We start from the raw sequence: 72,089 nt of genomic DNA, 5'->3' as shown, positions 1-72,089 counted from the left end.
CATAACTATAAATTTATTATTTAAATCTATACCCAATATATTAGAATCTGCACAAGGAGAACTCCATTCTTGTTTCAAAAGAACCTACAATCAACTTGTACCATGCTATTTAATATTTTATGTATCTAGTCGCATCCTTGGTTTGTGACAAAGATGCAACATACTACCTTGAATTTTCTATACTAACACTCCTAAAAAATAATAAAGTGTTCCCAAACCTATCATTTAAAATGATTTATGTAGCTCACCTTTTGGTTTTTCAATTATCGAAGTTGTTACATATATTGATGAGATCTTATAAAACCGATACCAAAGTGACAATATATGTTATAGTTTTATCTGTTTTTCTCTGAAGGTGTTTCTCCTTCAGTACAGCAGCAATACACTACAGTTTCCATTTAGGGGAGAAGTGTACCCAGTAGCAACCTTGGCCTGTGTGCAGATGGGTTGAATGCACATTAGTCTCTATCTATTGTTTTGAAGGTGTTTCTCCTTCAACAATACTTCATCTCAGTAGATCCTTTCGGTCTGCATCTTTAGTATATGCATGCAGCCTTGGGATACATGTTGTAGATTATAGTTTTCCTATGAGGTTATAGCAGCGATGAAAGAAGTGCATCAATTTAGGCATCTTGTGGTTGTTGTATGAAAGAATGTTTGTTTAGTGTTTCCCAAACATAGATACAACCATATTTAGTATGATTTTATTGTTTGACTTAAATGTTCACTTTTCTTAATTTAGTTGTTTTTCTTAGTTCTATTTTATGCACAGATTTATCTTTAAGAAAAGTGCACAATAGAGAAGGGTTCTATATTTTGAGTAGGGGACACACTTCTAGGTAGGAGGTACTCTATTCTAGGAAGATTTTTCCATGCAATTTAGGTGCTTTATCTGAGAATCCCAAGAGGTGCTATTGTATAAATAAGAAATTCATTTATTTTGAGTTATTCATTAGTGCATTGATAGTATATTGTTTATTCCATGAATACCTCAATAGTGTATGATCAAATTAAAATTAAGATTGTCATAATATTTTGACTTGCCCTCTTTTAGAGGGAAGCTAGAGTGTGTGTCAAGCTTGCATGTCACAATTGTATCATGCAAAGGTTACCTGGCACAAGTTTTGTGGATCTAAGTAGCTAGATACCTGTCGGGATTCAAGAGGGAACAATACTACAAAGTGGGAAAGAGGTTTCCCAGTTAACCTGCCTTTCACATTATGAGTGGAGTCGATTTGTTGGAAAGATGTTGGATACCCCAACTTCCTTTTTATGACTGAGTGCAAGATTTAATCCTTCGACATATTCCTCGCTCAATTGTCATTAAGCGATGGGTTTTCGCAAAAGTGATTTACATCTATAAAATTTACCAGATTTGTTATTGAGTCTTTGGATGTGGTTACCTTTTGAAAGCACACACGTATAGGAAGACGAGAAATAATATGCCCAACTAACTTCAAGTTATCTTCCTACGAATAGGGTGTTCCCTTCCATAAGCCTGATGATTCGCTCAGCTTCTTTCTAGTGAACAAATTTGGGAATTTTCATGAATTGTGAGAAAATTTCAACCCCATAATTATCAGTTTCTTATTTAAAGTTATACCCACTATATTAGAACCTGCATAAGGAGAATTCCATTCCCATCTCAAAAGAACCTGCAATTGAATTATACCATGCTATTTAATATTTTATGTATTTCTTCGCATCCTTAGCCTGTGACATAAAGACGCAACAGACTACCTTGCATTTTCTATACTAACACTCCTAAACAATAATAAAGTATGCCCAAATCTATCATTTCAAATGATCTATGCATCTCACCTGGTTTTTCAATTATCGAAGTTGTTACTTATATTGATGATATCATCGACAATTGAGACCATAGGGACAATATCTGTTAGAGTTTTATCCATGTTGCACTAAAGGTTTTTTTCTTTAGCAACACTACAATACATTGCAGTTTCCATTCAACAAAGAAGTGTACCCAGTAGCAGCCTTGGTCTGTGTGCAAATGGTTTGAATTCATAGTATACTTTATCTATTGTTTTGAATGTGTTTCTCCTTCAATAGTACTTTATCTTAGCAGATCCTTTCAATCTACACCTTCAGCAAATGCACACATCCTTGGGGTACATGCTATAGATTCCAGTTTTGTTGTGAGGGTATAGAAACGATGAAATAATTGCATTGATTTTACACATCTTATTGTTGTTGTATGAAATCATGCTTGTCTAGTGTTTCCCAAAATTATATGGAGCCATATTTACTATACTTTTATAGTTTGACATAGATGTTCACTTTTATTAATTTAGGTGTTTTTCTTAGTACTATTTTATTGACAGATTTATCTTTAACAAAAGTGCACAGTAGAGAAGAGTTCTATATTTTGAACAGGGGACACTCTTCTAGGTAGTAGGTACTCTATTCTAGGGAGCTTTTTTCATGCATGTTAGCTGCTTTATCCTAGATAGAGTTCCAAGTCCTTTCCTCCTTGACAAAGTCCCTACCATACAAGACATCGATGGATATAGTTTCAAGTCCCTAAATTTTCCAAAAACCCACCTAGGCCTAGCTATCTAGCCTAAAATCCTTTACATTCCAGTCATCTCTTGGTTGCAGTTTCATAGAGAGAGCTTTCTCTAGTTTGGTAGGGCTAGCTACCAAACTAAAAGCTTGTTCCATGGTTACCTCCGTCAATCTCCTCATTAGCCTTGAAAATTATGGAGGATAACATAGGGCATGACAACTAGGGAGTGCCAAGGTGTTCTAGTGAATGTAAGGTTCCAAATTCATGGAAAAATGCAATGCTAGTTCTGAGGTCATGACTACCAAGGTGTGTTAGGGAATTCTAGGGCATGCTAAGATATGCTAGATAGTACGAAGACATGTAAAACAAGCTAAGGTGTGCCAAGTGCTAAGGCATGCCAAGATGTACAAGGGTTCCAAGTCCCTGCCTCCTCTTCTTCCATATTCTATCCACTTATGACATTTCCTTTGCAATATTTGGTGCATTTGATAGTTATAGGTCATTTATAGGTTATACATGTCTTCAGAGTTTCACTTCTAATTGAGTATTCAATTGAACATATTGATTCTGTTATACATAACTATTTTGCCCTCCACCCAATTTTCATAACTTCAATAACCATTAGGTAGGGACCTACAACTTCGATGTTGCTTTGCTTGTTTAGTAAAATATTGCCTAGACTTTAATTTATTGAAAGTTGTAGAATTTACAATTTATGAAGTTTCAAGGTCTAATTTTTAAAAATATAATTATTTAAAGGGTGCTAGCTCAATGGAAGAGCATCTTCTTTACAGGAAAGGGGTTGGTGGTTCGATTCCATCATGCCCTGACATCCATATGGAATGGCGACGATCAATTTTTGGTGACGGAGGCTCTTTTGACCATCACCAATGAGCTTTGGTGACATTTTTCGACCCTCACCAAAAATATGAAATGGTGACGGTGAATGAATGACACCATATATACACATCAATAATGACGACCCTCAAAAGTTTTTAACCATAAATCGTTTTTGTTGATATGAAATGGTGACGGTCGTTGTCCGTTATTATAGTCATAATTCATGATGGACCTTGAAGGTCACCACAACACCTATACTTCTAGCAATGCAGCTTTTGGTGACGGTCAATGAACGTCACCATATATATGCACCAATAGTGATGGTCATTAAAGATCCATCACAATAAATCATTATTTTTCATATGAAATGGTGACGGTCACTATCCATCATTATAATCAATATTTGTGACGAACCTTGAATGTCACCATAACACCTATACTTTTGGTGATGCTATCTTTGGTGGCGTTCAGCTTTTGGTGATCGAGGCTATCGTCTGTCACATTGCTCATATGCAATAGTAAAAGTCACTATCTATCATTATAAATCATTAGTGGTGACGAACTTTAGATGTCACTATAACACCTATACTTTTCGTGATGCCACCTTTGGTGACGTTCAACTTTTGGTGATGGAGGCTATGGTCCATCACCATTGCTCATATGAAATGGTGACGGTTGCTATCCATCATTATAAATCATTATTGGTAATGAACATTGTATGTCACTACAACACCTATACTTTTTTTGATGCCACCTTTGGTGATGTTCAGTTTTTGGTGACGAATGCTCTTTTGATCACCACCAATGAGCTTCGGGTGACATTTTTCGCCCCTCACCAATGTCCTTTTTTCTTGTAGTTTTGGTTGATGTAGATTCTTTTGATAGATGTATTGGAGTGATGATTTACTTTGAGCTTCAATGTTACTAATGGGTCTAGTGTGAAAATTTGATGAAATGTGGACTACATATAGTGTTGCTGTGTACCAGGAGTATCCATTGTGAAAATTTATGAAACATAGTCCCTGGAGGATACTGAGGGTTGGAGCCATCGGTGAGGAAGTCGAAGCTTCATGCTAGTAGTGGCTAGTGATTTGATCAGGGGGTTGTAACTCCCTTCTAATAGCAACTGGAGAACAAGTGAAGGTTGTAGCCTTCTGTAGGTCAGAGCCTATGTACAAGTAAAAACATATCGGCTAGTACAAGAACTAGGGGGTTGTAGCTCCCTTCCAAAAGAAGCTAGAGAATGAGAGAAGGTTGTATCCTTCTGCAGGTGGGTGCTTGCGTACTAGTATGAGTTTTCACCAATACAAGATTGTAAATAGATTTTCTTATTATTAAAAGAAGACAGAGACGATAGAAGTAGGTGGTTTTCACCCACATTGGGTTTCCACCTTAAATCTTGGTGTTCATGTGTGTTGCTTATGTGTGATGATTTATTATGTTATCACTGCATATGTTTATTTTTTAATGTTTAATAAAGTATTGATGCATTGATTAAAGATAGACATATGATGAATTAATTGAATCATAAAGTTCACTGAATAGATGTTGGTTGCCTTAAGAAGAGTTGCATGCACACGCGAGTTCCCTTCACTGAAGTAGCGTATATAAATCTGATTATGGAGATGAAAAAGTTATTGATTTGTAAATATTGATTCACCCCCCCCCCCCCCTCTCTTAGTATTATTTCCAGCAATTGGTATCAGATGAGGTCCTTTGGAAGAAGCTTAATCGCTTGAAGGAGATCCATAGTAACCATGGGAAAGAAGCTAAAGAAGAAGGCACCTCAAAATAAGAATACATCTCAAAGGAATTGTGACAGTGGGAGGGACAATTGGCCTTTATGTAGAAGCAACTCTTCATATTCAGAATCACCTCAGAATGAAGACGAACAAGCAAAAGAACTATCAGGTCTGAATTTTTTGTCCTCTGGTGATACATTTCTCTGTTCATTTGAAGATAATGAAAGTGACAATGAAACAACTGAATTTTCTTTTATGGGTGAAAGAGAAAGAAATCAAATAGAGGTAGAATTTAAAAATCTCACAAACACAATTAGATATCAAAAATATTTATTGGACAAAAGGGAGTGTACCTACAAAGAAGAGATTACAAGGTTAAAGGCACAATTAGAGGAAGGAAACAAAGTAAGGAAACAATACGAGGAAAAGGAAGATCAAAGTCAAAAGCTACAGGATGAAGTGACATCATTGAGAAATGAAGTGAATGGAAAAGACACAAAAATTAAGGTACTTATAGAAAGAACCAACTACTATGAAGGTCTTGAAGTTGTGGTTGTTTCTCTAAAAGAAGATCTCAAAAATTCAAATAAGAAGAATGAAGAAGTACACCAAGCATTTGAAGAACAAGAAAATGAAGTTGTTGAATTAAGGAAACAAGTCGAAGAAGGAAGAAAATCTGAAGAAATCATGAAGAAGCGGTATCTTGGAAAGGAAGAGAAATATCAGGTTGAGGTAAATATCCTAAAAGATAAATTAGAAGAAAAGGATAAACTTTTACGATTTCAAGATAGTACTAAGATTTTGGATGATATTCTTAGCAGTCAAATGTCTCTTGCCATCAAATTTGGTCTTGGTTTTCATGAAACTCTTAAAGGTGAATCTGGGTCACAAACTGAAGCAAGGAATTCTAGTGCAAAATCTGAAACATTCAACAAGGAGATAAGAGGTCAACCCCATCAACAACCAAGGAAAGAAAGTCTTCAAAGAAAACCATTTACTCCTAACTATGGAAGTGTTAATCGATTCTTTCCTCTGATAAATAATGTTGAATGTTTTATATGTCATAATTTTGGACATGTTGCAGCAAGATGCAGAAGTAGAACGGTTCAAGCTAATAACCGTCACACAAAAATATCATCAACTTCCAGGTACTTCAAGGGATATTGTTTTTCTTGCAATATATTTGGTCACAAAGCCATTGATTTCTATAGAAGGAATATGAAACATATAACATGTTATGCTTGTAACATGTTTGGTCATATAACAAAATAATGAAGGAGAAAATCTCAGCCAACATACCAAAAGGAACAAACATCATCACACTCCAAGGTATGGAAGAGGAAGGAATTACAGTCAGAAAGATGTGGCATAGCTCAGTATACAGATGGAACAAACTCAGAAGGAATTGAAAGTATGAAATTTCAGTGTCCTAATTCTCATATGCAGTTATCATGAAGAAAAGTCCATGGAAAATTTTAGGGGCTAATGTTCGCCCAGTGGGCTAATTTTCCATGATTTTTCCACAAAAAAGATTCGCCAATTTCCAATTTTATAAAAGACGATTCGCCCAAATTTTAGAATATAAAATTATTTTACCTTAAAAATTGCCAACATTATATAGAGAATATATATAAAATAATTATAAATTTGAATAATTTTACAAATATATCAATAAACATTTATAATTTGCATATTAGGAATTAGTGAGATTCGCCAATTTTTTAAACTTCAAGAAAATTTTCCATCCTTAAAATTTTCCTTGGAAAAGTCGCATATATACGCGAGTTAGAAGCTACACAGTCGCGTATATGTTGTTTGAATGAAGCAGCAATGGGACAAACTCAGAAAAATGATATGATATGATTCAGACAATTATCAATTATCTTTTCTGTCTTGATGATAGATGACTACAGTCTGTGGATGTTATTTAGAAGTGATTTTGATCCTCATAAGTTGTTGATAGCTTTATGTATATCGGATTGATGATGATGCCTTGATATTTCTTATTGATATATGCAATGATCAGATCTAACAGTGAACAGGTGGCATAGGTTCAAGGGGAGAAAATGCTATGCTTCTAATAATGCATTGTTGGCATTATGTTTAGAAGTCTTTGGTACCTACTAATTATTGTCAATGGTGATGATTCTTATGTGGCTAAAGTGTTTAAATGATACATCATGCTATGTTGTGGTTATGAGTTACCTATGATGAAGTCTCACATGATGCTTGTATTTCTTGGGGTTACATAGTTGTTATTCAGATCAGATTTATGGAGGATTGTGGATGAATTTTTGATGATGCATGCAGTACATATATGTTGCTTACATGGTGATCTTTATAAGGAAAAGGAGAAGTACAAAGCTTGAGTACACAACTTCATTATCTGATGGTGAGCCACTCATTTCTTTTATGTTTCTATCATCATGCCTTACAAGATGCATAAAGTTCATATAGTGCAGTTATAATGCAGGATTCCTATAGTTCTTGGCTCTCACATGGTTAAGGATTGTTGTTTTTGATGGTATCAAGAAAGTTTGACAAATGACTATGAGCTCATGGTTTTCTAGATACATATTGCTATCTCTTTGATGGATACACATTATGTTAGATACATGGATGATTACTTAAGTTGAATATTGATAAATATTATTGGTTGGCCAAGAGAATGGTGTTATTGTAGGTTTCATGAAGACATAGCTATATGAAGACATAGATATTCAGAGACATGCCTTACTTAGTCACATAATGATGATGCCTTCTCATTTTATGATGATAGGTTGATACTCACATATGTTGATTAGGATATTCGGACACATAGGAAATAGTTAAGTACAACTTGGTCTAGTATAGAGTTAGGTATAGAGTTAGGTAAAGTGTGTTTCTTTACCTTGTACATTTTGTAACTTACAATCTGACGGTCATGATATGTAGTGATCCGACGGTTCATTCTCTCCTCGGTATTACTGACACTTGATCCGTGGCTTAACACCCGTTTGGTCCATGATTTCTACTTAAAGCGCATGGAGGGTCATTTGTAGGGTAATCCGTCTATGAGAGAAGCATATGTAAATTTTCATTCTTTTATTAATAAATTGCCTGAAGTGGCCGCGTTGGCTCAGGCCGTGGACTGTTTCCCTCTTTGAGGGTTTTAACCACGTCAAAATACTGGTGTATTGATCTGTGATCTGTTTGTGAGCGGTGTCCTTTGGTGCTTTGTCTGAGGAACTTACCCTGTAACTTCCTACATGGTATCAGAGCTATTTGAGGGCCGCGTCCGTTGGTGATCCAAATCTGAAGCCGGTAGAACTGCATCCGACTGCCATTTCCTAGATCTACTATTTTTGACTGCTTTCGGGCCAAGAGGACTGCTCTGTTGTGTTGGGAGCATTTGTTCCAGTGAGGAACCCCTTTCGTTTCACACGAAAAGGTTTCCGGTAGCCCTAGCTGCGTCGTTTTTAAGATCTGGAGGTATACAGTGTTTATTTGCAGTTTACAGTTATTTTCTCTCTGTTTATTTCGATTTCGGTTTATTTAGCTTTTTTTTATTACCGGATATATACCTTTCATTTCTGCATATGCTCTTTGCCCTGCGACTCTGTGCGATCTGGGAAAATCAGAAACAGAAAGGAAGGTTTTTTTTCATGCGTATGCTCTTTTCTGCTGCGCCTTAGTGTGATCTCGGAAAATCAGAAACATTGCGGAAAATATTTAGTTTCCGGCTAAAGCTAACATTGAGCCGCAAGGTTCATTTTTAAAAATGTTTAGTTTCCAGCTAAAGCTAACTTCGAGCCGCGAGGTTCATTTTTTTTTTGTATGTCCGTGTTGGGTTTTGTGTTTTTTGTTTTGAAGGGAAAAAGAGCTTTCTCAAAGCATGCACACAACCCAAAGCATCAACCCCCCCCCCCTCTCTCTCTCAAAATTTTTGTATAAATCACTTGGTGCAAAGCTAATTTATGAGAGTAGAGGTCTTGGGTTCAAGTCTCCATTTTGTGGGGGCGGATTTTTTCATTCCCGCACTTCATCGGCGAATTCGTCAATTTTTTTCAAAAAGCCATAACTTCTTCATCCGAAAGCCGTTTTCAGAACCCTTTTTTTTTAAACGGCTGATCTTTCCATTGGTACACTTAGTTTCAGCATCTACAGCTTTAGTTTCTGTTAAAAATGGAAATTTCATGCCAATTCATTCTTGATAGCACTAACTACTTACAATGGTGGTCCTACATTGTGGATTTACTTAGAAGTAAAGGTCTTTACAGAATAGCCACAGGCCAAGAGACCAAACCAAAAGATGAAGATAAGGCAGCTAAATGGGAAAATAGGCAAGACCAAGCACGTGGGTTGATAGGGATGTCTATTTCTCCAGATCTTAGATTCCATATTGCAGAACTTGATACTCCTGATGAAGCACTGCAACAAATTACTAAAGTGTTTGGAATTAAAAATGAACTTAAAGCCCATCAACTTGAAAATGAATTGCTTACATTGGACCCCAATAATTTTTCTTGCATTGAAGATTTTTTCTCCAAGTTCAAGACCCTTAGACTTCTCTTGGAAGGTGTTAAGGTTAAGAAAGAAGATAGTAGCCTTATCTACTCCATTCTTACTAAGTTGGGACCAGCCTATTCTGTGTTTGTTTCCACCTTCCATTCTACAAGAGAAGCCTTCATTTCTCAAGGACAAACCTACAAGTCCCCTTCCTTTGATTCCTTTTGTGATTCTTTAATAATAGAACGAGAAAAACTCTTACACCTTGGTCTCCTTCATCTTGGAAACTCTTCTAAGAAAGCGTTAGCCACCCAGCAACAACCAAATCCAAAGAATCCTAAGAAGTTGTATCCTAAAAAGAATGGTCCTAAAACAAACAAGGGTCCTAAGCAATTTCAGCCTCAAAATGAAAAATCATTTCAACAAAATGATAAGACAAATAAAAACAAAGGGAAGAAGACTGATAGACATTGCAACTTTTGTAATCGAGATGGCCACTTAGAATCCAAATGCTTTAAGAAGATGGAAGCCTTGGAAGCAGCAATGAAGAAACATAACATCCATTTGGAGCAATCTTCAACTTCAACTTCATCTTCAGGAATGGCACTTTCTGCATGTGGTTGTCAAGCATCTCGGTCTGGCTATGCACTAAATGTATCTTCTTCTTCTCATTCTCATGAGTGGCTCATTGATTCTAGAGCTTCTTATCACATGGCCAAAAACAAAGCCATGTTTTCTTCTTTAAATGATTGTAACACCAAAAATATATATGTTGGTGATGATAGATCTCTTAGTGTTGTAGGGACTAGAACTGTTCATCTAGACAATGGTCAGTTTAATGATGTATTATGTGTTCCAACCTTATCTTGCAACCTTCTATCTGTATATCAGATAACCCATTCAAGTGAAGGTAGAATCATTGAATTTTCACCTCACGATGTTGTAATTAAGGACCTAAGAGATCCTAAACAGATTTTAGCTACTGGCATTGCTGATGATTCTACAAGGTTGTATAAGTTTCACAACTTTGGGTCATCAAATCTTCCCTCAGTTTTTGTTGCTCACAATGATGATGTGAGAAAACTTTGGCATGAGTGATTTGGTCACTTAAACTATCGCTCTCTTCAGAATCTATGTAAAGAAAATATGGTGACAGGTCTTCCAATGGTATCATGCAGACATGGTGTTTGTTCTGGATGTGTACTCGGAAAACATCATCGAGACAGTTTTGAAAAACGTGCCTCTTGGCACGCCTCAGCCCCTTTACAGCTCGTGCATAGTGATTTATGTGGTCCACTTCCAATTGCTTCATTCTCTGGCTACAAGTATTTCTTAACTTTCATTGATGATTTCTCCAGACGCACTTGGGTATACTTCTTAAAACTCAAGAGTGAAGTATTTAACGTGTTCTTGGCCTTTAAGGCCTTTGTTGAAAAACAATCTGGACATCAAATTCTTAAGCTAAGATCTGATAATGGCGGAGAATATGTTAAAAACACATTCATCAACTTCTTCACTGAGAATGGAATTCAAATGCAACATATTGTTCCATATACTCCACAACAAAATGGTGTAGCTGAAAGGAAGAATCGCACCTTAAAGGAAATGGCTAATTGTATGCTTCAATCTAAAGGACTTAGTCTTAATTATTGGGCAGAAGCAATTAACTGTGCAAATTACATAATGAATCGCACTCCTACTAAGGTTTTAAAGAATATCACTCCAGAAGAAGCATGGAGCTCAATCAAACCAGATGTAAGTCACTTTCGTGTTTTTGGAAGTGAAGCATGGGCCCATATTCCAGATGAGAAACATAAAGCCTTAGAACCTAAGAGTGAAAAATGTATTTTTGTTGGATATTCTGAAGATGTCAAAGGGTATAGACTTATTCCACTTAAGTCCAAAAATGTTATCATTAGAAGAGATGTAAAGTTTGCTGAAAATATATCGGCCTGCGAGCCTAGTTTGGCAAATGTGCCACCTCTCCCTATCTCTTCTACTTTTGAAAATATTTCTTCTTTATATGATGAAAGTGAGGATGAAAATCCTCCCCCACCTTCTCAGGATCCTCCTTCAGCTCCTCAACTTCCAAAATAGGTCCGTGCTACTCGGGATGCAGCAGGTGATCTTGCCGGTGATCATACAGATCAGTGACGTACACGTTCACAGTTCGAGAGAACCTCTTCTTTACTCGCTCAAGCTTTAGTGAATTATGATCCTGACACCTTTGTATAAGCTTCAGGCCATCCAGATTTGGAAGCAACTATGAATGAAGAATATCATTCATTATTGGCAAATGATACATGGGATCTTGTTCCTCTACCAAAGGGACGAAAACTTGTTAGATGCAAATGGGTTTACAGAACCAAGTATGGACCAGATGGGAAAGTTGATAAACATAAATATCGTCTTGTTGCTAAGGTTTTTTCACAAGTTGAAGGCATTGACTATACTGAAACCTTCTCCCCTATTGCCAAAATGAACTCTATTCGCCTTGATCTTTCCCTTGTTGCCTCTTTCAAATGGGAAGTCCATCAGATGGATGTTAAATCCGCGTTCTTGCATGGGGACTTGCATGAAGAAATCTATATGGAACAACCTATTGGCTTTATACAAACAGACTCCAGCGTTGTATGTCGGCTTAAGAAATCCCTTTATGGTCTCAAGCAAGCTCCTCGAGCTTGGTATGCCAAAATGGATAACTTTCTTTTAGAATCTGGCTTCTCTAGGTGTCATTCTGACAATACTGTCTACACCAAGAAAGTGGGCAAGTCTCTTATCATTCTTGTTCTTTATGTTGATGATCTTATCCTGACTGGTAGTGATCCCAACCTTATAAACCATGTGAAGTCTAGCCTTAAAAGGAAGTTTGAAATGACAGACTTAGGACACTTACATTATTTTCTCGGTCTTCAAGTCTTGCAATCCAAGGAAGGTATTTCCCTTTCTCAGTCCAAGTATGCCTGTGATATTCTACGCCACTTTCACATGGAAGACTATAAGCCAGCCCCTTCTCCCTTTCAGTCTGGAGTCAAAATTTCAATCACTTGTACTTCTCCTGAAGTTGATGCTACCTTATACCGTCAACTTCTAGGAAAACTTTTGTATCTAACCCATACTCGTCCTAACCTTTCCTTTGTTGTTGGCCTTGTTGCTCGATTTATGCAAAACCCACATGAAAGTCATTGGAAAGCAGAAAAAAGAATACTTCGTTATGTTCGAGGTATAGTTCAGTTTGGGATTCATTACAGTGCTAAAGCATCTCCTCTATTGGTTGGTTTCACTGATTCCGATTGGGCTGGTGACCCTGATGATCGGAAGTTTACTGCAAGGTATGTGTTCACTCTTGGTTCAGGACCTATTACATGGGCTTGCAAGAAACAAGGTGCCATTTCTCTTTCTTCAGCAGAAGCAGAATATCGTGGTGCCATAGAAGCTAGTAAGGAAGCCTTGTGGCTTCGTCAAATCCTGTCAGAGTTTGGCTTTCAGCAGCAGCATCCGACTACACTTTGGTGTGATAATCAAAGTGCCATTCAGCTATGCAAAGATCCAGTCCAACATAAGCATAGAAAACACATTGAACTGCACATGCACTTCATCAGAAAGCTCATTCACGACCATGTTCTTGAAGTGCAATATTGTTCAACAGATGATCAAGTTGCAGACATCTTTACAAAGGCTCTCACAGAGGCGAAGTTCACTAAACTTCAATTTATGGTTGGAGTTCAGGAAGTTGTCACTAAGGGGGGATAGGCTATAGTGCCTCCTTCCTTCTCCTATTGTGTCATATTTGTAAATCCTTCAATCCTATCCCAAGTTTTTCTTAAGGGGGGATGTTAGGATATTCCGACACATAGGAAATAGTTAAGTGCAAAATGGTCTAGTATAGAGTTAGGTATAGAGTTAGGTAAAGTGTGTTTCTTTACCTTGTACATTTTTTAACTTACAATTCGACGGTCACAATATGTAGTGATCTGACGGTTCATTCTCTCCTTAGTATTACCGACACTTGATCCGTGGCTTAACACCCGATTGGTCCATGATTTCTATTTAAAGCGCATGGAGGGTCATTTGTAGGGTAATCGTCTATGAGAGAAGCATATGTAAATTTTCATTCTTTTATTAATAAATTTCCCGAAGTGGCCGTGTTCGCTCAGGCTGCGGACTGTTTCCCTCTTTGAGGGTTTTAACCACGTCAAAATTCTGGTGTATTGATCTGTGATCTGTTTGTGAGTGGTGTCCTTTGGTGTTCTGTCTCAGGAACTTACCCTGTAACTTCCTACATTACTTAGTCACATAATGATGATGCCTTCTCATTTTATGATGATAGGTTGATACTCACATATGTTGATTATCATGGTTGATACTTATCAGATGTGGGATGTTTCCTAGTGATGATACATGGTTGATATATTGAGGGTTCTTGTGGAAAGATCAAGTAGTTCTTGTTGATGATGTTATAGATAATGACTATGGTGTTTTCACATACATATGATATGATGTGAATGATTTTGTGTTACTTCAAGATATGACATATGCTTAGTTGATTCATGGAAGGTTATGACAAGGCTCTTTCTACTAAGGAAACAGAGCAAGTTGATCTTGATGAAATCAAGAGGATGAGTTGATATCTATCTGTGGCATACTTTGTCACAGGTTGATGATAGTTACATCTCCATATCTTGGGAACTAATGACGAACACACATAGATTGTTGGTCTGGATATTGTTGACAGATGATTATGGAGCAGATCATACATGGTGTATGATAGTAGCTGATGACCATCATGGTCTTGTTTAGATCTTTGGTCTCTATTATAAACGTCATGTATATCTTTCGATGTAAAGGTCATATAAAGGCTGATGATGTAATAATATGTCTTTGTCTTTCATAATATTTTAATGAGTCCTTTTGGTCATATGATGTAATTTATACCCACAATATGCATGGGAAGGATGACGTAATAATTGTAATATTTCAATCATGTATAAACATTTGGTATATCCCCACTTGGTTGGGAGATTGATGTATGTATGAGTCATTAGTGATAGGAAGGTCATACTGACATAGTTGAGTTATAGAGGCATGTTATTCTTTTAGAAAATATATTTGCAGACTCTGCATGTGCTCGGGGGGAGCATGGATGATATAGTGTATCTCAACATGTACAAAGGGGGAGTTTAATCAGAGAATTCAACATGTGCCTAGGGGTAGCATGGTCAATGTTCATATTCAGCTATTAAGATATGAAAGTATTCATTATGGTCAGCACTTTACCCTTGATATCAAAGGGGGGGAGTATCTTGGTCCACCCTTTGCCCTTGATGTTAAAGGCGGAGAGTATTTTGGTGTTGCATGCAGTTTCTCTAGCTTGTAGTAATCAAAACCTTCATGGTTTCTATCAAGTCCAAAGGGAGAGTTTAATGGAATTATGATACAAGTGTTGTTCTTGATGGAAACTCACTCATAGGTCAATTTAGTTTTGGTAAAAGGAAACTCACAGTACAACATGTATATTCATAGATAACAGGTCAGTGGTATAGAAAAACCGGGAGAAGGAACTAAGGTCTACTGATTAGAATAATTAAGGTAAAGGAAAAGGCTGATGAAAAGAAGTTTAAGAAGTATACGCAATTCCACTTAGTCAAAACAGCGTATACATGGGGGTCCATAGAACAAAAAGACTCTATACATATATGCACACTCCCACAAGAGGAAAAGAGCATACATGTTGGAAAACCAAGGTTTTGGTCTGAGGTTTTTGGTCCAAAGCCCCATGGGTCGCAGTAGGTGGTTTTCACACACACTGGGTTTCCACCTTAAATCTTGGTGTTCATGTGTGTTGCTTATGTGTGATGATTTATTCTGTTATTATTGCACATGGTTACTGTTTAATGTTTAATAAAGTACTGATGCACTGATTAAAAATCAACATATGATGAATTAATTGAATCATAAAGTTCATTGAATATAGGCTAGTTGCGTTAAGAACAGTTGCGTGAACACGTGAGTTCCCTTCACTGAAATAGCATATATAAATCTGATTATGGAAATGGAAAAGTTATTGATTTGTAAACACTGATTCAACCCCCCCTCTCAGTGTTATTTCCAACATATAGAATTGTCACCTCCAAGTTTGTAGGAACCCTGGGTTGATAAGTAAAGTTGGTAGCCCAGGAGTTGCAAAATCCTTGCTACAATACTAGCACTCATCAAATCCCTTTACACCCTGCTGGATGGTGTGATCATAAAAATATGGGCTCAGGAACAACGCGCCTTGAATGTTATCAGCGAGCAGAAGGTGAACAATGCCCAGATGTTCGTAGAAAATATGTCCGCAATTGATCTCCTTGAGAAGATCATAGAGAAGAATGATTGCACAACAGCTGTAGTGGATGAGGCATGCCGGACTGTTCCAGAGCTGAACATCCCAGAAGATACACCAGTTGACGCAAGAATCTGGAAGCTTGTTGTTGGGCATTGGATCCCCCAACAACATGTTTTTAGGGCTCAAAGCCTAAGTTTTGGTCAAATGTATTGTAAGAATCCATGAAGTATGGCCGCAGAGTGCGAAGTATATGATTAAGTCATAGGGTTGTCCTCCCTAACTTATGTAAAGTAGTTTAATGTAATGTCGGCCTACCCATGGTCCACCGACCATGGGAATGTATAAATAAAGCGAGGCTCTAAATTGTAAACGGGTGAAGAGAATAAGAAAAGAAGACATAATGTATGCAATATAGTTCTAGGTTGTAAGTCTAAGTCTTGAGTCGTAATAGTAAGGAGAGGCTTTGTAGCTGAGTGCGTAGAGGCCTAGTAGAGTCCGTAGCTGAGTGCACAGGGTGGAGTTGAGTTTGTAATCAATGAAAGAACTAATAAAGATATGTTTGATTCCAATCTGGTGTATCTGTGTCTTATTTTATTTTTTATGCATTTATATTGTTTGATGATCGCACGCACTTATATGAATGCTAAACATTATTAAGAATACTAGGGCTCGCATAGATAAGTTAAGAAATTGAATAATAAAAAAGTAAGGATAAGGAATTAGTGTAATAACCTCATCGCGCCGTGAATAGGGTTGCACGAAGGCAACATCACAGGCTGCGAGGGATAAATAGTTGTGCAGAGAAACGTGGATGCAGGGTCAAACCGCGAACCTCCTAAAAACCATCAGACATCTCTAGGGTGCAGAAACCTGGCTCCAACACCCTCCCATACTACCTCGGGTGAGACCTCAGTCCGCACACCATGGACTGTTGCCGAAAGGGCTGGTAGTTTTAGGATTTGTTTGGATAATCATCTCTGAACCTAGGTCAGGCCCATATAAGCCAACAAATGGTTCCATTGCCAGGACCAGGATTTGCATAACGGATATCTAATGTCGTGGCACTGGAATCCAAACATGGTAAATTTTAGGGGTGAATTATAGCCCAAAGGTGAAATTTGAGGGTTTTTAGATTTTAAGAGGGTGAATTTTTTACTAAAAACCCTTTTCATATAATTAGCCCCAATTTTATTTAAAAAATAATTAATTTTTTTATTTTAGCCCAAAATTAAAAAAATGGCGGACAAATTGACTGAACCTTCATTTAGCCCAATTCACTGGTTTTGGGAAATCATATTCCCTTAAAATAGCCGAATTTTGATATTTTCCCCTAGTTTGGGAGATTAAAATGATTTAATATCTTACATTGGATGCAATTTTTTTTAATACCGCATGCCCAAAAACCATCTCTCATTTCACAATCAAAATATTGATAAATATTTTATTTGAATTTAATTTTATAACATTTTTTAATTAAATCTAAAAGCAAAAATATTATAATTACTTTTAAGATATATCTAAATCCCTTATCACATTCAAATATATGAGATATAAATAATAGTTATAAATTAAGATCCATTTTACCATATAAGTTAGTCTAATAATTTTGTAACCATATTTAAAAATAAGCACATAAAAATTTAATACTTAGAATATAACAATTTTTTTAACCATGGATATTCACCCCCACTTTACCATGGACACTATTAAGTTGTGAATATGCTTTGTTACAATACCATGGACCAATACCATGACTTATCAATACCACATGCCCAAAAACCATCTCTCATTTTATAATCAAAATATTTTATAGTTTTTTTTTTAATTTAATGTTATTACATTTTTGGTATGGAAAAGATATTGTAATGTCATGTTATGTTATCTAAACATTATGACTCAATCAAATTAAAAAAAAAATTGATTAATTAATTCATTAAAAATTAAAATATTTTGACTCAATGAAATTACATAAAAATAGAAATTACATTAAAAAAATAAAATTAATAATTATAATAATTAATAATTAAACAAACCTAGATCCATTTTAATTTGATCTATCTAGAGATTTGATAATTAATAACCCTATGTTAAAATGAAAAGTCTACGTTATTAGTTTATGCAAAAATTTTAGGTTATTATTTTTTTTAATCAATTTTTGTTGAGTAAAGGTAAATGTGAAATAAAAATAAAAATAACTCTATGTAAAAATGAAAATTCTACATTATTATTTTTTTATTATATCAAGAGATATTGTTTTGTCCATTACTGGTTTTTGAGCTCAAGGTTTATAAGAACCTATGGTATTCATGTGGAATATAGTCTATTTAAAGGGGGGAATTATACCATCCTAAATCCATCTTCTCATTCTCCCTCTTTCTCTCTCTCCCCCTTAGCCTTAACTTTTTATCTCTCAAGATTCGTCGATCTCTCAAGCTTAGAGAGGGATGGATCTTGGCTCGTGTATATCTAAAGAGAGGTATGCTATGAATTCTTAAAGTAGTATACTTGGGTTTGCAAAATGTAAGATTTTTACATAGGGATATTGTTTACTTTTGATTATGGTCTTGCCTATTAAGTGCCCATATTCTGTTTTTGATGAGTTTTGATTATGGTTTTGATCAGGTGCAACATCTATGACCCTTTCCTATTAAATGTCTATATTCTAGTTTTGATCAGGTGAAGCATCTATAACCCTTGTTTATTAAGTGCCCATATTCTAGCTATCATTTGGGAGGTTTTTTTTTTATTACATCCAAGGATGTTGTCTTGTTATGTGAAGTTACCAATGGTTTTTGAGCTCTAGGTTTATGAGAACCCATGGTATTTCCCATGATATTCATGTGGAATATAGTCTTTTTCAATGGGGAATTAAACTAGCCTAGATCCATCTTCTCCCTCTTCCTCTTCCTAAACCATCAGTTTTGATTCTCATTTCACACTGGCTAGGTTTTGATTCTCATAAACTAGCCTAGATCCATCTTCTCCCTCTTCCTTTGGGTATCCCTCAAAACCCTTGGTTTTGATTCCATTTCCACTCACTAGGTTTTGATTCTCATTTCCCATTCACCTTAATTAAGGATGGATCTAGGTTGGTGTGTATCAAAAGAGAGATATATTGTGAATTCTTAAAGTAGTATACTCTGATTTGCAAAATGTAAGGTTTTTTTACATAGGCATATAGTTTATTGGATTTGCAAAATGTAAGGTTTTTTTATATAGGGATATGGTTTACTTTTGATTATGGTTTTGATTCTCATTTCCCACTCACTAGGTTTTGGTTCCCATTTCCCATTTTCCTTAACTAAGGATGGATCTAGGTTGGTGTGTATCAAAAGAGAGGTATATTGTGAATTATTAAAGTAGTATACTCTAATTTGCAAAATGTAAGGTTTTTTTATATAGGGATATGGTTTACTTTTGATTATGGTTTTGATCAGGTGAAGCATCTATGGCCCTTTCCTATTAAGTGCCCATATTCTACATATAACTTGCGAGGTTTGCATAGGTTGATCATGATTGTGAAACCCTATTCCAAAACAAAGACATCGATCCACTTAATTAATTTTATTTTTTTCATTTTAAATTAAAATAAAAATCAATAATATGAAAAATATCAATTATGGGGCTGAAAAAAAAGCTAGAAGCACTAGCAGTTGTTGGGAGATTTCAGGTTTTCTAATATCATGAGAAAAATGTTTTTTTTGTTACTTTATATTTTATAGTTTGTGTACAGTAAAATATGGTAACGACTTAATCACTTTCTATCTTAATGGTTAATTTTTTTTAAATTCATTAAAATTATAATTAATTAACTTGATATAAAAATTATTGATGAGGCAATATTATATAAAGGGAAAGTGATTTGATAATTATAATTACAATTTGTCCAAATTTGTGAGTGAATGATTATCTTCACTTTCAATTTCTGAATTGAGATATAATTAAATTTGTAATGGTTTATTTATATAATCATCACTCAAACATGATATTTTTCCACAAGGAGGTCACTCACAAAAAATAATAAAAAATATATATATTATTTAATTCCAAAACTAAAGAGGTCATTTCAAGTTACAAGGGTTTTCTAATATATATATATATATATATATATATATATATATGAAAATTAACCACCATGCAATATAATATGATGCCGTTAAATTAAAACATAAATTATTATTTTAATATGATAACTATAATTATTATTTTATATGTGTCCTTAGAGGTATCCTAAAGTGTTGTTAGATTCTAGCTAGTTCATTTTTTATCATGTTAAGGAAGCAATCATATTACCTAAGGTGACCATGTATATTCATTTTAAAATTTAAATATTTTGTAATAATTTTTTTCAATATAGCAATTTTAAAACTAAAATTCACTAAGAAAAATCCATGGAAAATTTTAGGGGCTAATATTCGCCCAGTGGGCTAATTTTCCATGATTTTCCAGAAAAAAGATTCGCCAATTTGCAATTTTTATAAAGTATGATTCGCCCAAATTTTAGAATATAAAATTATTTTACCTTCAAAATCGCCAACATTATATAGAGACTATATATAAAATCATTATTAATTTGAATAATTTTACAAATATATCAATAAACATTTTATAGTTTGCATATTAGGGATTAGTGAGATTCGCCAATGTTTTTAAACTTCAAGAAAATTTTCCATCCTTAAAATTTTCCTTGGAAAAATCATAACAACACTTACCTACTAATCTCTCTCAAAACGACATCTCTCCCTAGACTTTTGTAATTAATATACATTTAAAAAATAAATATTCAAAACTAAAAACTAAATCTCTCCTTAGTTTCAAATGTTATATAAAATCTTTTTTAATTAGTACATATTCAAAAACTAAATATTCAAAACTTATTTTTATTCACACTAAGCCAAGTTTTCCAATGATGATCTAAAATCCAAAACCCTAGTAGAAAAAAGATTCCTTGCCACATGATAGGCTTCTTTGCGTTGAGATTGTTGGGAGGATGATACTAAGATGTAAAAACTGGCAATTCAAAAAATATTGTAATATAAAGAATAAATAAGTTAATTACATTATAATTTTTTCGAGTTGAATTGCAAGCTGCAACCCTCAAAATTTAACAAAACATTACTTAAATTGTGATCAAGTTGTTTACTTGCTCGCAAATAGTAAAATCTCATCTTCCTTCTTAGCTCTTACGAATATATGTAGGGCTCTACATTTTGAGGACGTCGCTTTGAAATGTTGAGTATTTTTGTAGGGAAGAAACCTCTTCTTTGACTAATGCGAGGGTTCTCACTTATTTTCAGCTAGGGCTTTGTGTTTTGAGGTTTCATCTTGATACAAAAAATTCCAAGGGAGACGTGGGCTTATTATCATTGTTTTGCTTGGCCGCGAGAGTTTTAAGGTTGATTTCTATTGCAAACCTTTATGCGTTATAACCTTTTCTATTGGTTTTCACCATGCAAATTTTATTAATATGTTCTTTTAGTATGTAATGTTGGATTTTTTATTCTTTTTAGTACTAAAAAGTTTTTGGTTTGGGAATATTGTCGATACAGTTGGGGCATACTTAATGATGGACATGGCTATACCTGTACAAATTGTTACAACAAAAAATTGGGAGAATTCTATCTCCAATACTCATATTTGTTCATCTCCATCTAAAGATAGGTAGGATGAGTAAAAAGCATTTCACAAAATCCATGCTCTATCATAGCTACTTGGAAACTATTTTACAAACTAATTATATAACAAGATACATAGATAGATCATTCCTAATTTTTTGATAGGCCTCAAAGGAAATACCCAAACTCAACGAGTAAGGATTGTAATCCCCATGATTTGTTCCATTTAAATACTTGTTCTCACATTTCTTTCCCAGATTTCCTCCCTCTCATGACTATGATAGAGCTTAATGTTCGTTTAGCTACACTTGCATAACTGAGAGTTCTAATGTCTACCTTTGTTACCCCTAGGCTGAGGGAACATCTTCCCTCACTATCTCTAATCATTGTTCCTCCCATGGATTATTAATTTGTTGTTTCACCATTTTTCCCTTGTATTTCTTCTCAATTTTTCCATTTTCACCTTTTTTATTTTTTTCACTTATCTTCTTCATGTCAATTTTCTAAGGACTTATTGTGGCTCATTTCCCACTCCTCACTCATATATTTATATTCCAATACATGAGAAATATATTTATATTCCATATGAGTAATATACATATTTCAGTCCTCGAGGGATTGCTTAGAAAACAAGGCTCGTAGTCATTACAAGAAATACTCATTATGGACATTGTTAGCCCTTTACAAAGCCTTTATTATTCAGTGAAATATTCAGCAAGATCTTACAAGATTTTATAATCCAATGAAATATTCGTGATGATTTACAAGATAATATAATTTGGTGAGAGATTCGCCAAAAAATATATATATACATATTATATTATTGATAAAATCGCCTTCCATTATTCCTATGTATCATGGGGATTTTCCCATTTATTATATATAAATTTAGGGGGGATCTTAAAATTTTCCCTAAATTCACGAATTCACGACACAGAAAAACAGAAATCCATGGGTATCCAAAGAGTAGTGGTTGGAGCACTACTTATATATAGAAATCCATGAGATTTTCTTTGTTTCTTTTCCTTCTGAACTATATAGGTGGATCGTGAAGTTAGCATACAATCAAGGAAGGTGCAAGCTCGATAAACTGATCTCGTGGACTCTAGAATTAGTGTGCAGATTAGAAGCCTCGGAAGACAGGATCGCGCGCGCTATGGACCATTGGCTTGATCAAATTATAGGTGGATTCATCACTAAGTTCGTAGTAGATATAACCGTCATCTATAGGGAGGCAGAGTGACACTTCCTCAAAGGACCACGAGGTAAGTACATCAAGTCTTTGAACACTTGGATTAAGATGTTATTGTGCGAAAATGGGTTATGCGAATAAATTAATGTTTAGAACTATACAAAGTGGAAGGACCTATAGAAATGAAGGTAGCACAGGGAGAGAGAATAGCCCTTTGGTTTCATCGCGAAGAGAAAGCGAGGAAGAGCTCGTGTAAGTTTCACTGAGAAGCGTGGTCAGTCTGATAAGGTAGCGGATCCCACGGTTTCCACATTTGCCTACACTGCCACCCATCTCACCGTCTTCACCTCCATCTCCACCCACCCCACCTTTGCAACACTCACAGTTCAGTATGGAAAGCGCGATCAAACTTCTAGTATTGAGAGGGGTAGGAAACGAAGATCCAGATCAATTTTGGTTCATCGTAAGGGAAGTATGGGAAGCGCAAGGCATTGCGGATGAAAATATAAAGAAGGCTACATTAGTAAGCACGCTGCAGGATCGCGCTCTAATGTTGTACATCAAACATTCCAATGATCATCCAAATGCAGGAATTGCATAAATTTAGGTAGCACTGAACAGGGAATTTAGCAAGACAAAGTTGGAGACACAACCAATTATTGGATTTAAGGAGATCATGATTCTCATGGGTGAGACCCCCTAGGATCTAGATAAGAGACTGAAGACTATGATTCGTGAAGCCAATATGATGTTGACGAATGCACAACACCTCGCATGGTTTGTAGCGTCGCTATCACCACATTTAAGGACAAAGCTGTCACAATAAAAGCTTTCCACATAGGCTGAAGCATTAGAAATGGCAATGAGATTTCCTGAGACCCTTATACAAGATCTTGGGTTGAGAATCTAGCAAATCCACACGCAACTACATAATTTGTGTTTGGAAATGCAGAGCCTAAAGAAAGAGAGGACACCGTAGCTAGAGGCATGTGAGGAAGTGTGATGTAGGAAATGTTCCCTCTGCAGACAGACGCAACCCCTATAGCCCTAGAGTGGGTCTAGTCATAGCAAGACAAAACAATAGCTAATTTCATTAAACAGACATTGTTGAAAGAGCCTACCTCAAACCGGTGTTCGATGGAGCTTTCCTTGCGCCGCTTCAGCTATCGTTTCCTTCTCCTTGATGAGCGATTCACCTGAAACAACATGAGAGAACAAAAAAACATGTAACGGAGTATAACAATGATCTATTTACTTATATATTCAAGGAACCATAAGCTATCAAGTATATTTTAAACAAGACATACGAAATCACCATTGATTGTATTAAAATGAATAAAAGCAAAGCTTACAACCGAGCCTTGATGCCGCAAGCTTCCTCGAAGGGTCCAGCCAGTATGTTTCTTCAATCATTCACTCTCAAAAGGATCTCCCAAGAGGTTTACAACTCTCTCTCTCACTCAAAAGCACTAATACAAGGCTAAGGAAATCCACAAGAAATTGCTATACTATCAGCAATTCACACTGCAAACAATCAATCTCACACCAAAGCTAGCTAATTTGCATAATCCCAAAAAATTAGATGATCATAGCAATGGGGAGTGTTTTTATAAGAGGACGAGCCTCCATAAATGAGGGAGAGGGAGCTTATCCTTAAGAGAGGTTTCTCAAAAGGTGGAACCACCATCCCAGAGGAGGAAAGGCGAACTCCCTTGACCCAACAACCAGTTCTAGAACCACCCAGAAGCATTATGTTTGAACTAATTCGCCATATCTAGATCGTCGCAAGTCATACATTAGGGATCAATGACGATGTCGCAAGGAAACAGTGTATTTAGAGCTATCCTCGCAAGAAAGATATTGAGGACTTGTGCCGAGCCCTAAAATTCGACTGTTGTCGGGAACAAATGTACCCCTGCGACGATGCTGCAACGTTCTACTTCATTATAAAGAATCGTTGCAGGAAGAATGAGGTTCACTCGCAACGATCTTGAGACATGGGTAAAAGGGTCAATCTTCAGGATTAAGGAACACTTGTTAATCTTCTTGAATGATTAGGAAGATGTGGACACATTTATTTGGTGTATGACACAGTGGAGATGTCACTCAGAGACTGACTTTATCAGAGATCAGGGGATATGAGGCCAGTGACAAATTACTGTGTAACAGATGCCCCCTAAAGCATGAAGGCCAAGAGAGTGGGTGAAATTATTTATGAAATCAGAACCGAAAAGGAACACCATCGCTAAAATCCTGCAGGTGTAATTACAACTGACATGTCTAACAATGAATTACATGTAGTTTAGGCATGGGTGCAGCCATACAAAAGACAGATAAAACTTGGTCTGTGGCATGGACGCAGCCACCCAGTTGATAAGACCATATAAAGATAGAGGTATGGTCACAGCCATCCAATCAAAGAGTCATGTATGCAATCATAATCCACCCAACCCGAACTTATGTAATCTTAGTCCAGGGTCTTGAATCCCAACCAATCATAGCACAATTTCGTATGCGCAAATAGATGTGCTTAAGTTGAGCATACTTAGAAAATCGCTTGATTACCGACCACTGATGGAAACTGTTAACAAGTGTGAGAGAGACCACGAGTAATGTCAATGGTTCTCAAGGTACTGCCAGTATAATACACGAAGCATGAAGAATTATCTGGATTCAAACACTCGTGGAATCACTTAATCGAAGACTAATAATGCAAGCCCATCATCAAGCACAAAGAACTTGCCATTGAGGCATGCAAGCTGCAAGGTACCGAAAGGAATCTCTAGATCGACTTCCTGGATAATGCGTTGGTGTTGACATGAAGCGACCCATCACAGGAGGGCCATAATGTTTCCATCATCAATGACATGGGACAAGGAACAAGAGAAAAATGGATGAAACAGAGAATCAGAGGAGGAGGTAAGGGTGCAAACTACAGAAGGATTAAACTCTTGAACATATCGGTGACACGACTCCGTAAGGCAATAGCATTTTGATACCAAGGGATCAAAGGTTTGACTGAGACAACAAGGACCAAATGGAATGAGGTATAATGACAAACCCAAACCCCCGAACGCCAACGATGATGTGAGGATATCCCAAACTCGGTGAGAAGCAAAAGTGTCGATGTTCAAGAGTGACTAGCTGTCATAGGTAACCAATGGAATATTTCCAGATTTTCCCCCACCATTACTGGCAAGTACCCAAATTATTTTTGAAAAACAAGCTTGAAGGGGTTAACATATGCTTGCGATATAAGTTCATCCTTTGGACAAATCCAACCTAGTGAAATTTTAACGATCCCTAGGGAGGAGAAGCTCGGGTCTCATCATGGTGACGAGTCTAATGTTGTCAGGGTTTAACAAGTCCGACATAGGTCAAACTCAGAGTCTCTTTCATGTTTAGAGAGTTTGAAAAAGACATGGAAAAGAAAACTCTAGGGTGGGCTCTTTTTCATAAGTTTGTGTCTCTCAAGCCCAAAAAGGTAGAAAACAATACTCGAGAGAACCGCTTGACCATTTTGGTCAAGGATTAATTTTTGTAAATAGTGTTTGTAAAAAAGTAGAAAGCCTACTGGAGACATGACGTTTCGTAACTAAAAACAAGCTTGAAACGACAAAAGCTCGGCCATCTTTTCATTTTCAATCAGTTGGAAAAGAGCTAAAAGCAAACTGCCGTTTTTATCCTCTTTACCAAGCATGCATCAACCAGAACTGGTATCTGACACACCTGTTCCTGCACAGAGAAACCCAAGCATAAGACCCATTCAACAAGGATACACGATTGATGTTAGAAAAACCTAAGTCAAAAACCCTAAAACCATAAGGAAAACCCAAAAAACTATAGAAAAAACCCAAAAGCCTATAGTTAAAGCCCTAAATTTCAAAAAAATGTTATATAAGGCATATGGTAAAAACAAAATTTACATTGTTTTAGTTTTTAACTATGGTAATATTCAAAACAATGCGTACCTTTGCAAATTTGGGGGTCGATTTCTATAGCCCTGGTGACCCATTTCGTGACAATATTGCTTCAAGTAAGTATCTTGCCCTCTCCTTTGTGTTTTAAGTGCTTTTAACTCTAATTTCATGTATTTTGGCTGAGTTTGAGATAGATTTTTGTTCCAACCATCTGCCTCAGTCGTTGCAGAAGTTCCCCGTGGGGTTGCGACGACCGTGAATTTTGAACAAGCCAAAATCGGCATCGTCGCAGGAGAGTGATGTACTCCTACGACGATCCAAGAAATGGTGAACTGTCAAATCTGACAGTCGCAGTTGTTTTAGAAACAGCTGTGACGAGCGCAAAAAATGCAACAATTTAATTTTTTCACCATTTTAACATATGAAAACGGGTCAAACAAGTTCTAATCAAATAATATTTGCGTGTGTAGGGTGAAAAATGGTATTTGTATGGCAAGAACGCACACATGATGCGGATGACGAAAGAGGGGCAATTGACCCTCAATGCATGCAGGTTCTCTGGAACTACGGATTACTCAAATTCTTCCTCGTGTCGCAATTAAGAGTGCAATTGGACCTCCTCGAATTCTTAATTTGATAATGGAACCCTACAAAGGGTAAATTCATAATTCGTGGGTAGGAGGTTGAGTTTTACTCTATAGACATATATTTCCGAACTAGTTTATCTTGACGAGGAGAGAGACCCTGCATGGGTGGTGTGCGGGTCATTGGAGAATTGCTAGATATGTTGATTGCACGAGCGAGCCCAGGGGCACACAAATCACCTACTAGCAGGAAGTTACAGATTCCTGCAGTGAACAATTTTCCATTGCATGTATTGTTGTTCACAATCATGAGGGTAGCAGGCTCTCAGGCACAACATGAGGCAACTAAAACACAACTGCGATTGGCTCTAGATTTCATAAGTCCTACCATGTTCAACTAGGCAGAGGCAATGTCTCTGAATATGAAGAGGAAGCCGACTAAATGCCAGCAAGGAGAGACAAAGCAGTTCGGATACGAGTCAATTCTGGTATCGCTCATGCTAGAGCGGGTACCCATACTTCAGCTGCAGGACATGTGAGTCCCATGCTCAGGACCGTGAGAGACCCAAATCACTAGGTCGTCCCATGTGATGCCACGAGGAGGTGGCGGTCAGCCAGTACCATGGGGTCTTGGATTCATGGAGTGGCTGCATCATCAGCAGGTAGTTGTTGAGGATTGGCCCTACACAAGTACAGATTTCAGGGGAGATTTGAATATGCTACTTCCACCTGGAGAGTAGTGGGATGAGAGTGGTAACATACCTGGATTGACCGCTACACTTGTATATTTTAGTTTTTTATTTTTTTGTATTTTAAATGTATGTGCCCTAATAATTATGTTCAATTTTTCAGATGTCAGACCTGAGAGACCAGTGGGTCTCGCTCCTATGACGAAGTGGGGGAACAGAGAGCTTGCCTTGCTACCTCTAGGTGGTGACACGAAGGAGGAGATAGCTCGGAACTTGGAGGGCTTGACAAAGGGGATCCCAGACTACAGAGGGATCGAGGAGATCCCATGACAGTACCAGTGACATACCGTGGGTGTGTCGAATAGGATTCATAGACTACTTAGACAAGTAGTTCGGGCAGTGTGTTATTAGGAAATCTAGTGTCCATTCAGAGCTGCTAGTCCCACTAAGATAGGTAGCTATCTTAGAAACAAACAAACTAAAGTCACTTGTGTTTTCCTTTATGAGAAGTAGATGAGAGAGAAGCAGAGAATACCAACCTCAGTTTTTCACTTGGCTCCTTTCTTGTTTCCTCTCCCCTTTGACAGATCTTTGCCGCTTCTCCCTTGCTTACCCCGCTTCAAAGAGCACCTATAAAGTCAAAGCAGCATAATACCATCAAAGCACAAAGATCTACAATCATAAAAAATATAGGACTAGATATATATTGACCACACAAATGCATATATCAACTCAAACATACAAGAATGTGGAGGAAAACTCAAATAGATTTGTTGATAGAAAGAGTAGAAGAGAGGATTACAACCCATTGATCTGACCCAGTGTCATCCTCCTAGCAGGAAAGCCCTTCTTCACATCAGGAAAAGATTAGATCACCCAACACTATGTTGTTCCACAAAGAAACCAACAGCACTTCCTTACAAAATACAAGATTACAGCCTCTGGATCTCTGGGATGAGGGATCCATATATAGATGTTTGTAGGTGGGTGAGTCAGCTTCTGGGATTTTGATTAGTGTCCTCTCTCTGATAGTTCTTGGTTCCACTTGGAGATTCATGATCTCTTATTCATCCCTGGGCAAATTCAGAGAGGCAAGTGTCAAATGGGCAGTTTCTCGAAGATTCTCTGGGTTTCCACCTAGCCAACTACTTCTGCCATTTTTCTGCACTCGCTCAACGTACCCCACAGAAGGGATTTTCAGTATGCATCACACTTTTTGCATGTGGCAGGTGAGATGCATCACATCCTTAGCACTAAGCAGTCTGTATGGTCCAGTTTTGACCAGTTCTGAGCAGTTTTTCATGGAGAACTTCTGGGAGATGATGTAATCAGCTGACCTTGCTCTTTTAGGGTATGAAACAACACTTTTAGGGACTTAGAAGCCCTTCGTTTATGGACATATGTGATTGGGTTTGCAATGCCCAAATATGTCTATAACAGTTGCCCCCTAAAGCATGAGGTCTTAAATCTTTTGATGTCGAGTGAAATGCTTTATCATGAGGATCCGAGGTTTTTTCGAACTGGAAGGTGACCTGTAATAAGATACAATACAATACATTATAATCATAATATTTTCATGATCTAGCTAAGGCGGGCATTCCCATGCTCAAATTTATAAATTCATTCTCATGTACATAGACAGACAACCGTTTGTGTGGCAGAATGATGATTCTAGTAGAGCCATCATCCTTTGGCTTGGATGATTATCTGGGCAGCAATGATGTACATTTGATGTCTTTATTTTCCTGAATATATCACAGCCCGGATGGATGAAACTAGATCCAGTGTCTTCAAACTCGTTCAATCTTCGCCCATAGTACAAGTCGATCCATGTGAAAAGATGCTCTGGAGTCGAACATGGAAAGACATTGCCTGATTACCAATCAATGATGAAAGCTATTAACAGGCACAAGAGGAGTCACCGATAATGATAATGACCCTCAAGGTACGACAGTACAATTTACGTGGTGTGAAAAAGGGACTTGGCATTGAACACCATGTAAAATCTTTCGATCGAAGGCCATTGATGTAAACCTGTCGCCAAAAGTGAGAAACTTGCCATTGAGGCATGCAAGCTTCAAAGTACTGAAAGGGTTCTTCCTAGGTCGACTTCTTAGATAATGAGCTGATGTCTACAAGAAGTGGCCTGTCATAGGAGGGCATTAATGAATCCCACATCTACGACATGGAACAGAGCAAATGATTTTGTGGAGGTGAAAACGATCTAATGATACAAGGTTCAAGGTGGCGGCCATGAAAGAATTAAGCATGAAGGTATTGCAACAGATGCAACACAAGTTGGGTTGGTGAATTCTCTGAGTGACTTCTCTTGAACATATCGGTGACACTGAAGTGGATTGGTAGTGTTAACCCCAAAAATGGATGGTACGGTGGACCAATGGTAATATGACCGGTGAACGGAATAACCCGACCCGACTCAATCATGGTGATGGAGTGAAAGTGTCATGTTCAAGAGTGACTTGCTACCAATAAAGTTTCTTTGACTTTTCTTCCCAATTTTTCCCCAGTCATTGTTGACTAGTACCTATTTATTTTTGTCAAGCTTGAGGAGGATAACATATGCTTGTTCTATAATTTTCCCTTCGGGCAAACCCGTCACTGTGTTTTAACGAGCCTAGTGACAGTGAAACTCGTTCTTGTTTGCATGGACAAGTTTGTCGCTATTGGTTTTAAAAAGTTTAACGACAAGGATAACTTGGTACTTTTTCAATTTTAGAGAGTCTGAAAAGGGATGGAAAGGAAACTCCAGCAATCCTTTTTTGTCATATAATCCCTTAAGTCTGAAAAATTTTAAAATAATACGAAAGGGATGAATTTTCGATAGTTTTAATGAGCTGAACAAGACAAGCACTTGATCTTTTTGTGTAATGATCCCTTAGGTCCAAAAAGATTAAAATCTAGAGGAGGGATAGCACTTCCGATAGTTTTAATGAGCTAGAGAGGCCAATTGCTCGCCAATCTTTTCATATTTTACGAGTCAGATGAAAAGATCTTAAAGGAGACTCGTTTTTTGAGGAACGAGTGATATTTCCGGGTAGCAGCTGGTTCCAGGTAAGGTTTGGAACTCCCCAATCATGGCAGTGTAAAGAATATGGCTAACAGAATCACTCATCGCAACTGTTCCTCAAAAGGGGTAAACAATCAAATGGAGGTGTATGATCGGCTAAAACAGAGTGAAGGTGATTGTAAGAACACGACCAAGGCTCAAAAGCTGATGATAATGTGTTCACAATGGTTATTTACCCGAGGTGGGTTCATTTTTTAATGAGCTTAAACTCTAGTGGAACGTATGCTCATTGCTAGGTTTAATTTTTAACAAGCTTGAACTTTGCGTAAAATTGCTTGTGATAATGGTCATTGATATTCGATTCACTATTAACACTATGTTATTTCGACAGTTGTACTACTTGCTCCATCAAACTGATTAGAAATTAGAATACATCCTTGAAAAATGAATTAAAACACTAATACCCTACTCGAATTACGTGAAAAGTAATTTAAAAGTAGTGTTTACCCCTCATTTTACCATTTCATTTGAATTTTGGATTGTTGGAGCTTTGGAGGTGTTTCCCTCTTGATTTTCACCAACTAATTCCAGACGATTCTATGGACGATTTTCGACGCTGTCTGGACCAGGTAGGAGCTAAGCCTGAGCTCTTCAATTGTATTCTTTCCTTTTTGAATTATGAGCATGTTTTCCTACTTTTCTGAGCCTCTGGGTTTTGAACAATTCGTTCTGCCCCCATCACACCTCGTATACATCAAAATGTGTGATGCATATTGTGCTATCCATTGGCCAGTCAGTATGCATCTCACCCAGTACACAACTGGGGTGCGATGGGTGCAAGGAGGAAAACTTTTGCACTGATTTTTCATGGAAATTTTTCCTGTTTTTTGCCAAATCAGGATCTTGATTCTTCTCTTGTTTTTTTTTCAAAGATTCATCGGAGAAAAATGGCTGTTACATGGCAAGAACATGAGCATGAAGAAGAGGACAGGGTTGCCTTACATGATCCGGGTACAGTAACTACATTCAAGAACTGTGGTTTGCTCAAGTTCTTCCGCCTATCTAGCATGAGGCAACAAATCAACTTGTTGCAATATTTCCTTGATGCATGGGATCCTACCAACCAAGTGTTCCATATCAGAGGCAAATCCATCCCCTTAACTATTGAGGACATCTACTTCTTGACCGGTTTATCGAGGCATGGTGCCCCTCTCTCACTATCAGGTTCTGCCCGTGGGGGTAAATCCGTGAGGGATTATATTCGCCGATACTGTAGAGAAGGATCTCAACCAAGCAAGGATGGAAAGATCAATATCCGAGATGTCACTGATTGGTCCTTGAGGACTATTTTATTCACCTTTTCTAGATTGGCTGGTAGCGCAGCCCTTCACTTGGCCAACAGGTCCTATACGCAGTATGCGTTGGAATGTCTTGAACCAAAGGTATTCAACTGGTGTGATGGAGTACTTCTGGTGATAAAAGAATAGCTTACCAAGGTGAAAAACGGAAGATCCAAGAACTTTGGCTATGGTTCTATTCTGACCGCTTTTGCCTTGGAGAAGATCCCACTAATGCAGCCACAATACATTTCACTCGGTTTTCCACCACCGACTGAGCCACGAATGCAGAGATGGGTTTACCTTATGGCCCGACATGCTGGTCAGTGGCAGGTTTCCTTCTCTGATGCCTTTTTCGATTGGTTCAACCATCAGAAGATGGTTTATGCCAAGCGTCTGAATGCTGGTATGGATTTCCGGGGTGACCTAGATTTGGCGCTGCCGGCTGGCAAGCAATGGGGTGTCATAGGTAAAAATATTTGACCATATTCCTATTTATTGCTTTCATAATGTTCTTGTGCTTTGTCTTATCAAGACTAATCAAAAATCATGTGCTCATGCAGACATCAGACCAGTGTAACCAGCAGTGCGCCCTAGAGTAGCAGCTACCGTTCCAGCAGGAGAGGTTGTAGGGAGGGTTGTCCTTCGTGACCTGGATGTGGCCGAGACTCTTGCAGTGTTGCAGGATCAGATCGAGGGTCTCACCCTTGGTATCTTGGATGTGAGGACCGACGAGTTGCCTCTGAGGTTACAGCAACATACCACTGGCATGCCAAGTCGATGGACTAGGCTTTTACACATGATTGCACAGGCGGTGACTTGTTATCACCAGCACCATTAGACTAGGGTGCCCCCTAGCATTTTGAGTTTTTGGGTCATATGACCGATTTTGTCTTGGGCTCAGAATACTATGCATAAACCATAAATAGTCATATATATTTTTGATTTTCAGAGCTTTATTTTGGTTAAGTTATATGATCTTAATGCAAATATTGATGAAATGCTTTTCTTTTATTAATGTTGCAAATGTCTATCTAACACATAATTGTTAATGAATCTGTTAATGTGTTTAAGTTTCTAGAAATGTGTTGATATTGAATAGAATCAAACTGTATTTCCAAAATCTTGACCCTTAGGAACATACGATAGATAACTGGATTCCGCACGGAATAGACGTTGGTAAGCTGTAGAATGACAAGTTGTGAGTCTAGCCTGATGACAAGTCGGTGTATGCCATGCGCCATGGCATCAGAGAGGAGCTCCATCAACACGTTGTATTCAGTGATGTTTTTCGTTGATGAACCAATACATACCCCTCTGAAACTCACTAACTCATCTCTTGGATCAAAGATGGCCCAGGCTACAAAAGATAGGTTCTGCGAACTACGACTCGCTCCGTCAGCATACCCAACAAATGACTCCAATAGGTTTGACATATGCAACAAATGTAAAAGTGGATTACCTAACCAAAATGATTACTCTTAGCGAAAACAAGAATGTAACAAAAGCATATGAAGAGGTTACTACACTAAGTCAAGCATAGTAACGCTTAAGGTACAACCCGTTTCAGGGTTGCGACAGTGGAATCCCATCATAATCCACTAACTAGTACACTCCTTTTGCTAATACATGCTTAACAAGATAGGAGCCCATCCATAAAGACTAGAACTTACATGCTCCCAATTTATCGGACTCCTAGTCATAAAGTAAGACTAGGTCACCTTCTAAGAAGACACAGGGTTTGACATTCTTGTCAAACTGTGCCTTGACTCATTTCTTATGTGCTTCATTAGCCAAGGTGACATCACAACGGTTTTCATCCAGTTGGATTAATTCCAAGAAACAAGCCTCCTCTTTTGAAGTTCTGGGGAGAAGGTCGACTGCAAGCTTGAGGGACGAGATTTCGTACTGAACCGGTAAGATCGCTTCCAGGCCATACACCAGCTGAAAGGGTGTAAACCCGGTCGCATTCCTCACCGATGTCTGGTATGCCCAGAAGGCTGAGTACAGGATTAGGTGCCAACTTTGTTTATGGACTCCAATCATCCTTTGCAGCATGCATTTCTGGACTTTGTTGATTGCCTCAACTTGCTCGTTAGCTTACAGATAATACAGAGTAGAGATGTCGTGAGACAGTCCTAATTTGGCAGCCAGCTCAACCATCATGTGATTGCCGAAATGCGATCCATGATCTGTGACTATAGCTTGTGGAACACCGAATCTGGAGACTACATGATTAAAAAAGAAAAGAGCAATCGTTTCGCCACTGTTGTTTAATGTAGCATCGCCTCGGCCAATTTCATAAAATAGTCAACTGTGACTATGATATACCCATGCCCCCCAGCCGAGGTGGGGTTACATGTCGTGAAATCTATGCCCCATTTAGCGAATGGACCAACAGCAACTACTGGCTGCAAAGGTGTGGGTGGTATTTTGGTTTTGCGATCGAAGATTTGACAAGCATGGAAACTTCTGACTGCGGTTATGCAATCCTTGAACATTGTTGGCCAGAAGTATCCTGCTCATAAAATATTTTGTGCCGTAGCATAACCAGATTGATGCCACCCACATGCACCTGAATGACAATCATTCAGTACTTTTTCAGCCTCCTCATGGGTGAGGCACCTTCACAGAACTGTATCGATACCACGACGGTAAAGTGTATCACTGACAATCATGTAGTATTTTGCTTGGTATCGAGTATGTCATTGTTCTGAGCGAGAGGTATTAGACCTATATGTTTGTGTGTGAGATAGATGATTATATCTCCATACCACGGGTCACTTGAATATATCAGAAACAAAGATTCATCCATGATTGTTGCTTTGGATGTTGAATCGTTGGATGACGATGGGAAGTCACATAGTAACTCCGTCAAAACCAGGGCTTTCTTTGATTTGGATTTTACGAATTCCATATCAAACTCTTGCAAAATTGCTATCCATTTCGAATGTTTTCCCCCAAGTAACTGTCGCGACAAGATGTTATGGTGTTGCAATCTGACAAAATAGTAGTTTTTCGAAAGAGGACATAGTGTCGAAATCTCTGTACTTCTTGAACAACTGCGAGAGCCAGCTTTTCAACATAGGAGTACTTTCTTTCTGTATCATTTAAGTTTTGACTTAAATAATAGACAAGATGTTCGATTCCATTGCCTTCTTGAACTAAAACCATTGCGATGGTCGTATCTGCTGCAACCAGATACAGATTAAAGTCTTTTTGATAATCAGGAGCATACATTAATGATGCTTTTATTAGGGATTCCTTTAGAGCATCAAAGAAAGCTTGCGCAACCTAATCCTAGTTGAAGGGTACTTCTTTTTTCAACAAACGTGTATAACCTTTAGCAAGTTCGGCGTAATTTGGAATGAACCTCCTTAGAAAGTTTTCTTTCCCTTGGAGTTTCTAAATTTGAAGCAAATTTGAAGGTGGAGGCAGATCGATGATTACCTGAACCTTACATGGTTCGAGGTGAATCCCATCCTTTGAGACTACAAAGCCAAGTAAACAACTAGAACCGACACAAAACACACACTTGTGCGGATTGAGTTGTATCTTGTAGTGTCGGCAACATAGAAATATTGCTCTCAAATGCCGCGGATGACCAGTCTGCTTTTGCGAATGAGCAAGAAGATCGTCGAGGTATGGTCGAACGATGTTCTTGATGTCATTGAAGGCATAATTCATTGCCCTCTGAAAGGTTTCCCCTACATTCTTTAAACCAAAAGGTAGCTTGTGGTACACGAATGTGCCCCACGGAAAAATAAATGCAGTCTTTGACTGGTCCTGTCGACAGATATTTATTTGGTTATACCCGGAAAATCCATCCATAAAGGAAAAGATTTCGCATCTGGCACATTCATCAATTATTTGGTCGATAAAGGGTGTAGGGTAGTTGTCCTTTGGACAAGCTTGATTTACATCCCTATAATCGACGCACACTCTAATCGTTCCTTGCTTTTTCATCACAGGAACAATGTTCGATACCCAATCGGTTAGAGGAACCGGGTAAATGAAACCAGCATGGAAAAGTTTTTCAACTTCTACCTTAATGGCAGTGACTTTCTTCGGGTGTACCTGTCGAAGCCGTTGTCGTACTGGTTTGACATCTGGATACATCTTAATTTCGTGTTCAACTATGCTTGAGTCAATGCCTGGAATTTCTTCATATGACCATGCAAAGACATCTCTGAACTCGTGAAAGAGAGCGTAATATACTTCCAGTTCTGAAGAAGAACAAGATTTACCGACATGAATATTCTCTACAACATCTGGTTTGGTCGAGATATTTATGGTGATAGTTTCTTCAATATTAGACAAGTATCGCTCGGAATCCACCATATTTACAGTATTTGATAGAAAATCAAAAACTGAAGGATGATTAAGGTCACTGGAGCAATCTTCGTTGAAAGCCGGAAGATGGGAATGATGGTGGTAATCTTCCCATGGCGCCCCCTCTATCATCATTGACTGAACAATTCCTTCATATGTAGAATGTACATGCGACCAAGGATCTGAAGAGGTACCATATTCCTTAGACCTATCTAGCCAAACGCTCGATGAGCATTGATTTGGGTTTGCCTCCCATGCCAAGAACATTGATTTCTACAATATTTCTATTGGGCTTAGAGGTAATACCTGGGGATGATCCATGCTAACATCGTGTTCGGAAATCTTCTGAATAGAAGATACCATATTGCAGGTCCCCACTATGTCCACTTCCACCAGATTGTTTGGAGGTGATAGGGCAAAAGTACCCATCAATGTAGGGTCTTTTAGTAGGCCTACTCTGATATTTTGAAGCAACTGAGAGCTTCCGTGGATCATCGGAATGCTTCCCATAACTTGTGAACTGTTGGGGATAAATGTTTGCTGGTCGATGATTGTAATTCCTCCTTGGAAGGGAAATGCAATATTTCTGAAGTATGCCGACACAACAGCATCCATAGCATAAATCCAGGGCCTTCCCAATAGGATAATCGAGGTTTCCATCGATAACTTCAACAACAATTTCTATTGTTTTTCCCCCCAGTTCGACTTACAAGTTACTTAAAATCCCATATGGAGTGTATGTTCATCCATCAAATGATTTTAACGTCATTGAAGATCGCGACAAGGGTGGTCAGCCTAAAGTTTTCCAGCAACTCATTGACATAATACATATAGATGCCCCCTCATCAATAATTGTTCAATGAACAGTTTTGTTGAGGGATTTCACTTGAATGAGGAAAGCGAGCTGAGTTGGTAACTAAGGGTCATATCCTTTATGATTAAAGGCCAAAAGATTGGAATCCGTTGGGTCAATCCCACCTATTGTTGATAATAGAGCTTGCTTATGGGAGGGGCAATTTTGCAGCACCTCAAGTGTTGATATAGAGGATGGTGATTGGGCCAGGTCCTCTACTATATTATAATTTTGTGCTACTCTGGCACAAGGATAAGTGTCGATTTGTGTACTACTCCCTTCGGTGGCTTTATCGTTAGCTCAGGAATGATGGGTGGCACAACTTCGGTCGAAGTTGTTGTCGAACTACTAGGTTGATCAGTAGCCTTGTTGTTTGACAGCTGTGGATTCCCTAATATTTTTTCCTTGACGATATGAAAGCATCATTTTGTTGTTTTGAAATGGACAACATAAGCACTTGGGATGGGGAAGCATTGTCACTAGCAACCAGATTGGTTCCTGGGTTTGGAAACAGATCATTCAATAACGCTGAGGTTTTTGAACTCTTAAAGAGTTTCTTAACTTTAGCATAATGTGGACAATCTCTCGTCCAATGATCCTCATCGCATATCTGACACCCCGAAGTGGGTTTCCTTTGCCCATAAGGGTTTGCAAAAGATTTTTCAGGAGACGACTCATCTTGCTTCCCATTTTTCCCTTTCTTTTCCTTCTTATCTCCTGGTTGCTTCGGTTCTTTGCCATTGTCAGTCGACATGGCATTAACCTCCGAGGTGACAAGTTCCTCATTTGCATTTTGACTAGAAACTGTACGGGCTTTCTTTTATGTAGCCTTTACGGTTTTCGTGCTAGTCGTACCTATCATGCCATCACCGGCATGAGAGTATTTGTTTGAATTAGGAGGAGGAGGAACGGAAAACTCCGGTCTAGGAGCATCAGGGATTTTGTCGTAGAGCATGCCAGACTGAGTATAGATCAAGTCTAGATATTGCGCACGAGCAATGACTTGCTCTTCAGTGACAACCCCTCCCTTTGCCACATCTTCTGTAATAAAAGGTAACAGTGACTTAATAAACCATTCAGCTAGTAGCTGATCAGGAACATATGTTTTCACCATTCTACGACGACATCGCGACTCATGAATATGATCATATATGTGAGTGGCTATCGTTTTCTTGAGATTGGTAAGAAGCTCTGTTCCTGTTTTGTACCTTATTGGTAACTGAAAATGGGTTAAAAAGGTTGCGGCAAGGGCGCTGAAGTTATCAAATGAAGCTCTAGGTAATTCAATGTACGATTTTGCTGCCGGACTAGTTAACATTCGCTGAAAAAGGTGAAGCCTAATCGAATGATCATTGAGAGTGTTGGACGAACACCACAGATGAAAGGTCATCACATGATTCGATGGGTCTTCACCTAGATTTCCATTATATTTAGGAATATCTGACGAAAGTTTATGAGGAATCATCGGCCACCAAGGGGCATAAGCAATTGGATCATTTGTTAACCGATTTAGATCTGGTAACTCTAAGTCACCACGAAGGGCAACTATTGATTCAAGTTTGGTGAAGCATACCCAGGATAAGATGGGATCGCCTGAGTAGTGGGTCTTTCCTTACCAACATAATGTATTTGATGCTGATAACTTTGGTAAGGTTGATGGGCATAACCATTATGATATGATTGATCTTGACCGTTTTGAATATACAGCTGCCCATTACCTGCAAATCTTTGTTGCTTGGGTCCTCGATAAGCTTGTTGGAATCGCGATTGTTGATATTGTACCAGCCATTGTCGTGAATCCATTTGCTGTTGTCCAATACTGGCTGTCTAACCAAGATGATGGGTAATAGTACCCATTTGAGCCTGGGTCACTCCGGTTAAGGAGCCACTAATCGGTGATTGTGGTTGTGTCGTGGAGACAAGAGGTTGTTGTATTATGACATGAGAAAATTGAGGTTGTCATACAACAGGCAACGCTTGTACTTGCAACATCATCACAATAGCCGGTGTAGTGGGGATATTCGACACAGGTAGGCTTGGTTGCATTGAGTATATAACTCTTGGTTGTTGAGGTAGTATTGGCACCCAACCACTGGATGTAATTCTAGCATGACCCGAATTCTATTGTGAACTCTCATATGGTTGTTCTCCCATAGGGAACAATGAAAGGGCATATTACCCCCCATATGGCGGTAATCCAGTGTTCAAAGGTAAGATTGGCCTCTAGAGACTGGACTGCCCAAATCGATACTATTGTGAAGGATCAATTTGCTGAGACTCAACATAAGAGATTCCAGATATTATTCCGGACGAACAAACGGGAACAGACCATACTGTCGAAACAGTCCCTGGGTGGACTCCATCTAGCGGTTGAGAGCTAGTTGGGACAGATGGTACACCAACGAACATCGTTGGAGTAGCAGTAGGAGGTTCTGTTGCTACTGCGTCAGATGACACAGTCCTGGATGTCGATGGTTGTTCAGACATATCGAGTCTATCCGAAAGATTTCCTAGCGATTCTACAGGAACTTGCAATGAAGGGAGACTAACTTCTGATGAAGAAGTATATAGGGTGATCCTAGCTCCAAAATGTGATGGAGTACTGGATGGAAGATCCTCCACAATCTCTTCTAAAGCAATCAATCCAAGTGGGAGAGGTAGACCGTCAGGCCCGTAAAATATTTTTGGTGCTGAAGAAGGTATAGACGCTGCAGCGACAGATGTTGGAGGGATAACACCTTCTGAATCAGCTGTAGATGGAGCCGGTTCAGGAATAGAAGTGTTTACCATTACACTAGGATCAATTCTAATGTCCTCTTGTGACTGCGGAACTTCTTCTATAAAGGTAGGGATACCAGAAATGGTTGGAGTAACTGGAGTCTCTGAGGATGTTGGAACACAAGTTCTAAGCAAACTAGGGGACTTTGATCCAGTTAAACGAGTTTGCTTGGTCTGAAATAGTTTCGTTTCCGGAGTCAAAGACGGTTGACTCGTTAGTCTCTGCGAACGATGGGGTTTCGATTGACTTTCTTCCACGATTGTGGATTACTTGATCAACTCAAAATAAAGGGGAAATTGTGATTCTGAATTAAATGGATTTTAGATGCTTTGATACAACTTCCTTTTTCAATTTTAAAGAGTTGAGAAAAAGCTAAAGGTGACTCTAGTTTCCTTCGATTTTTAATGAGCTTGAAGTGACAAGTGCTCAGATGGACCTTTTCCTTTAAGGAGTATGAAAAGGATGAAAGAGACTACTCTGGAAGTCTAGAAGAGGGATTATCAATCGCAAAACTGCAAAATACTTTTTACAGTACGGCAGTCAATCTTCCTGACTGTTGTGCTCAGTGCATTGCAATCGATAGGGTGGAAAACTCGACTTCCTAAGGATAAAGGATATAGCCTATTGTTCTCTCCTAATATATACTCGACGGTATGTGGGAGAACAAGTCCATACTGGCACTTGTCATCTCAAAGAGGAGGAATCACCCAACCTACGATGAAAGCGATAGTTACTAGGCTTTACGACGCCAGAATACGTCTCTAGCCTAGACTTCTAAATGTTGTGCGTTAGGTTCCAAAGTGTTTTTATGTTCATTGAATTTATTTTACAGTTGATCTTTCTTAAGAAGTTTGCCTTTAAGTTTCACCGTGTAATGTAGATATACAATACCTAAAAATGCAATATAAGATGATAAACAGACGTTTACTCTTCTTTTTGCAATGAAAATCCTAACTACTAAAGAAAGAGAAGCGAGATTCTTTCAACATAGAGCAGAGAGCACACACGAGATGCACTGTCCTAAATCAAAATCAATAAGTAGTCTAAATTCAAATGCACATGCATGTATTTGTTTTCTTCTTTCTTAATTTGTGAATGACAAAAAGAATGCTAAGTACAAACCTGAACTATCTTTTCTCTCAAAGCGACAGTACTAACAATTTTCTCTTCAAAATATGAAAGGAAGACAAAGGTGACTCTTTACGATATAAAATTCAAAAACGGAAGGAAGACTAAGACGACACTTTACGATTTCGAATTCAAAAAACGAAAGGAAGAATACTTTGCGATTTCGAATTCCAAAAACGAAAGGAAGGCTAAGACGACACTTCGTGATTTCGAATTTAAAAAACGAAAGAAGACTAAGACGACACTTTCAACTTCAATTTGAAAACTGTTTTCGACACTTGAAATACTTATCAATTCAAATCAAATACAAGAGTAACAGTGTAATCAACCATCAAAAGAGTAGGATTCTTTTCTTTGACTGAAAACGACACTTCCAAATCAAAAGATGACAGTTCGATTAAGCTACTTCTTTGTAAAGGAGAACTATAAATGGCGAAAAATACGTAAAAACATTCACAATTCTTTTTACAATGGAAGCTGAATAATGTAAAGGAAGGGAGTTTCAACAATGGTATATTGATCACAGACAACAAAACTCCTGAATAAAGCTAAAGAGAATGAAGGAAAACCAAAATCTGGAGGCAGAAACAGTCTTATCTGATCATCACACATGTAACACAGGGAAACGGGGATGCATCTCACCTACTGCACATGGGAGGTGCGATGCATCCAGATTGCCTAAAAGAGACAGTGCGACGGTCCAAGGACGAGACTTTAACTTGGTTTTTGGTCACAATTTGCAGCTTAGTTCAGGGATTTAGGCTGAGCTAATGATAGTCAGTAAATACAAACCATAGGGGCTGATCTAATGAGGTTACTTGAGCCACCACCAGGGCAATTAGGATGTTTGCAAATTAGTTGTTCAGTTTATAAACAAAACCCGGAGATGGACTGAATCAACGTTGATCTATTCTGAAGTTGCATAGCAAAAGCAATTTGAAGGCTAGCTGGCTTGACTTCGGGCTCCGTCTGTAGTTTATAAAGAAAACAAATATAAACAATCAAACAAGCTATTCGCTCCCCAATGGAGTCACCATTTTGTTATCAGGAAATCTAGTGTCCATTCAAAGTTGCTAGTCCCACTAAGATGGGTAGCTATCTTAGAAACAAACAAACTAAAGTCACTTGCGTTTTCCTTTATGAGAAGTAGATGAGAGAGAAGCAGAGAGTACCAACCTCAGTTTTTCGCTTGGCTCCTTGCTTGTTTCCTCTCCCCTTTGACAGATCTTTGCCGCTTCTCCCTTGCTTACCCCACTTCAAAGAGCACCTGTAAAGTCAAAGCAGCATAATACCATCAAAGCATAGAGATCTACAATCATAAACAATATAGGACCAGATATATATTGACCACACAAATGCATATATCAACTCAAACATACAAGAATGTGGAGGAAAACTCAAATAGCTTTATTGATAGAAAGAGTAGAAGAGAGGATTACAACCCATTGATCTGACCCAGCGTCATCCTCCCAGCATGAAAGCCCTTCTTCACCTCATGAAAAGCTTAGATCACCCAACACTATGATGTTCCACAAAGAAACCAACAACACTTCCTTACAAAATACAAGATTCCAACCTCTGGATCTCTGAGATGACGGATCCATATATAGATGTTTGTAGGTGGGTGAGTTAGCTTCTAGTATTTTGATTAGTGTCCTCTCTCTGATAGTTCTTGGTTCCACTTGGAGATCCATGATCTCTTACTCATCCCTGGGAGAATTCAGAGAGGCAAGTGTCAAATGAGCAGTTTCTAGAAGATTCTCTGGGTTTACACCTAGCCAACTTCTTCTGCCATTTGTTTTCTCTCGCTCATCGCATCCCACAAAAGGGCTTATCAATATGCATCACACTTTTTGCATGTGGCAGGTGAGATGCATTGCACCCTTATCACTGAGCAGTCTGTATGGTCTAGTTTTGACCAGTTCTAAGCAATTTTTCATGGAGAACTTCTGGGAGATGATGTAATCATCTGAACTTGCTCTTTTAGGGTATGAAACAACACTTTTAGGGACTTAGAAGCCCTTGGTTTATAGACATATCTGATTGGGGTTGTAGTGCCCAAATATGTCTATAACATAGTGGTCTGCTACAGAGAGCAGAACCCACCACAGTAGTCGCCTAGGTTTCCTTTTTCTGTTATTTTGAGAGACATGTGTCTCAGATTGTAACTTGAACATATAAATTATTTTTTAGACATATACATTTTTTTTTAGTGCCTCGGTGCGCCACATGATATATACCTATCTATGTTTTATTATTGCATCTGAATACTTGCATATAATGTTTTTATTATAAATTGCGTAAATGTCTGTCTAATACATGATTTTCCAATGCATCAGTTAAGATAAGCCCCAGCTTATCATTTTCTTGATCGTACAACAGGACTAAATCTCCCTCAATGAAAGAACGAGGAGTAACAGTCTGATTGAAGTGAGTTTTCACTCTCTTCTTCTGTGCTTCAATGACTAAAGAAGCAAGATGACGAGTCTCATCTAGCCACTTCAGGTAAAGAAGACATTCTTCTACAGGAGTAGTATTCGGAAGCAATTCGAAAACTAACTTGAGAGAAGGTATCTTGCATTCAATTAGAAGGCTAGCCTCCAGACCATAAATGAGTTGAAACGGTGTGAATTTGGTGGCATCCTTCACTGAGGTATGGTAGGCCCATAAGGCAGAAAACAACATCAAATGCCAATCAGACTTGTGTATTCCAATGGTACACTAAAGCATCATAACCAACACCTTATTGACAGCTTCGACTTGGCCATTGGCCTGAGGGTAATAGGGCGTCGAAATATCGTGACGCAAGCCTAACTGGGTCGTTAACTCAACCATCATATGACCATGGAAATGAGAACCGTGATCAGTGACAATAGCTTGAGGGACTTTGAATCGAGTAATCACATGATTGAATAAGAATTGGGTAGTTGTCTTACCATCATTGGACAATGTAGGCATCGCTTTGGCCCATTTTGTAAAATAATCAACGGCAACGATAATATACCCATGCCCCCCAACAAAGCGAGGGTTACAGGTCATGAAATCTATGCCCCATTTAGAAAAAGGGCCAACGGTAATGATAGGATGCAAAGGAGATGGAGGCACATGCATCTTCCATTAGTAAATTTGGCATGCGTGGCAGGAATGGACAGCAAGAATGCAATCCTTAAAATAGAGGGCCAAAAGAAACCAACACAGAGGATTTTTTGGGTAGTAGCATAACTAGACATATGACCACCACAGGAGCCAGAGTGGTAGTCATTCAAGAGTCATTTAGCTTCCTCAAATGTCAAACAAAGACGGAGAAGTGAATCAACACCGAGACGGTACAAGGTGTCTCCAATAATACAATAAGACTGAGAATGGTGGAAAATACGTCACCGAGCATCCTTAGACAAATCAGGACAGAAAGAAGACATGTAGAGATAGACAATAATGTCACCATACTAGGGGTCGAGGGTACTAATTAAGAACAGAGTGTCGTCCGAGATGCGATCCTCTATCTGAGAGGGAGCAATAGAGGACGGTAACGAGAAAATCAATTCAGAAAAGACCAGGGAATTCTTGGACTTGGCAGTAGTAAGCTCCAAATCAAACTCTTGAAGGATAACGATCTATTTCAAGTACTTCCCCCCCTTTAATTGACGTGACAAGATGTACGTCATCGGGTTGCAATCGAAAATCACTATTATCGTGCACAACAAAATATAATGACAGAAATGTTGGACAGCGTGAACAGCTGCCAAGGTGAGCTTCTCAACATAATCATATTGAGTTTCAGTGTTAAGGAGGTTGTGGTTGAGATAATACATAATGTTCTCGGAACCATCATCACCATCTTGAAACAAAACCATGCCAATAGTGCTATCGGCAGCAGTGAGATAAAGAGTATAGTCGCGATGGTAATTGGGTGGATGCAATAAGGGAGCAGAAACAAGGAGTGCATTGAGTTGCTTGAATGACTTTTGGGCAGTGTTATCCCAAAAAAAGGGAGTGTCACGCTTTAGGAGTCACGTATAGCCTTTAGCAATCTCAGCGTAGTTAGGAATAAAACGATGTAAAAATTTAGCTTTTTCTTGCAAACTCTGCAATTACTACAAAGAGGCAAGAGGAGGGAGATTCAATACAGCTTCAACTTTAAGGGGATTGAGATGAATTCCCTCTTTAGAGATGACAAACCCAAGAAGTCTACCGGATTCAACGCAAAAGACACACTTATGCAGATTAAGACGAATACGGTAATGTCAACAGCGAAGAAAAATATCGCGAAGGTGGTTTGTATGGTCAGATAGTTTAGCAGAATGAGCTGGGAGGTCATCCAAATATGGCTAAACAATGTGACAGATGTCGTGGAATGCGTAGGACATTGCTCGGTGAAAGGTGGCACTGGAATTTTTAAGGTTGAAAGGAAGCTTCTTGTAAGCAAAGGTACCCCATGGGCAGATGAAGGCAGTTTTCTGTTGATCTGCAAGCGAGATATTAATATGGTTGTAACTATAAAATCTATCCATAAACTAGTAAATCTCACTCCCAGCACAATCATCGATGAGCTGGTCAATAAAGGGCATAGGATAATTATCCTTTGGACATGAACGGTTGATGTCACACTAATCAACACAAACCCTAATAGTGCCCTACTTTTTGGTCACAGGGATAATATTAGAGACCCAGTCAGTAAGTGGGATAGGGTAAATAAACCCTACCTTGAAAAGTTTTTCAACTTCTCCCTTAATAGCCGCAGATTTTCTCGGGTGCACTGGACATAAATGTTGTTGAACAGGTTTAGCACCAGAATACATAAGGATCTCATGTACCATGATACTAGGGTCAATACCTGGAATTTCTTTATATGACCAAGCTAACAAGTCGTGAAATTCTTTGAAAAGATTGGTATAAAGCTAAATATCCTCTAGAGTATAGGTAGCTCCAATGTGGATATTCTCAACAACCCTTGGTTTGACAGAGATGTCGACGGGTATAGTTTGCGTAATATTCCCCATATTGCCTTCAGAGAAAACTTCATGAATTTGAATAGGCATCTGAAGTGGCTGAGAGGGGACACAGGAAGAAAAATCCTCTAGACAAGTAGTCATGGCCCCATGGCTTAGGAGAAATGAGGAACGATGGTGATGATCGAACCAGGGAGGCTCCTCAGCAGACATAGTCTCTAAAATCACCTCATCGGAAGGAAAGATCTCCTTTAATGGATCTGAGGAAACGCTATCTCCGAGCCAAGGGGATTGCACATACATGTCGAGAGGCCTGCTCAATGGAGAAGGATCGGAAGATGAAGCCGATGCAGAAACAATTTATACATAGTTGAACTCGGCAGGACTCAACGGAATGACATCACCCTAGGAGTCCACCTGATCAATGGGAGGAACTACCCAAGGATCAAAATGGATAGAAATCATTTTAATGGGGGCAACATTGGGAGGTGGGAGTGAAAAGACACCCAAAAGGGCAGGATCTTTGAAATTCCAATGCCCACACTTTCATAGGCAACAGAGGTATGCTCCACAAATGGAATGTTGCCATCTGAAGAAGAAGAGGTGAAGAAGGACAGTTGATCAACCATGACAATTTTACCTTGGTGGGGAAAACAAAGGACACAAAATAGAGATGAGGCCACAGCATGCATGGCGTATGTCCAGCTTCGACCTAACAAAAGGTTGTAAGTCAAATTTGTGTCAACAAATTTGACTTCAACCTCAACTATATTCCCCTCTAGAGTGATGGGAAAATGCGGGAGAATACCAAATGGATGGGAATCTCTTCCATCGAAGGCTTCCAAAGTATTAGGAGATTGACTCAACGTCAGGGAACCTATGGCCTTCCAACAAAAAATAGACATGATGCAAGTGGAGGCGCCCTCATCAATAATAGTACGATGAATATTTTTCGAGCTAATGATGACTTGAATGAGGAAAGAAATCTGATGAGTCAATCGTGATACATGATTGTCAAGATCGAAAGTAATTAAGTCTGAATAGGCTGGTTCAATGCCACCAATGGCTGATAACAAAGACTTCCTTTGGGAGGGACAACTCTGGAGGACTTCCAAAGCAAACATAGTCGAAGGGGCTTGGGCTAAGTCCTCAACAATGCTATAATGCTACGTGGCATAAGCATTGGGGTTGTAAGAAGACTTCTGGAGTACACCCTTGGGAGGAGTTTGAATGACTGGCTCAACGCTAGGCCATTCAATATGGAGAGGGCCAGTACTGGGCAAAGGAACATTTGAAGGGGTTTCAGGTTCCTTTCTAGTGGGTGGAGGATACTACTTAGATCAATTATTTATATGAATGGGAACATTCCCAGCCATAAAAACTTGAGAGCCAAAAGTGGAAGAGGACTGAGGTTGATCGACCACCATTTGGGTTTGTTGAGAGGGAAAATGCTCTTTAAACATGACAGGAGTTCTAGGGGTCCCCTTAAGCAAATGACTAACCTCATACCATCTAGGACAATCATTAGTGTATTGATCCTCATCACCGATGAGACAAGAATACTTAGGTTTGCGCTTAGTACCATCATTGGCTGGAGGCTTAGGAGGGTCCTGCTTCGGTGGGTCAGCTTTATTCTTGCCTTGCCCCGTTTTCTTACCTTTCAAAGCTTTATCTACCACGATGGACTGGACGACATTGGCTTTGGAAGTTTTACAAGTATTAGATGGGGCTTGAGAAGCATTTTCACAAGGAGCAACAGCTTTTAGCTTCGTAGGTGTCGCGGAAAACTTTTGGGAGGATGAAGTAATGAAACCAATAACACTGTCAGTGAATGGCATGGACAGAGCCTTGTAGTCCAGGGTTGCAGAGCATTAGGGAAGTAATCATATAGCGTACTGGATTGGGAATTAACCAAATCAAGGTACTAAGCATGCACGATAGCTTGCTCTTCAGTAACACATGCCCCTATGGCAATATCGTGGGCTATCAGACCGACAAATGAGGTAGTAAACCAGTCAGTCAGAAGCTGATCAAGGATCCAAAACTTAATCAAACAAAGTCGCCTTCTCCATTCATGAATATGATTGGAGATGTGCGTCATTGTGTCTTGTTTCAAAGGTGTAAGGAGGTGTGTCCCAATTTCATAACGAATCGATAATTGAAAGTGGGTAAGAAATGCCATAGCAAGCGAATTGAAATCTTGAAAAGTTCCACGAGCAAGCTCAATATAACATTTCGCAGCAAAGCCAGTGAGAGCCCGTTGGAAAAGATAGAGGTGGATAGAATCATCAAGCCATGTGTTAGAGGAGGACCAGAGGTGATAAGTCATGACATGAGCTTGAGGGTCCTCTCCAGATTTACCATCAAATTTAGGACAATCACCAGGAATTTTGGTTGGAAATGGTGGCGAATATGGATTATGAAGGATCAGATTGTTTGTGAGCTTGGACACATCAAGTAGTTCCAAGGTTTCTAGGAAAGGTAATTGAGGATTAAATGACATCATAGGCTTCTGATAAGAGCTAGCATTAGGGTTCCATCTAGCCCCTTATTTCCCCCATGGATTTTGGCCAGAAGGATTTTGCCCATAATAGTTTTGTCCGTAAGGGTTCTGTCCATAGGGATTATAAGTATAACTGGACAACTGACCTGGGTTTTGACCACTAGCAACCCATTGGTTACCAGCTTGACCAACAGGAGTAGCATAAGGCTGCTGAAAATTTTGATAAGGATTGACCTGCAGTTGCTAATAATTTTGATACGGAGCAGCTTGAGGTTGCCCTTGGGGTTCTTGAAGTTCTTGGAGACCGTATTGTGGCTGAGATCCAAACTGGGCCTGAGGCCTAGGCTGCATTTGATAAATAGGTTGGGCTTGAAATACAACTTGATTTTGGAGACCAAGTTGGGTTTGGAGTCCAGCTTGAGTCTGGAAATCAGGCGGGGCTTGAGAAACAACGAGTGCTTGAGCACCCGGTTGACTGGGGGATGGATTGGTTTGACCTACTAATGTTCTTGTTAAAACTACGGTTGACCCAACTGGCTAGAAGGCTAGCCTTGTTGGTATGGAGATTGAGCTATTTTCCCATGAGGTTGAACTTGCTGGGTAATAGATTGACCTTGCTGAAGTTGAGGCTAGCCTGTTTGACTAGAGGGTTGAACTGACTAGACAGTAGGTTGACCTTGCTGAATCTGAGGCTGGCCTACTTTTCCAGAAGGTGGACTTGGTTGGACAGTAGGTTGGCCTTGCTGGATCTGAGGCCAGCCTACTTGTCTAGGGGGTAGACATTGTTGAGCAATGGGTTGGCCTGGCTGGAATTGAGGATGACCTGGTTGACCAGAACATTGCCCTAAGTAAACAAAAGAGGAAGCTGTAAGGGCCGAAGGTTGTCCCTGTAAGGGTTGTCCTTGTAGTCCTGCAGGTTTTCCTTGATACAATTGCCCTTGATATGGCTGCCCTTGATACGGCGACCCTTAGAAGGCGGAAGGCTGCCCTTGGCCACCATGGTAAGTAGTATGAGCCCAGGCAATGGATAATGGAATGGAGAATTCAACCATGGGTTGAGGGGGGAGGGACCCAGTATGATAAATATGAGCCCCTCGAGGATCATAATAATGCAATGGATTATGTGGATAGGATGGTGCTTGGGATCCATAACGTTCTGATCTAGGTTTTGAAGTGAAAACATGTATTTCTCATATGACTACCCTGCTGGAATGGAGTCGAAAGAGACTAGGATACTACTCATAGGATTGACAACTCTAGACACCGAGGATGAAGGACCATCGCTAGTGGGTTCAATAGAAGGCCCGCCAATAGTAGTAACCACCGAGGATGCAATAACAACACTAACAGCAGGAGCTGTAGAGGCCACACAAACTATAGGCATGGATGAAACAAACGTGACAGACACATTGTGAATCAGAGGTATGAAAGGCTCTGAGGTGGGGGCTATAGTACGAGACCACACAAATCTCCAATTAAGAGACACGGAACTCATGGTGTGAGACAAAGCGCGACATCCCAGGGGAAATGTCATGCCAAGACCTGAGTGGAAGGGGAAACCCTCCATGGGAAGAGGAATTTCTCCACTTGACACAAGGTTCTCTTCACCGGTAACAAGGGTCATCTCATCCATGTCAAAAGAGGACGTTGCAAACGAAATGCCAGGGGGATTAAATGGAAATTTCTCTTCTAAAGGTTCCCAAATAGGATTCCAATTGATATTGTAAGGTTCCCCTCCCGGAGCTCGAGAGTCAAGAGGTTGAATACTCAGGATAATAGGAAGGGTATCACTAATAGCCGATATGTCAGAAGAGATGGGAGATGCAGATTCTTCGTCGCTTGGTAAAGGGGATGGGATTAGTGATTCTACCAGGATGAATTAACCCAAAATCCCGGAAAAAGAGAATCTAGTAGGGTCACAACTCTACACAAACGAAAACACAGTCAAGATTAACAAGGAAAATGTGAGCGTGGAGTCAAGAAAAAGGACAAAATATGCCTCTAGTTGCCTTCGAATGTTTAATGAGCCTGAAAGGACAAGTGCTCAGATGATCCTTTTCTTTTATGGAGTCGAAAAGGAATGAAGGTGACTACTCTGGAGTACTAGACAAGAGGTTTACTAGACAAACTGCAAAATTGAATATACACCTTGGTGATCAAATGAAAGAGAAATGACCAAGGACTTTCTGTACGAATGTCAATCTTCCTTAATGTTGTGTTTGGTGCATTATGGTTCATAAGCTGGCAGACTTGGCTTCCTATGGATGATAGGCTGATAACCTAGTGGGGTCTCCCAATATATACTCGACGATACGGGAAGCATAAGTCTGTACTAGTGGCTATTGAATCATAGAAGGAGGAATCACCCAACCTTAGCAAAAGCACGTCTCTAGCCTAGACCTCCAGATAAATGTGCTTTAAGTTCCAATGTGTTGTTAGGTTCATTCAATTGATTTTAAGAGTTGATCTTGGATTAATTTTCAGTTTTCAAGCCCTATCGAATGTATTTCAACAATTCCTAGGATGCATCTACGATGAGTAAAACACCATTCGTTTCGATGAACAACTACCTACATGAGGGTAAAGAGTTCATTTCCTAGTGAACGCAAACCAAGACATGCAAATACAAGCACTAAGAAACACATTGCATCAATACACTTATCTCACAACTACTAATGAAAGATTTGAACTTTGCTTCCTAATTTCTCAATCATGAAAATTCAATAATGCAAATGTGCTTTCACTTTCGTATGTTGTATGGATGCAATATCTTTTTATTTTTGGAATTTTAATGACAAACAAGCAAGTGCAAGCCTAACTGATCCAAACAAATGTGATCTATGTTTGATAGTGTGGAAATCAAATCAATATGAGGAACCGGTTCAACAACCAAACACTAAAGACCAATCAGAAAGAAGATAAGTAGTAAAACAACCTGAAACAAATCAATCAGTTGGTTGTGGATGAATCTTGGATGGACGAGTAATCCAAACAAACGACTTCTTGACGAAACCTTGAAAAGAGCTAGGTCAGATGGTTTGAAGATACAAGACTCACTAAATTAAACCAAGGAGAAAGTTCCTTAACCAAATACAGCCAAAACAAGTTGATGGGGTACAAGAGACTGTAGGAGACAAGCAGCACTAGTTGATTTAGGAGGTAAATCTATGAAAAACAACTTTATAGGAATCGTCGCAGGGCTCTAACTAGCAACCTGAGATGAAAGGAAAATCGTCACAAGAACAAAGCTAGCAACTGAGCGATGTCGTCGCAGCTGTACAGTTGTCTTCGGCGACGGTCTGATTTCAAGGATCATCACAACTGTATGATGGGATATCCATGATGTATAGGTTAACCAAAGAGGACAAGAACAACATCGTCGCGGCTATTAAGCTATAAACAGTGACGATCTCAATTAAGAGAAAAACAAAGCAAACACACCTGAAAGACACTAGACTTATTTCACAGACAGTGAGAGGGACTACTAGATTAATTCAAGTAACCTAGAACACTGATGGCTCAGCCCCAAAACCAAGAGACACTATCAAAAATAAATCAAGAGTAAAACAAGAGACAACACACAAACGACTCCCCAGTGGAGTTGCCAACTTGTGATGTAGGAAATGTTCCCTTTGCAGACAAAGGCAACCCCTCTAGCCCTAGAGTGGCTCTAGTCACATCAAAATAAAACAACAGCTAATTTTCTTAAATAATCATTGTTGAAAGAGCCTACCTCAAACCAGTGTTCGATGGAGCTTTCTTTGTGCCACTTCAACTATTGTTTCCTTCTCCTTGATGAGCGATTCACTTGAAACAACATGAGAGAAAAACATAACATGTAACAGAGTACAAAAATGATCTATTTACTACATATTCAAGGAACAATAAGCTATCAAGTATATTTTACACAACACATAGGGAATCACCATTGATTGTATTAAAACGAATAAAAGCGAAGCTTACAACTGAGCCTTAATGCGCAAGCTTCCTCGAAGGGTCCAGCCAGTATGTTTCTTCAAGAATTCACTCTCAAAAGGATATCCCAAGAGGTTGAAAACTCTCTCTCTCACTCAAAAGCACTAATACAAGGCTAAGGCCATCCATAACCAATTGCTATACTATCAGCAATTCACACTGCAAACTATCAATCTCACACCAAAGCTAGCTAATTTTCACAATCCCAAAAAACTAGTTGATCATATCAATGGGGAGTGTTTTTATAAGAGGAGGAACCTCCATAAATGAGGGAGAGGGAGCTTACCCTCAAGTGGGGTTTCTCATAACTTGGAACCACCATCCCAGATGAGGAAAGGTGAACTCCCTTGACCCAACAACCAGTTCTAGAACCACCCAGAAGCATTTTGTTTAAACTAATTCACCATATCTGGATCGTCGCAAGTCATACACTAGGTATCATCGAGGACGTTGCAAGGAAAGAGTGTATTCAGAGCCATTTTAATAAGAAAGATATTGAGGACTTGCGTCGAGCCCTAAAATTCGATTGTCGTAGAGAATAGATATACCCCTGCGACGACATCATGATGTTCTAGTTCATTATAGAGAATCGTTGCGGGTAGAATGAGGCTCACTTGCGACGATCATGAAACATGGGTAAAAGGGTCAATATTTAGGATTAAGGAACACTTGTTAATATTGTTGAATGATTAGGAATATGTGGACACATTTATTTGATGTATGACATAGTGGAGATGTTGCTCAGACACTGACTTTATCCGAGTGGATGCACCTTCAGCAGGTAGTTGTTGTGGACTTGCCCTACCCAGGTACATATTTCAGGGGAAATCCGAATATGCTACTTCTGCCCTGAGAGCAGTGGGATGAGAGAGGTAACACACTTGGATTGACCACTACACTTATATTTTACTTTTTTATTGTTTTTGGATTTTAAACATATATGCCCTAATAATTATGCTCAATTTTGCAGATGTCAGACCTGAGAGACCGGTGGGTCTTGCTCCTATGGCCCGAAGGGGGTGGAATAGAGAGCTTGCCCTACCACTTCTAGGTGATGACACGGAGGAGGAGATAGCCTAGAACATGGAGGGCTTGACCCAACAACCAGTTCTAAAACCACCCAAAAGCATTCTGTTTGAACTAATTCACCATATCTAGATCATCGCAAGTCCTACACTAGGGATCAACGACGACGTCACAAGGAAACAGTGTATTCAGAGCCATCATCGCAATAAAGATATTGAGTACTTGTGTCGAGCCCTAAAATGCGACTTTCACGGGGAACATATGTACCCCTGCGATGACGTCGCGACATTCCTCCATGGCATGTTACAAGAATAAGTGTATTTTGAGCAACCATAGGGATTTAAGGTAGAGGATTGAAAGACACATGATTGCAACTTGAAAAATGCATTGTATGGTTTGAAATAAGCCCCCATAGCATGTTATGTCCACATATATAGTTACTTGATGAATCCTTGATTCACGAGAAACACCGACCCCAGCTCTACTTCAAAGTGGTCCAAGGTGTGCTATTGATTTTATTTTTATATGTTGACGATCTATTTCTAACAGGTAGTGATCCCCTAAATATCAAATGTAAGGGGAGATAGCCACTGAATTCAAGATGAAGGACCTTGGACTCATGCAATACTTCCTAGGCCTTAAGGTGTTTGAAAGACTTGGTGATATTTTCCTTCCATAAGGAAAATATGTCATGAAGTTGGTGGAGAGATTTAGAATGATATAATGCAAGCCCTACCCACACCAATGGAAATGAATTTCAAGAAGCTATGTGGAGAAGTTGTAGGACCCGATTTGGTGAATCCATATGAGTATAGATAATTGATCAGGCCTTTGATGTTCTTAGTGAACACTCATCTAGACATATGCTATGTAGTGAACACATTGAGTAAATCCATGACCAAGCCTTTGCATGCACATTGGGTTACTTCCAAAAACATTCTAAGATATTTACATGGGATAATCACCCTTGGTCTGATATATTCTACTGGAGATGCTCAACTACATGGATATTCCAATGCTAATTGGGAAATAAATGTTGTTGACAAGAAGAACATTTTTGGATGTTATTTTAGCTTTGGATCTACCATGAGATCCTAGATGAGTAGGAAACAAAATTTTGTATCATTTAGTACCAACAAGGCACAGTATGTTGCCACTAGGATGGCTAGATGCGAAGCAGTTTGATTGAAAAATCTCTTTGGAGAGATATTTGGGTAGGTCTAGACATTACAATTATATATTGCAACAACAATAGTAGGATTTGACTCACAAAGAATCTTGTATTTCATGACAAGTCTAAGTGTATAAAGATCCAATATCATTACTTTCAAGACATGGTATAGAGAGGAGTCATTAGACTCCATTACATATTGACATATGGGAAAATTGTAGATATTCTCACCAAGGCTTTGTTGAAAAGGAATTTTTTGGTCTTCAGTTAACAACTTGGACTCATCGATGTGACCCCTTCTGATAAGAGGCATCCCTGATAGAGAGCACTTAGCATATTTCTTCCCCCATTGGTTGATCTGCTCGGGTAGGATGGAGCATTGAGGGATCCTAGGGTTAAGGGATCTCTAGAAAATAGGGTATCTTCCCTACATGTCACCCGTTAGGTGTGTGTGATCCTTATTCATTTTGAAAAGTTGAATATCTCCCCTTATCTTAGTTAAACAAAGTATACCCTAGTTGGGATTGTCCCTCCCCATCTAGCTAATGGGCTGAGGAGGCTTGGGGGTGTGTGAACCTTACCTTTGGTAAGTTGAGTTTCTCACCCAAGATCCATTATGATGCAGGTGTTCTACGATATGAATCTTGAGGGTCATTTCTAGGAAGATCGGTAGTCAATAAGATGGATTTGATCCTTACCTCTTATATAGCAAATGTTATCTCGCCCTTTAATTTCATTATGGGATGGTTCTAATCCTTGCTTGGTAAGTTGTATCTCACCTATCGCTCAATGAGATGACTTGGGGTGTGAGTGTCCCATATGACCTTCCCCATTGTCATAGACATGAGGTGAGAGTATCCCATATGACCTTTCTCATTGTTCAGAGAAGGTGGTGGCTGAATCTCCCCTATGATTCTTCTTATTTGAATTCGAGAATGTTTTAGCAGATCGAGTTGAGAGAAGATGGGACATGATTTGATGACAAGATATTTCCATTGATAACATGATACAGATGGAGTTTCTCCCTATCTAAGTGGGAGTGTTCATTTGGCATCTTACTGATAAATTTCAATCATTGAACTAGATTCCTCTTTCCAAGAGGTCTAAATTTTAACCTTGGAATGACTTGATTTGGATAAGGAAAAGTGTACTTTTGAAGTGAAGCCCACAATGACACATTTTATCAGAGCAGCCCTAAAAGGAAATTTGACACCCATGAAAGCCTATAAATACAATTCAAGTGACCCTCATTTGGACATCATCATCAAGCATATCCTTCTTCTCTATTCTTTATTTTGGCTCACACATGTATGGTGTTGGATAGTGAATATTGGATCGTACAAGTCCGAAAATGTAGAGCCCAAATCTCACATGTGTGGATTATGGTTTTGGTTTCTAGTCACATGGGTTTATACATCATTTTTTTGGTTGTAACTAGACACATACAATCCTATCCTTGTAGCCATGAAGCTTCTGCCCCACACATGTCTCTCTAGACTAGGACTTAGGGTTTCATTTTTACACGTGATCACAATTAATCACAATTTCTTGTAGATTAGGACTGTTAACTCTAATTAGTATTATTGTTGGGACCATTTTTCTGGATATTTTTTGGTGGATTTTTTAGGGATAGTTTTCCTCACTCATTGTACTTTCTACTAAGTATTTTATGAAAATCTAATAGAATACGAATTACAAAGGGTTTTCCTACTTATGGGGTTTTTCTCTGGTCTTTGACCAAATTTGTGCTCTTTTTGATGTGTTGATTCTCTCCTATTATCTTTGCATTACTATTCTATCTTGAAATACTATTTATTGATGAAAATAATTAATTTCTATTGAAATATTGCTAATTGAAGAATTGAATTGGAAAACAACATAGAACAATCGTAAAATTAACAGTCCATTTTTTTATGGATGAAAACCATTGAGTGTAAACGGGTGCTCAAAATAAAGATTGGCTTAAATGGCATTTTTGAAAACCACAAGGAAATGTTGGTTGTAAAAGTATGTTCCTGGGTAGACCGAGTAGATATAGATGAGAAATTGTCCTCAATTTCTAAGCTAATTCCTATTGTGTTAATATTGTATATAGCAACATCTTATTATTTTGAGATAAAACAAATGGATGTGAAAATTACATCCCTACATGGTGACATGAAGGAGGATATGTATATAACATAGCCGATGCATTGTGTTGGAAAATGTAAAGAGTCAATGCTTTGCATGTTAAAGAAATTATTTATATAGTCTCAAATAGGCTCCAAGAAAGTGGTAGAAATTTTTTGACTCTTTTGTGTTAAATTTATTAATTTTGAGATAAAAATGAGATCACTCTTTGTATTGCAAACAAGAAAGTGATTACAATAGAGAAATGGTAGAAATTAGTTGTAGAGGTATAACAGGCTAATGGTAGTGTGTAGTTGTAAGAACATACAAAACATAGTGGCAGAGGAAATGCTAAGGGTAGAAGGAATGGGAAATTTTTACTTTAAAGAACCCTACACATATAATCCAGTGTATGGCTATTCAAAAAATCCACATGTAGTTCATTAATGTGTCCCCAATCAATTGATGATTAGCACTATTTCCTCTAAGACTAACAAAACAATGAAAGTGTTGGTTCTACCCAACAATTATGAGAGTTCATGGCCAAGTTTTTTTATAAAGGTCAACCACTATGTGCTAACAAACTTTCCACAAGTAAAAAAGGAAGTGAATAGTCTTAAGGTGCTTAAGATCTTGACTAGTATTTTTGGAAGACATGACCCACATGGTATGATCAAGGAGCATTGAAAATAATTGAAGTTTTCAAATGTCAATGAGCATGAGTCGCTTCCTGACGAATTGGTGTTTTAAGATGTTTTAACATAATACAAATCCAAGTAAAGGATGGAAGAAAGAGAATAAGAATACTTAGTACTTATTCAATATCCTAAAGAAGGTTAGAGAGAAAATAAAAGAAAACAACACTCTTTGGGCATAGAAAAAATCTAAATATCCAAATATGAATAAGAAAAGGCTAAAGTTGGGGTCTTAGAAAAGAAGCAGTTGAAGCTAGAAGAGAGTACACACTACTGGGTTAGGCTGAATCTAGAACAAGAGAAAAAGTCATTTCTTCCAAGATATATTCAAAAGGAGAATTAGACACATTGGAGAAGAATGTTATTAAGGGAATGGAGCCAAAGAAGAAGCCTGAATTTTCCTAACAAGAGAAGGTCTATTAGGAAATAACTTTGATAAGTACATCAATAAAGAGCTCCATAATTTATCATAATCATATTTTCTCCTTTCCTTTAATCCCTAAGTAAGTAGTAATTGTACTTGTTGTTGATAATACTAGGGATCTCAATTATGGATTCATGGAACTAGGTGACTATTACTATATCAAATCTATAAAGGTAGTCATTCACCATGTTCCCAAATGAAGAAAAATAGGAACCACAAGGGAATAGGTAGTGTTTTTGGAAAGCCCAAAATAAAGGATAATATGGAGTGTTGCTGGTAAAATACATCAAAATGAAGTTATAGTCGTTGCCTATATTTTAGGAACCCTTACAAGGAAAGACAAGGTGAAGACTCAAAACCTACCCACAAATGCAAAGTAGTTAACCTAGGATGTCTCATCACTGTAAGAACAACTGAAAGAGAAAAAGTATAAAATAGATACCAAATGTGAAGACAAACTAGAAAAATAATGCATCATTCTTTTAGAGTCCTACAAGGCTCGATATGCGTAGCACATAGCACAACTAAAATACACTCACGCCACTGAGCTAAATTTATTAAAGGAGAATCAGAGTAATGAAGTCAACAATAAGGTTGAACATGCACATAAGGCTAAAGAATACCTTTAGACACTTAATTTGTACGCGCTAAAAATAAAAAAAATACCTTCAAAAAGGTAAACACTCTTTATTGAAAAAGTTAAAGGAAATTCAAGGCTACTTTGTACAATTAGAGTAGATAACTAGTGAGAAAAATGTTGAAGCAGAAACCTAAAATAAAATTAGCAAGGCTCTTAAAAAAATTATTAAATGAAAAAGGAAACATTTGGATGCTCAAGATTCTCTATCAGTACTCGATGAGAAGAAAAAACATAAATACCAATGCTTAGTCCATGTTTGGAAATCGTAAAGTTATGCAGTTAAAACAACTATGCATGATGCTACTGCTTTGGGCAAGATAATATGGGTTATCGCCATAGAGATAATAGAGTAATGTGACCTTAACCCCAAAGATGATTTCTCCACCACTACCCCCATCAACCTAAACATTGAGGAGATCTCCAGGGCCTAAACTTGCATGGTTAGAGAGATTGAACACATTTTGAAGGTAGGTGATGAGTCAATTGATAAATTCATTGCCATTTCCACAAAAAGGGTGCTCCAACTTGATTGTTACATCACCAACATGTTCAAAGACATTGAAAAGGCTATTACACGAGGAATTGAAAGGTGAATAATATTTATACAAGGTGGAAAGTGATGAGCCTTGGTATTGCAACAAGAATGTTGCAACTCCCAAAGCTACCAACTTTAAATATCAACCCGGGGTTCATATAAACTTAAGAGGTATTGGCACTATATGTACGGAATACAATGCCTCTTTCCTTTGCTATCATGATGTAATTGATTTCACGTGCTGAATTCAAATCCTAAACTAATTGCAAAAAATGAAATGTTCGAAATGGAACCTTAACCTATTGCAATAAAGAAGGTACAAGGAAGGAGATGGAAATTCAATGATAAATCACACCATTTCCTAATTAACTTCCAAGAAACTATGCTTTGCAATAATGCTAAATTATCATGAACCAAACACTAATACCTAAGCATGGAATTAAGAAGCATTAAACATCACTAATGTGCAAGTAAAAGGACTAAAATAAATTTGTTTTTGTCTTTTTGTCTTTTCATGCAAAATCAAGTATGCAAACTAATTTCCTTTGGTGTTGTGGCAGGTGAATTAAGGATGTTGGAGGTTGGATGGAAGGGTTAGGAGATGGTTGGATGGTGTGGGAGACCCTTGGGAGGATTTTGGTGACTTCCTATTGGTTTTCCATCAATTCGGTCTCAAAATAGGCCGTTTCAGGAAAACCTACAGGATGTACTAGAAACCTACAAGATGATCCTGTAGGAATTACATGAAACCTACAGGATACAACCGAGAGAAAAATGTGAGGTTTTGGAGGTGATTGGAGGATTAGGAAAGATGTTTGATGGGTGGAATGGAGGGGAGAAGGTCTAAGATCACTCAGAAATCAAAACCAAAGTTGGGAGATGGATGGATTTTCTCAAAAAGCTTGGATAAGTTTCCTTGTGAAATGATGAAATTGGTGAGGGTATAATAACAAAAAATATCAAATCCAAATTTGATGGGACAAACTTTGTTATTAACTAGGATGTATTAGATCGATATTACAAGTGGAATCACTCAAAAAGACTTATGTTAACCCATGCAAAAAAATAAAAATAAAAACATTACTTGTCAAAAATCTAGAAATTTGAGAACTAGTGAGCTAGTGAATCTAAGAAATTCCTAACCAAATCAAGTACAAACGAAATGGGGTAATCTTTGTTATGAAACAGAATTTTTTTTATCTAATTCAAGCGTAATCAATTTGATTGAATTTCGTTAGCATGCTCTAAAAATTATTATAAATTTACTATTCTTTGCTAAAAAGGAGGCCCAACAATCTAGATTTGGGAATGAGAAGACTAATCCAAGCAACTCAATGATTATTATGAACTTACAAATATTTTCCAAGGATGACATAATGTTTTTGATCCTGCAAAAGAACTTACATCAACCATTTAACTCAATCCTACAACAAGAAATTATTAATCCTAAATGCAGAAATAGAAAGACATAAAAACTAGAGATGCATGTGAATAAGCAATGAAAATAAGGAAAGAAAATGATACAAAAGAGTTATAAGGTTCCTATGATAGCCAAGCCCAAGGAAAATCAGAGACCTATGGAGGAGAAAAAGATTTAGAAGCTGAACATGACACCAATCTTCATTATTTTCATCAATAGAATTACATCCCTGCAAGAAAATACAATGGAGCTGCAAAATTGAAATTTCTCTCCATAATAACACTAATGAAAATCTAATTCTAGAGGACAATTTGACTTGGTACTTATACACAATTATTAGGAATCATTCCCCACGAATGGAGGAAGATTTCCCCACCAAAATCCCTTGATTAGTGGATCTAGTCCCCAATACTAGGAATTTGCATTAAATGGGAGGGAACACATTCCTAGATTTTATCAATCATTCCCTAGAGGCAAATTCAACTTGGTACTTATACAAAATGATTAAAAATCATTCCCCATGGATGGAGGAATCTTTCCCCACCAAAATCCCTTGATTAATGGATTTGCTCCCTTGATTGGTGGATCTACTCCCTTGATTAGTGGAACACATTCCTAGATTTTCTCAATCATTGGAGTTCCACAATTCATGCCATAATTCCATAATATATTGTTGACTTATTATTTATTATTGATCCTCTAGTAGTAGGGAACAAGTCCCTAAAGTATCTCCTCCTCCAACTCTTCATAATCTGCCCAATATTCTCATAATATTCCACAAAAAATAAATAATATTAGGTGCAAATATTCAATTATTCATAAACCTTCCTAATGAATATATTAAAGTTAAAAATAAATTATCTAATGCAAAAGAGAGGTTTAATGTGTTGAAGGATGGTCATAGGCCTTAATTTATGTTTTATATTATAGGCATGGGCCTTAATTTATGTCTAATTTAGAGGCCCATCAGAAAATCACTAAATATCTGAAATCATAAACATTCATATAGCCTAAAATACATATGGAAATAGTTACCATCAAATAAGTTGTAACACCACATAAATATCAAAGGAGTTACTCGGAAAATAAATTTTCTAACTATAACATAATTTATAAAGTGAAAATATCCTCATGGATGTGATGGGGTGGTGGTGAAAATTGAGAAGCTGGATGTTCCTTGTTCTTGCTCCTTTTCTGAAATGTTTTGTAAAGGAAGGTCCTGCCTACATATTAATGCAATTAATTTTTTCATAATACATATTTATCTCCTACATGGTAGTTGTTAACTTTCATGATATATGAATCTTCTATATTTTCATAACATTATGAAGATGTGAGGATTCTATAATAACTAATTTACTGGCCTTGATGTGGATGGAACTTATAATGGCTGTAGGATATATTAGTAAATTGATAAATATGCAATGGTTAAATTTTTTACATTATTGAAGAAAAATATTGTTGTGCCATGCTCTTCAACTTCTTCAAGTTTATAAACTAACCTTTGTGAATCTCAAGGAACTAATATTCACTATAAATCAATTAGATAAGTAGATGTAGAGGTAAGTGTAGAATTATTATTAGTATTTATAAGTGATTCATAATTCAAACAAAAGGATGTGTTACCCTAGAGTGGTAAACTATACCATATATCGGTAAAATTACCATTCCAAATGAAAGGAGGTCTAAATGGGGTCTTCTATTGAGTTTTCTCCATAGTCGATGACTTCCTCTATAATAATCCCATTTTTGGAACCAAAGGGTGACATGAAGGAGGATATGTATATGACATAGCTAGAGCACTATGATGTAAAGTGTAAAGAGTCATGAGTTTTCAAGTTAAAAATGCTTTTATATAGTCTCAAATAGCCTCCTAGAATGTGGTAATAAAATATTGAGTCCTTTGTGTTAAGATTAGGATTTTGAGTTCTAAATACGATCACTTTATGTATTGCAAAAGAGATGGTGATAATTTCCTTATTCTCACTCTATATGTAGATGATATGTTATTCGTTAGTTATAGTGTGAATGTGGTTTGCAATTTGAAGTCACTCTTTCAAATTAATTTGATATGAAGGACTTGGGGGTTATGAAATGCAACTTATAAATGGGTATAGTGAGACATGGAGAAAATAAAATACATTGGTTGAGTAAAAGTAAGTATGTAAAGTCTATGTTAAATCATTTTCACATGGTAGAATGTAGATCATTGAGTGTTCAAATTTCTATGGAAACTAAAAATTTGGTTGAGAAATGCCCTATTAAACCTATAGAGATGGAAGATGTGGATCATATTCCTTATGCCTATGCATTTGGTGGTTCAACATAAACTATGATCTATATTAGGCTAGACATTCCTCAATTTTTTTCCATTGTAGAGGCAGAATATACAGAAGCTACTCATGCCTATAAGGATACCTTCTAGATCATGAAAACGTATTGAGAATTAAGATTAGCTCAAAAAGATATTATAACTCAATGTGATAGTAACTAATAACCCATCCTTCCTTGCAAAGATAAAGAAAATAGATATTCAGTACCATTTAATTAGGTACATGGCAGAGGATAGAAACATGGCAATAGAGAATGTTCACACCTTGAAGAATGTTGGAGAGCTACAATAGAGAAGTGGTAGAAAATAGGTGTAGGGTACAACACATTAGTGGTACAAGTAGGTGAAAGAATGTACAAAAGGTAGTGACAATGCATAACATGTGTGCATTCTAGTTATGTAGAATTTGTAAATCATAAATGGTCTATGGTTATATTATGTTATTTCTTAATTACTAAGGGTAAAGGAAAAGATAAAAAGTATGTTTTTTCTTACAATTATGTTCTCGATTTTTTTTTATAGAATTAGGATATTGCTAAATGCTCTTATTGAGATGATAAAGATTATTTATTGTAACCATTTAAATGTTGAATAATACATTGAGTGTACTTTATATTGTGGGGTTTTTCTCCCAAAAAAGTTTTTCCCATGATAATATGGTTTTTCCCTCTTAGGCTTACAAACAAAGAATGTATCAAGAAGTACAATGCCTGAAGGATGCCAAATATTGTTTTCTAGATTAAGGAGAATGATCTAGATCATCAAGAAGTACAATGCCTGAAGGATGCCAAATATTGTTTTCTAGATTAAGGAGAATGATTTAGATCATTCTTAAATTCTTAAATTTTGAGATAGACACGCCACAACCACCATGTATCTCCTACATAAAGTTTCCATTTCCATTAATAGATTGTAGAACTTTAGAAACCGAGGAACTCCAGACTAGGCAATATGTCCTTTTCAAGTCTTTCCATTATCCACATTTTCTTTCGAATACTCTAAGTTTTTGGTGTTTATAAAATGACCACCACACCCTCTCACTCTCTTCATTGTATGAAGATGTTGAATTTCATCTAGAGATAGCGTCATAGTCGTAAGTAATTTACTCTCAATCTCTGCCTTAGTTCACCGTTGTTTGCACGTTAGAATCCCATGATAATATTTAGCATTAACATATATTAGTTCTTATTCTTTCATATCCAATCGTAGAGGCGTGTGCTCCTGTTACAACGTAAGGATATAGGGAAATTAAGCCAGAAGTGCCCCTTTTGATGGTCAGTAACAAGCTCGAACCACTACAACCAAGACTTGTTATATGAATAATCAATGGGTGGCGTTAAAGCCAAACCCAAGAAAAACTAAAACTAATTTCGAATATAATATCTAAGCTTTATCACAGAACTATCACAATCAAGCTTGTAACAATCTCGTAAAGGAATAAGGATTATCTCCACGATATTGTTTTCCCTATCGATGCTTATAACATGACGAATAATTGTGACCAGACCCCACTAATTTCTTTATTGTGACTTTAGAGAATTAGCACGGGCTTATGTCACCCCAACCATTCCAATAATGTGCAGAAAGGGAAATATCTAAGAGAAAGACTCCGAGATTTGAGAAAGACTCCGAGATTTTCCTGTCAGTTGTTGGGATTAGCTTTGTTAACTAATTATCCCTGCTCATCTCAAAATAATTCATGTCTCCACCTCCCAGATGAGTCAACATGGACCCACACTTTCTCCATGCTATCTCAACTCATCTCAATTAGATGGGATTTCATGTCACCCCGACTCTAGTCAACTCGATATTCTTATTGGGTGCTCCTCTTATCCTTATGAGGTAAAGCCTTTGCCCCAATGCTATTAAATAATGGCCTTCCTTTTTACAGAACTTCGAATTCTTGTCTTCCGATGTTATTAAATAAAAGACTCCCGTCAGGACTTAAAAAAAAAAAAAAAATGTTGTTCTCATTTGCTGTGTCTTTTGGGTTTGGCTCTTTTTAATACTTCAACACCTTTGTCGCTCCTTGAACCTTGACCACACTCTTGTAAGGCCACTCTGTACTATTTTGTGAATTAATAAGTTGCAACAACTTATATATATAAATAAAGGGAGTGGATATTAGAGCGAGAGAAAATGATTTTCCCCAATAAAATAGTCTTTACATAACCTTGTTTAATTTTCAAACTTGTCCTTCTATAATCGTTGTTTTTTGTTGCGGAAGGAACAGTTTAATAGGGAAAATCACTTTCTCTTCACTCCACTCCACTCCACACTCCTTTTACACTCCCTCTATTTTTATTGATTCAAAAAAATATAAAGAACATATCATGAATTCACTCCATATCCACAAAAATATGATCACATGGACCAAATTTGGGAAAATAAAAGAAATTGTAACTATTTTTTAATTTTAATGGATTACATGAAAAGAAAAGCAATCTCTATTCTAAAAAATCCACTCATTGAGGAACCAAATCCTTTGGTAAAGAAATGTTTACCTTAGTCAATTAGGTTTTTATGGATGCCCTTGCGTCATACTCCCAAGGAACAAAAAATTCATGGGCTCCTACCCATGAGATCTTCAGCAATTCTACCACTTTTCTATAGAAACTTGGCAACCATCCAAGTTGCACTAAATACTGGATGCTATTTCCACTTAACTAAATACTATTCTTCTCCCCTCATTTTCTTCTTCAATTTTTTGTCTAAAATCCTCTCTAGTTGTAAGGGTTCTGTTGTTGGTAATTACTTTTGCCACTAAATTGGTTGTTTTCCATTGTCATCTATTTTTTGCACCTCTTCTCTTGGTTGATACTTATATAGGTATACAACATTGAATATGGGAGAGATGTCAATCCCCGATGGAAATTGAATCTCATAAGCATTGGTTGAAAATTTCCTAAGGATTTTATAAGGCTTGATTTTCTTTTGTTTTTAATGGATTCAACTTTACGAAATATTTCTTTCCTCAAATGTTTCAATAATAAATCTCCCACTTCAAAGCTCTTTTCTCTACTCTTGAAACTTTCTTTCATTTGTATTTGAAGTTTCTCTCCTATAATCTTTGTTTTACTTATTCATGGGTCTCCTGCATGATTGTTAAAAAATATTCTCCTATTGCACTCCTTTGCTCACTCTTCCCAAGTTTATGATTTCATGCACTCTTTTTGGATGCATTCCATAAATAATCTAAAAATGACTTTGACCAGTGCTTCTATTTAGAGAGTCATTATAGGTAAATTCGGCTAGAGAGGGACTTCATCCCACTATTTGGGGTGGTCTACAACCAAGCTTCTCAATATATTTCTCAAACTTGATAGGGTGAACTAAATTTTAAATAATTTTCAAGATTCTTCCATAAAGTGTTCATAAAATGCCCCAAAAATTTAGTATCACTTCTGAAACAATTCTCTTGGGAACTCCATGCAATCTCACTACTTCTCTAAAGAACAAATTAGCAACATGGGTAGCATCACTATTTATAAAACAAGGGATGAAATGAGCCATTTTTTAAAATATGCTCACTAAAACAATGATTGCATTGTTACATTTTTGAGTCTTTTCCAAACCCAATACAAAATCCATGCTTACCAAATCCCATGGTCTGTCTAGCATTGGTAATGGTGCATACAACCCCATATTTTGAATGTTTCCCTTTGTATGTTGTCAAAATATTCAAATTCTTAGAAATTTCTACACATCAATCCTCATCTTCAGCCAAAAGTAAAAATACTTTAGCTATTCATATGCCTTATTATGTCCAATGTGTCCACCAAGACCTCCATTATGCTTCTCTTTGATTAAATTCTTCCTCACAGAACATTTTGGAACACAAAGTTGATTTTTCTTGAACAATAGTCCTTCTTGGATCATATATCAAGCCACGCATTCGTATCTTGAATTGCTTGTTTCTTGCAAACCTTGTAAGCATCTTTAAAATATGCATCTTCTTCATACAACTCCTTCCTAAAGTCAACCCTCATGATGTGAAATTGACTTTCTTGCATAATCAAATTTCTCTTGCTAAAGGCATCAACAATTTTGTTAGCTTGGCCACTAATATGCTTAAGAAAAAGTGAAATTTTGGATATACTCAATCCACTTGACATTCTTTTGACTCAATTTACATTGTTTCATAATATACTATAAGGCACAATTATCCATATACAATACAAACTCTTTAAACATTAAATAATTCCCCAATTTCTTTAAAGTTTGTACTACATCATAAAACTCGTTGTCATAATAAGTACACTTCATCCTTAACTCATTCCACTTCTTACTAAAATATATTATGGGCTTATCCATGTGACTTACACAACACCAAACACTTCTCCACTAGAATCACATTGTACTTGGAAAGGCTTACTGAAATTTGGTAATATTAACACAAACTACTATGTAATCTTCTTCCTCAATATCTAAAATCCATTTTATTCTTCAGTAATCCATTAGAATTTTTTTTCCCCTCTTTATGTCTCCAAAATCGGAGCACTCATCTTGCTAAAATTATTTTTGAATTTTCTGTAAAAGCTAGGAAAACCATGAAAACTTCTAACTTCGAAATTAATTTCACCAGAGGGCCAATCAAGAATATATTTTACCTTCTCAGGTTTCATATTCAGACCATCCTTGGATATGATGAAACCCAAATATACAATCCCCGTGTTCAAGAATAAACATTTCTTGAGATTCATAAGTAATTTTTCTTGCTACAATTTCTCTTAAACATACCTCAAATGCCTCAAGTGATATTCTTTGGATTGGTTGTAAACCAATATTTATTCTAGATACACAATTACAAATTTCCTTATGAATTCCTTTAACACATCATTCAATAGTCTTGTAAAGGTACTAGGTGCATTGACAACCCAAGTGGTGTGACCAACCATTCATACAACCCATATTTGGTTTTCAAGGTTGTATTCTTCTCATGTCCCTCTCTAATAGTGAATTGATGGTATTGACTCTTCAAATCAATCTTGGAGAAATAATTAACATCACTCAAATAGTTTGATAAATAATTTATCTGTGGTAAAGGAAATTTGTACCTTATTGTGATCTTATTTAATTCTCTGGAATCTATACACATGCGCCAACCTCCACCTTTCTTAGGACTCAAAAATGTCAACACTGGACAACATATAAGACTCTCTCTGATCAATCCTTTATCTAACAACTCTTATACTTTCCTTATGATTTCTTGGTTTTCTTATGGGGTCTTTATATATGCAGCCTTATTTAGTAGACTTGCTCTCACTATCAAGTCAATATGATTACTAATACTCCTCACAGTTGGCAACCGATTGGGCAAGTCATCCACTACAATATCACTATACTCATTCAACGTATCTCGAATCTCAAGAGGTAAATAATTTATACTAGTGGAAGTAAGAATTACCTTATTTTTACACACTAAAGCAAAACTCACCTCACCATCCTTCATTTGTTGCAAAAATTATTTCCCATTCAACAATAATGCCTTGTAATCACTACGTTCTGATGTTCCCTCTTCTTGAAATGGTGTGTTCCCTCTTCTTACAATGGTAGTAAGGTATGGTTGATTCCATCCTTCTGAAACTTGTAAACATTTTTCTTTCCATCATGAACAACACATTTATCAAATTGTAGACAAAAAGTTGTTCATACTACAACTATCAATCACCATCTTATAAGTTTCCCTTCGACCTTGGAGACAATCCTAGATAATGCATTCCTATGGGTTGGCTCAATAAATTCCTTCTCTAGTTTCAAAAACAAATTCTTAAGCAATAAAGACTCTGATGTATTTAGTACATATACTGCCTCTGGTACCTTTTCTTCCCCTTCTTCTATTGCGGAAATAACAACAATTCTTTGGTCCAGTTCTTTGTTTTCTGGAAATCATATGCCATATGTCCAAGCTCGCCACACCTGTAGAAATGAATCTCTCTTTCGTTTCCTCTTCCTAGTCCTCTGGAAAAGGATTTTTCGATTTTGAAGTCTCCCTCTTTCCATGGTTGTTGACTTTAGATACTAGCTCCTTTTTGTGTTATAGATTTCCCTCTGGTTGACTTTTGTCATCTTCCTCTAGTAGCACTTTTTCCCTTACAAAATGTTATGAAACCAGCTCACAAAAATATATAAAAGAGAGATCAACGCCTTAGAATTCAGCCTCTTCGAGGGGGCAACCTCCTTTACATTACACAAATGAACAATTATTGGATGATTCAAATGACAAAACCTCCTTTCTATATATAGGAGTCTAAGGAGTCACAATATAACCCAGCCGACCTAACAATAATAATATAAAGCCACAAAAATAACAATAGAGGGATTCTATGGGGCATAGTAATAATAATATGGAGACAATAGGGGCACGACAATATTAATAAGGGATACAACCACAATAGTAATGGGGTAATCACTAGTATTATAGGGACCTAACATGCCCCTCTCCTTCAAAAAAATGTTGTCCTCAACGGTTGAGTAGTTCTTGATGCTTCTGTATAAAATTCTCATCCTCCCATGTGGAATCTTCAGCGGATAAGTTCTTCCACTTGATGAGATACTCTGAAATTGATCGATTTGTAGCTGTCAAGTTCTTGTTTCTGTGACTGCTTCTGGTTCCAATATAATTTTTCCTTCCTCATCAAGTTCTGGCAATATTTTTTGAACTGGGAGCTTGTCGCCTATAACCTTATTTAAACATGAAACATGGAAAACTGGGTGCACTCGAGAAGCTGCAGGAAGCTCCAATTTGTATGCCATAGTACCAATCTTTTGCAACACCCTGTGTGGACCATAATTCTTTGGTGATAATTTATTATCCTTCTTAGCCTGCTTGAGGGACATTTGTTTATATGGTTGTAGCCGTAGGAATACCCAATCACCTACATCAAAACTTCTTTCGCTGCGATGTTGATCTGCCTATTGTTTCATTCTATTATGTGCCAACATGAGGTTATCCTTTAAGAGTTGGAGGACTTGTTGTTGATGTTCGATGTGATGTTCCACTGCTTGAACCTTAGAATTTTCTCTTAAATATGATGTGATGGATGGTGGCTGATATCCATAAAGTGCCATAAATGGGGTAATTTTTGTTGTTGTATGGAAGGAAGTGTTATACCACCATTCAGCCAGAGGCAACCATTTGACCCATTGTGTCTGTTTATCAGATACAAAGCAATGAAGATATCCTTCCAAACATTTGTTTACTATCTCAATTTGCCCATCAGATTGAGGATGATAAGATGAGCTATGAGCTAACTAAGTACCAAGACAAGAAAATAATTTTGTCCAATATTTTCCAGTGAAAATGGGATCTCTGTCAGTTACAATAATCTTTGGATTTCCATGTAGCTTTTGAATTGTTTCCATAAATGCAGTAGAAATTGTATTGGCTTTAAATGGATGTGATAATGCACAAAAGTGTGCATACTTGGTAAGTCTGTCAACTACCACCATGATGACACTCTTTCCCTCAGACTTGGGTAAACTTGTGATAAAATCCATTGAAACCTCCTCCAAATATTGGCTTGGAATGGATAAAGGTTGTAATAGACTGGGGTCTTAATTGTTTCCACTTTATTTTGTTGGCAAACCAAACATTCTGCCACAAACTTTTGAATATCTGATTTAAGGTCATCCCAATAAAATTCCTTCTTAACCCTGTGGTAAGTTTTTAAAAATCCTGAGTGCCCTCCTAAGGGAGAAGTGTGCAATTCCATAAGAATATTTTGTTTGAGTTGGGAATTCTTACAGAGGTATAAGCGATCTTTGTACCATAACGAATCATTTTGTCAGCTAAATGTATCAGATGTACTGGAATCTTGTTGTAACTTTCGAATAAGTGCCCACACTTCTTCATCATTCTTCCATTCCTCCCTTGCTTCGTTTATCCAATCTGGTTGGATAATAGAAATGGCGCACAACAATGCTTCCACATCCTCATCCTTTCTTGAGAGTGCATCTGCCACCACATTTTGCTTCCCTTTTTTGTAGATGATTTCAAAGTCATAACCCAACATCTTTGTGACCCACTTTTGTTGCTCTTCAGAGGATAATCTTTGTTCTAAAAAGTATTTAAGGCTATCATGATCCGTTTTTACCTTGAAGTGTCTTCCCATTAGGTAGGGTCGCCATTTCTTAAGTGCATGTAGTATTGCAAACATTTCCTTCTCATAAATAGCTTTGTGTAAAAACATTCCCTTGATTGGACAACTTTCAAAAGCAATGGGTCTTTCATCTTGCATTAAAACAACACCAATTCCATTTCTTGAAGCATCACGTTCCACAATAAAGGTTTTTGTGAAGTCTGGTGTAGCTAAGACCGGTGCTTGGCACATTGCCTCTTTAAGATGTTCGAAGGCCTTTGTTGCCTCTGGAGTCCATGAAAATGCATCTTTCTTCAATAATTTTGTTAGAGGTGCTACTATTCTCCCATAATTCTTAACAAACTTGCGATAATACCCTGTCAACCCGAGAAATCCTCGCAAATGCTTTATGGATGTGGGGATTTTCCATTCCTTAATGGCTTTAATTTTTCTAGGGTCTACCTTAACTCCTTCATGAGATACAATATGACCCAAATATTCCACCTCTTGTACTCCAAAGAAACATTTGGATCTTTTTGCATATAATTGTTTCTTCTCCAATAGTTGTAGCACCCTGTCAACATGTTCAACATGATCCTTCCAAGACTTGTTGTAGATTAGTATATCATCAAAAAATATTAACACAAATTTTCTAAGGAAGGGTTTGAAAATGGAATTCATCAAACATTGAAATGTCGAAGGTGCATTGGTAAGGCCAAAAGGCATGACCAAAAATTCATAATGCCCCTCATGAGTTCTAAATGTTGTTTTCGAAATGTCTTCAGTCTTCATTCTAATTTGATGATATCCTGAACAAAGATCCAACTTGGTGAAGTAAATTGATCCA

Source organism: Pinus tabuliformis, chromosome 3_1 (assembly GCF_031772625.1).
Source record: "Pinus tabuliformis cultivar Carrire ecotype Pingquan chromosome 3_1, CPIR1, whole genome shotgun sequence".
Lineage (NCBI taxonomy): Eukaryota > Viridiplantae > Streptophyta > Pinopsida > Pinales > Pinaceae > Pinus > Pinus tabuliformis.
This window is presented reverse-complemented; position numbering follows the sequence as displayed.